We start from the raw sequence: 72089 nt of genomic DNA, 5'->3' as shown, positions 1-72089 counted from the left end.
GTCATTGGGATAAAACCATTCTCCTTTGCAGGACTTAAAAATCCTCACCGACTTGCCCCGAGTGCCTCTGCAACCCCTCCCACACTCCCCCAGCCCAGCCACGCAGTGCTGTCATCTCTGGCCTTTGCATACGTTGATTCTCTAACTCAAATACCCTTCTCTCAAAGCTGTCCCTATGTGCGCCACCAGTTTCTCTTTGTTTGCTTCCCCTTCACCTCTGAGCAGGTATACCTGGGCCTATGAGAGCTTCCTGTGCCCCTTCCTCTCCCAAGTTGGGAATTAGACCTCTATCATGGCCATCTTTGTGTTCCCTGCAAAGTCACTTTCCCACCTTCCCTATCAGTCAAGGAGTAACAAGAGGACTAACCCCCCTCCTTGTATTTCAGGTGCACAGCACAAAGCCTGATATACTGATGGTTTCAGAAGATATATGACAGGTCTACCTGGAACTGAGAGCCTACCTAACAAGTGCTAATGCATCTTAATGTTGCAGCAGTGGCTGAAATACATAAAATATGCACTGTAGCCACACAGAGGGCATGGGGCAGGTATGTGCACCAGGGCACCAATTCCAAAGGGGGCCCAAGCATCTCCTTCAAGGAGAATTTAGAAGGAGGCAATGTAACTGTTCTTATTCTCAAAAGCCTCACTCTTCATTAGGCTGAATGGTAGAATGCTTTAAAAAGCACAATTGGGGATTTTATTTTTTTATTTTTTTTATATTTTTCTGGCTAGAACCTTTATTATTTCAGAAATAGGCATCCTATGTAACTTGAAGTGGGTAAGAATAGTTATTTATGGATTACTGTAGTAAATATTTGTCAGAACACCAACTATTAATAATCATACACATTTCATTCATAAGAACTTACAAAAATAACTCTTCTGTATCAAAAAACTTAGAAATGGCACAAGAGAGTTAAATAATGGTCTATGGAGGAGAGAAGGAAAATTCTGCTAGGGGAAACTCTAGTGAAGCATTTTCTCCATTACATTTTTGATTGATACAGTTCATGAAAGAAGCCTTGCTTTGCCTTCCTTTTTTTAGTGATTCCTCTGAGACGGAATGCAAGAAACTAAATCTGAGGGGGAAAACTGCTTTCATAATCTCAAGTGTAAACCACGAATAGGCTTTTCTGATAAAAGCTTTAAAGCCTGAAGAGATGAGAAAGGCAAGCATGTATTCCTTTAAACATTTCAATAAATTTGCAAAAATATTCAGCAACTATGCACATACTGTTCGTATACTTAAAAATGCAACAATTTTCATGCTTCGAATATTTTTTCCTGAGTGTTTTAAGGATGTTTTGTTCTAGACAATTCAAAAGTAAGGCTCACACACACATAATATACAACAGGAATTCTCCGCATGATTAGCATTGTGGACTCTCCTAACAGTGTCAAACAATGAGAAGCCAAACATGATCACATCCATATCGTAAGGAGAGCCTGGAGAATCACCTATGTCTTTGTTTTCTGCTCAGTGCTTCTGATAAATTCAGCAGATGTACAGCCATGACTTGTTTCCAAACATCCAGACCCCCTCACTGGCTCACCATAATTACACGAGTGCTAAGTTCTAAGTATTCAAAGAAAGACTGCAGGTGTCGCTTTACTTCTCTCTGGTCCCTTTACCAAACCCCTACATCACTTATGACGTTACTTGTTAATATTCTGCAATCCAAAATGAAAAATGCAGGTACACAGGGCTTCCCTGGTGGTGCAGTGGTTGAGGGTCCGCCTGCCCATGCGGGGGACGCGGGTTCGTACCCCAGTCCGGGAGGATCCCGCGTGCCGCAGAGTGGCTGGGCCCGTGGGCCATGGCCGCGGAGCCTGCGCGTCCGGAGCCTGTGCTCCGCAACGGGAGGGGCCGCGACGGTGAGAGGCCCGCGCACTGCAAAAAAAAAAAAAAAAAAAAAAAAAATGCAGGTACACAAGTTTGCTAAATTTCACTTAACCAAATAAATTTAAAAATAGATAAAATACTTAAATTCCTGCAACACAAAACTTGGTTTTCATATTCATTTGAACATTTTAGAATTACTCAAACACGAGAATTGGAAATATGTGTGCTATTTGGAAGAGAACTACTGAATTTATTCTCCAGAAGAAAAAGCAGACCTGAAGCATCACATTACTGGAACACCTGAAACATGTTGACAAATTCTTATCTTCTAAACTTCAACGAAAGCTGCTTGCACAAACTATTTAAAGAATATCTGCCCCTATTAAACAAGCCAGATATCTGATGTATTAAGGAAGTCAGAAGCTGAGTCACTTCATTTCTTTCTGTTGCCTCCAGTTGCCAGAATACTGGCAACTCGCATAAATATGTTTAACATATCCATGTAGATTCCCAGCATCGAATTGATGGGATCATATTTTTGAACTCCATACACTGGTACTAATTCTGCACGCTTGATTACTTTCTGTGTATCATACAGAAGAAACATGCTGAAAAGAACTAATACAGGGCTTCCCTGGTGGTGCAGTGGTTGAGAGTCCGCCTGCCGATGCAGGGGACACGGGTTCATGCCCCAGTCCGGGAAGATCCCACATGCCACGGAGCGGCTAGGCCCGTGAGCCATGGCCGCTGAGCCTGCGCGTCCAGAGCCTGTGCTCCGCAACGGGAGAGGCCACAACAGTTACAGGCCCGCGTACGGCAAAAAAAAAAAAAAAAAAAAAAAAGAACTAATCCACCATAAATTGCCACTGAGTACAGAGTGGCACCAGCCACAGTGGTAGGTGGAAGAAACATAGATCCTAGTGAGGACACAAAGACGACACCCAGGCCCACGCCCAGGGGTGCTCCCATGTTCAAAAACTTCTCACTGGGTGCACATATGGCCACAGTGGAGAGGCCTCCCACAATACCAGCTGTGTACCATGCAGCTGTGATGAGAAGAGGCCCCCCCTAATATTGTCAGAGGAGCCACTACTGCACCCATCACACCAGAATGTAGTAACCAAGCAAGATGCTTTGGGCCTGGGCTCTGGTCATATGATATCGACCGGACCAGCATTCCAGCTCCAATCATGGCTGCAAAGGTTGCACCAATTGTCACTGAAGAGCCTCTCATCATGAAGTTCATGAGGGCAGGAGTTCTGCTCACTGCCAGGGCAGACAAAGCTGTTATGCTGATACTTCCTGCTAAGTACATATAGGTGGTATGAATTCTATCCTTCACATACTGAGGCCAAATTACAGCTTTTTCAATACAGCTTTTTCCAATCTCATTAGACATTCCCAAGCCATAGTAGCACAAAGCTCTAAGACCAACAGCAGCCCCTCCAGCAATCTTCCCATCTGATCAATTTTAAATATTTTTTCCAATGATGTTCCGAAGCTGCCTCCTTGAGTTCTTGGCTAGTTTTCCCATGCCAAATTCCAAGTCTTGTCCTGGTGGCATATTCCCTGCTGGGTGTTAAGACCCACTGATTTTTCCTGATGGAATTCTTCACAACAGGGGAGGCCTTGGTGAAAGCTGGGTGGAAAACCCTGGAAGGTAGTGTCCGGAGACACACAAGTCTTGCGGCCAGCATGGTGGTGCACCAGGTTTACCAAGCAGATCTGAAACGCTCAGTCCCTGGTCAACACAAGCGCGCAGTTCCCCTTCTGGCCTGCGAAACGCAACGACTACCGCCTCCCGCGCCCTCCGCCCACCTCTTACTCAATTGTGGACTTTAAATTCCCCTTTTCATCTTTATTTCCTCAGGGAGAAAAAAACAATCCTGGTGGTTGACATCAGGAAGGCGAGGCCACGGAGTTAGGTAGGAGGATCTACATATTTCTCTGTGATCAACAGCTCTGCTTCCTCACCTCCTTAGCTGCTGGAGACAGGCTGCTGCTTCCAGATGTGGGATGGGGTGGTGCACGCAAGCAAATGCCTGGTGCGCCTCAAGGGGCTCCACAAACATCTGCCCAACACGCTTCTCCTAAGGACGATCTCTTAACGTTTGTGAGCAAAAGTTCTGGAAATCAGGATCAGTAAACTGCAGAGTACCTTGTGAGCGGCAGTGACAGACCCAGGCAGGAACTGCACACGCGGTAGGCAGCCCTCCTCACGCCTGTGCTGAACAGTATCTCATCTCATCGCCACAACCCCACTGCCCGGGCGGTGTTGCCCTCATGTCAAAGGTGAGGATACTGACGCTCTGGAAATGCACTTACCCACCCAAGATCACACACTCAGTCCATCCTGGAGTCACAATTCAAACTCAAGTCTATGGCCAAAGTCCATCCTTGTTCTGCTAGACCAGAGGTTACAACTGAAGGCCTGTGTTTGTACGTGGACCCTAGACATGTACGTAAAAACACAACTTTCTTGCTTCTCCTCAAAAAATTCTGAAGATCTGGCAACAATCAGCCAGAACAAAATAATGGCTCCTCTTTGGACAAGGAACTTGCCAGTTCACTCCACCTACTTAAAAAAAAATATATATTTATTTATCTATTCACTTATTTAGGCTGCACTGGGTCTTAGTTGAGGCATGTGGGCTTCTTAGTTGCGGCATGCATGCCGGATCTAGTTCCCCACCAGGGATCGAACCTGGGCCCCCTGCATTGGGAGTGTGGAGTCTTACCCACTGGACCACCAGGGAAGTCACTCACGCCACCTACTTTTTAAAGGTTTCCTATTCCTGGATATCTTTGGGCTTACAACCTTTGCACCATAGTTTACGTGCTATCCTTTATTTTAGAACAGAATTCTTTCAAAGTATATGTAAGCAAAATACTAACCCACATTGGTCCCCATCTTTCATGGGAGAGGCAAAGAGCTGGGCTGCACGATCTGCCTGCGTCGGCACAGGTGAGCGAACGCTGTCATCCGGACCTGTTGAGACTGTACTCCTGCTCCCTCGCCCCGAAGCCTGGTTTCTCCTGCTGCCAGCTGTTTTCTCAGCCCAGCAGTTACTGATGTGCTGGGATAGGAGGGCATTCACATACCACCGGGGAAATGAGGAAAAGTATAGCATGAAAATACCAACTGAAAAGGTACTCACTAGAGGTCAAAATAGTCCACTAGTAGTAGCAATAAAAAAGGAAGTTGATGAAATCTTTGGGGGGAGGGACAGGGAACATACATTGAGAAGAGCTCTTTGCTTTCTCTCAGTTAATGGAAGCTAATTCAAATAAAACTGGGGCAAACTAGATTGAGGGTGCCTCTATTGCTGGGCAAAGCTTGGGTTGCCCACAGTTTAATTTCGTTTTTTAAAAAAATTAATTTATTTACTTTTGGCTGCATTGGTCTTCGTTGCTGCGCACAGGCTTTCTCTAGTTGTGGCAAGCAGGGGCTACTCTTCGTTGCGGTGTGAGGGCTTCTCATTGCAGTGGCTTATTTTGTTGTGGAGCACGGGCTTTAGGCACGCAGGCTTCAGTAGTTGTGGCATGGCCCACGGTTTAATTTCTCAGAGATTTCCTGAGAGGTTGCACATAAAGGTCTGTTGTTGAACTGAAGAAAGATGCTGGGAATAGGCTCTCTGATCCTGCTCTGTTGTCAGGTTGGTTTCACCACCCAGGGGCCCACCGTGCCTCTCCCCATGGAGACACTGCTGGGTTTCAATGTGCTTTTCATTCTCTTGGCTGCCTGAGCAAACAGCCATCACTGTTTCCATTGTGAGCTCTTCTCCGTCTGGAGCCAAGCCCAAGTTCAGGGAACATGTGCTTGCGACCAACATTTGGCAGCCTGGGTCCCCACTTGGAGCGACTTTCTGCCTTTGCCTTTTTCCCATCAAGACAGTTCCTGAATCTGGAGACTGAAGAGCAGTGCTGAACATGCTTAGTTCTAAAAGCTGGTTCCTCATCCTGCTAGCTCACTGGGATGAGGGACAAAAAATTCACACCAAAATCCAGAGCCCAGGTTACAAAGACAAAAATTATTTCCATCCCTCCCTTGTTACCAACATGACTGAGGGCATACATATCTCACAGCATCAATGGGCTTAGTTTCCTGAAGAAAATTTCTCTTTGTATTATCTACCGAGTTAAGAATTTTTATGAGAAATCCTAATACAAGTGGAAAAAAATTGAGCATCCTAATCCTGAGGCCTCATTTTCTAGGTCAGGTGACAGAATGAAGAGATTAAATGCTTTCCCCACATTCACATAGGAAGTAGTGGCAGAGTTGGTACTAGAACATAATTACTTGAATATCCAAAGTTTATTCTACTATGCCAAGTCACTAATAAGGACAGGGTTTTTTTTTTTTAACATTTTTATACTGAGATATAATTCCATACAATAAAATGCACAGATCTTAAGTGTAGAGCTTAATAAATTTTGACAAATGTTTACACCCACGTGATCAAAACTCCAGTCGAAACATGGAATGTTTCCATCATCCTAGAAAGTTCCCTTGGGCCTTTTTCCACTCAACTCCCTTGTCCCATCTTCCCGCACCCAGCAGCAACCCCTGCTCTGATTTCCATCCCTTTTGATTAAGTTTCGGGGCCCCAGTTTTAAGAAATAAAAATTGAATGCATGTGAATTTGCCTGAAGCCCTGAAATGTCTCTTTGCAGAATTTTCCTCTCCCTTTTGGACCGCAAGTACTACTTAAGATTTGTTTTGGATCCATCTGGACATTCTTCCAGAAAGTCAGCCTTAGCCCCAGCACAGACATATTTAGGGTTAAAGGCATCCACGTTTATAAGAAGTAAAGGCCAACTATGTTCCTCAATATGTGGTATAAAAAGAACTCTACCTTCTGGAAAAGAAAGTTGCTATCTCCAAAATATCTGCCTTCTTGGCTCTTTCTGTATCCCACCACTCCTTCAGGGTAGCTGCCTCTGCTCCTATGGAAAGAACTGCCTGAGCCCTTGAAAGTGAGCACATATGCATTATCTTTCTACTTGGAAGCTGTTTCCTAGTTTTGATAACCTTCTGCTGCAGTGGGATTCCTCTTCGCAGCTCCTCTGACTTCCCCAGACATCATTACAGGAGGGCAGAGGCAGTTAAAAACCTAACATTGTCCTAAGCTATTTAGTCAGCAAGGGATCTGGGTTTTAGAAGCTGGAAAACTTTGGCTAAGGCTTGCTCAGAACATTGTCTTAAGGCCAAAAAGTGTTGGCAAGGCCCAGGTGAAGGCAGCTTTCCACCAGCCACAGACACGACCAAATCATACGGGACCTGCTTCTCTTTTAAGCGGAGCGCTGACGGCCAGCCTGGATCATTTTCTCCACATCAGCTTGTCTCCCCAGACAGTGAGCTAATGCTTGGCACCAAAAAACACCATAAAAAAAGGCATTTAACCCCATGTTTTGAGGCAGAAATGACTAAATGGAATATATACACAAAATTATTTAAATCAAGACAACTTTTAAAAATTCTAAGAGAATAAAAATTACGCACACATAGTCATAACATTGGAACCCACTTGTGAACACAGAATAAAGAGGAAGCAATGCTGAAAATGTAAACTTCTCTGAAAGAGCCAAATTTCAGAAGACATTTTGTTAGTAAAGAGAGAATTCTGCGGAATTAGCTGCCTAAAGCATGTTGAATTCTTCTTCCCTATGCAATGTCACTCCTGAGTATGTTGTGGTGTTTCTACAGTTTAAAACTATTGATATTTTAAACTTTTTCTATTTTTTTTCATTTTCTAAAATTTACTTTAAAAAACAGGTACTATATTAACATGGTTCAAAATTTTAAAAATAAGAAAAGTCTCCCTCCCACTCCCAGGCCCCAGCCATTCCCTTTCCCACCCCACAGGCCCTGTGTTAGTGGTTTCCTGTGCATCTATTCAGAGCTAGTTTAGCAAAACATACATATATACTTTTCATCCTTCTTTTTTGTAGAAATGGAATATTATAATGCTGTCCTACATTTTACTTTTTTTTGCACTTCATTGTATTTAGAAACAGAATTTTGAAGACATATTTCAATAAAGAAAAATTATGTGTTCATTTACCCTTTGACACAGTGAATCCCACCTCTAAGAATCTATCCAAAATATACATTGGCAAAAATACAAAATATTCTATGTAGGCTATTCACAGAGTATTTCAAAAGGAAAGAATATGCAATGTCCACCAACTAATAAAAATGGTTACTGCTGGGGGCAGGAAGAAACAGAGGTGAGGGGACAAGGACGTAAGACCTCTCTGAATGTACCTTAAAAAAAAAAAAAGGTGTTTTAAATATTTTACATAATTTTTTAAAAAGTCCCCCTAAAAACTGAAAGCGAAAGGAGACAAAATTAACTATATAGATTTGAAGCACTAACTACAGAGGAACTATTTCAAGTGACCTTAAAATATTCACAATCTGGGAGTTCCCTGGTGGTCTAGTGGTTAGGATTCGGGACTTTCACTGCTGTAGCCCACGTTCAATCCCCGGTTGGGGAACTGAAATCCTGCAAGCCGCGAGGCACGGCCAAAAACAAAAAAAATCAAAAAACCTCACAATCCCTAGATCTGATTTTTCAGTCTCAGCACAACTGACATTTTGGGCTGGATAATTCTTGGTTGCGGGGGTTGTCCTGTGCATCATAGGGTGTCAGCACCCAAGGCTCAGGTGAGCTTCCCTGATTGGCAACATTTTGCACATACAGTCACACATCGTTGCCCCAAGAATTAAGTACTGTGTTTGTCACATGTGCACCCAAAAAACTAAATATTGACTGCCCTGGGAGAATGTTCTAAAATATAGGAGGAGGGGGCATGACACAGCAGGAGGAGCCACCTGGGGAAGCACCAGGGTGGGTCAGGAGGCACAGGGAGGAAGGAGGAAATGTGGGCAAGAGCCATTATTGTGAAGGGGAAGGGACGGGATGGGCAGGGTAAACAGGCTTGGGATTGGCTGGTTTGACTAATTTCAGTAGACTCTGAGGCACAGCGACTGCCCCTGGTTTTCTGGTGCCTGGCCCTGGGGTGATTAGGGCAGGTAGATAGTGGCCAGAATGTGAGAGCCCCAGAATGGAGGTGGTTGGGGTATGGGCTCTGGATTGGTTGGTTTACGTACAAAAGGTGTGCTCAGAGATGAGTCTTTAACTGTCCCTAGAAACTGGCTATCCCTGGGAGGGGCAGTCTCTCCAGGGCCAGCAAGGCAAAGATGTCAAAGCATCAGAGACACAAGGTTAGCAAAGAGAGGACAACTAGAAGCTTGTGCAGACTGTCTCCTGGACTTCGCCCATGTGCCTTTCCCTTTGCTGACTTTCACTGTAATAAATGGTAACTATAACAGTTTTTCTGAGTTCTGTGAGTCTGTCTAGTGAATAAACCTAAGGGTGGTCTTGGGGACCTTGTGACACAGTTGCTAAAACCATTCTGTAAAAGGGTGATGGGATAGATCAGGCTGATACCACTGAGCCCACTGATTAATCACTGAAAGCGGGACAACCCTATGTTGTGCAGAACCATCTGAAAAGAACTGAACCTGAATGTAATCAAGCCTCTCCATGTAACCACAAATTTATAGGAAATATGAGGGAGAGAAGAACCTGCTATCAACACTGGAGGAAATAAGCAGCCAACTCCTGGATGCGGGACAGTCTACAGGACAAATAACCCATTTGTTAAGCACATAAAAAGGAGAGTGAACTGCTACAGATTTAGTGAGAAAAAGACACGTCAATCCAACGCATTGTGTGGACATTGTTTGGATCTTCATTTGAACAAAACAATAGTCAGAAGACATTTTTGAGACAACAGGGGAAATAAAACACAGCCTGCATAATAGATATTAAGGAATGATTGTTAATTTTGTTGGGTAGAATATGATGGTTAGAATTCACTTTAAAATATTCCAAGAAAAACAAAATTGGAGGGGAGGGGGGAATAGATTAGATAACGACAGCATAAAGCTGATGATTGTTAAGTCTGGGTGATGGGTACATGGAGGCCCACTGTGCTATTCTATTTTTTGTCTATTTAAAAACTTCTATAACAAGTTTTTATAAATTTATTTTACTTTTGGCTGCGTTGGGTCTTTGTTGCTGCACTCAGGCTTTCTCTAGTTGCAGCGAGCAGGGGCTACTCTTCGTTGAAGTGAGTGGGCTTCACATTGTGGGGGCTTCAGTAGTTGTGGCACGTGGGCTCAGTAGTTGTGGCTCGTAGGCTCTGGAGCACAGGCTCAGTAGTTGTGACCCATGGGCCCGTGGCATGGGAGATCTTCCTGGACCAGGGATAGAACCCATGTCCCCTGCATTGGCAGGCGGATTCTTAACCACTGCTCCACCAGGGAAGTCCTGTAACAGGTGTTTAAAAAGGTACTTAAAAATTGGAAGCAGTTATCAGTAAAAACATATGATCTAAATGTATGAAGTCTGAGAACCTGCCAATATTGCAGAGATGTGATTTTAAGGCATAGGTGAGATTCTAAACTTGGGTTTTTGTTTGGTTTGGTTTTGTCTTTGGGGTGTTTTTTTTTGGGCAGCACCACGTGGCATGTGGGATCTAGTTCCCCAACCAGGGATCGAACCCACGCCCCCTGCAGTGGAAGCACGGAGTCCCAACCACTGGACTGCCAGGGAAGTCCCTAAACTTAAACTTAGGTTTTAAGAGATTAAAGCAAAATGTAGGAAGTTGGCTGTCTAAGCTCCCCGTTTAGCTCTTGAGAAAACAGGCAGAGTCCAAGGTGAAGCTGCCTCTGGTCTCTATCTTTCAGGGTTTTCCCAGTCTCTGTTCTGAAGCATAAATTCAGGGGTGTTTTTAATATCTAGTTTTTTGGGTGCACATGTGATGAACACTATAAAATTTAGGAATAAAAAGACATTATCTCCTTACATTCTCATATAAATCTTTATCCTTTAAAATAGAATCTCGGGACTTTCCTGGTAGTCCAGTGGGTAAGGCTCTGTGCTCCCATGCATGGGGGCTGGGTTTGATCCCTGGTCGGGGAACTAGATCCTACATGCATGACGCAACTAAGAGTTCACATGCCGCAACTAATTAGTCCTCATGCCACAACTAAGAGTCTGCATGCTGCAAATAAGAAGTCCGCATGCCGCAACGAAGATCCCACATGCTGCAACTAAGAACTGGTGCAGACAAAATAAAAAATATTAAAAAAAAAATCTCATGAGAGAGAGAGATGCATAATTTTCTGTGGATAAAAGCTTCTGCCAATCGAGGTATCTTAACTGCTCTCATATCATAGGATTTGGGGTCAGGCAAAAGGATCTCTCTGATTAAAGCAGCATATGGTAGGGGTCTGGCCTTCAGGTAGTGATGTTTTTGTCTTTCTTTCCTGCTATCTAAAAGGATCCCTTATAGAAAAAAGTTCAAGGATAACTTGTTATGAAAAACTTATGGGGGAATTCCCCGGTGGTCCAGTGGTTAGGACTTGGTGATTTCACTGCCGTGGCCTGGGTTCAGTCCCTGGTCAGGGAACTAAGATCCCACAAGCCGCACGGCACAGCCAAAAAAAAAAAAGTTACAATGGTAAATTTAAAAAAAAAAGAAAAACTTACGTATTACTTCTGTAATAAAAAAAAAAATTAAGAACATATGTTCACATGCAAACTTGTATATGAATGATTATAGCAGCACTATTCACAATAGCCCAAAAGTGGAAAAACGACCTAAATGTCCATCAGTTGATGATTAGATAAACAAAATGTGGTATATCCATAGAACTGAATATTATTTTTATTCCATAAAAAGGAATAAAGTACTGACTCATGCTACCAATTCACGTTATAACATCATGAATCTTAAAACATCATGTTAAGTGAAAGAAGCCAGTCACAAAAGACCACATATTGTATGATTCCATTATATGAAATGTTCAAAACAGGCAAATCCATAGAGACACAAAGTAGATTACTGTTTGCCCTGGAGCTGAGGGGGTTGAGGGGAAATGAGGAGCGGCTGCTAATGGATACTGTACTGGGTCAAACAGCATCCCCCCGCCTCCCCCAGATGAGAACAAAAATGTTCTAAACTTGATCGTGGTGATGTTTGCACACCTTTCTGGATATACTAAAACCCACCAAACTGTACACTTTAAATGGGCGAATTTTATGCTATGTGAATTATATGTCAATAAAGCTGTTATTTAAAATATTTAAAGGTATAAGGAAATACTGAAGAACCAACAATGACCTTGAGTAATCCCAACATGGAGAACTTCCACTTTTAGTCAATAAATTAGAGTGTGAAGAGGTTGAAAGTTAAACATTAGTTGTTAGTAAAAACAGCATTGACTGCTAGCTCTGCTGCTGAATTACTGTAGGGACTTTTGGCCTTTTAGACAGAACTCTTTCCATTGAAAGTCATAGGAAAACGGTCTCAAACAGGCTTACTCAAAACAACAATAGGAATTTATCTCACATAATTGAAGTCTAGAGTAAGCACTAGTTTCAGGCATCCAGACAAGGTCACGAGAGCTCTGATTCTCTCAGCTGTTTCCTTCATTGCCTTTGTTCTCAAGCTGGCTGTCTCTATGTAGTAGGCAAAGGCAGCCACAGGCAATCCCAAGATTACGTGGCGTTTATAGTTCCCGATACAAGAGGAGAGAGAATCTTACCTGATCACTCTGGCACTAGTTCCAGGACTGTTCAGGGCTGGCTCACATTCCTGGAGCCAAGGAGGAAAGTTCACTTCATCCAAGCATGGGTAAAGCAGGAAAGGGTGGTTCTCCAAAGGAAAAAAGACTGGATATACAAAATACATGTCCACTATGACAGGCGAAACTCTAAAACTTGCAGAGATTCAAACATCATCTCAGCCCAATAAGTACTTGCCGAATCAATGTAGGAACACACAAAATGGAGCTATTGCAGAGTACTTTTAAAGCATCACATTCCAAATTCTTATTCTTAGAGAAGCAATAAAACACAGGACACATACCAAGGTCATTAGCAAGATGCTGTTTTAGCAGTGAGCTTCTTCAGTCAAGTATAGATTGTTCCATGTCCAGAATTCCATCCATCTCACACAGAAGAGATATTTTACTCTGGTAGATGGCAGTCTTTTTTTCCTGATCAGCCACAAGAAAAGCTAAGGCTTATCCAGCATGTAGGAAGAAGGCAGTCCAGAGTGAATGAATGGAAAACACCCTGCTGCCAGTAAACTTTGCTCATTTAAATTGTTGATAATCCGGTGGGTTTCTGATCCAGGATCCAAACGCCTGCTTCCGGAGTGCGCTCCAGGCCTGCTGGTAAGTGGATGCGGCCTCCTTGTACTCATGGTACGTCACTAGTTTCTGCACCCTAATGCACACACACCACCAAGCACACAGGTTCTCACTGGACAGCTCACCACCGTGGCCAGCAAGACACCTCAGCAATAGGCTGGACAGATTTATTACAAGAGACTTAGGAAACAGGAGGATTTTGTTATGCTGTCCTATGCTGACTCTTACCTCCTTTGTAGGGAATTCACTAGAAAACAGCATGGATTAAAACAGGTAAGAATAAACAGAATGCTAGTTTTGTCTGGTCCTGGTGGAATCAGATAAAACAAGAATAACTGTATCTACTACTTGGTTTAAAATTTTCTATGTGTCTATAATTTCCACCATTAGGATCTAGCTGTTAGAAATTTCTCAACTGCATTTTCCCAAAGCACTTTCCATCTTGATCATATTCTCCTATGTACTGCCAGCCAGCACCCCTTCCCAAATCCCTTAGTGTCTCTGACTGCTGAAGAATGGCTGACGTGCTGAATAATATCTATAACACTCACACCCAGATAAAAAGATTTTCTTGTGACAAAGATTCTTTCCTTTGATCAAACTTGAGTCAGGCTCCGCTGAGCCCTCTTCTCGATCCAGCCCCGACCTTGAGCTCCGTCCTTGCCATCTCATAGCTGAAGAGACTGAGCCTCACGTCTCATTGATTCAGGTTTTATCCTGCTTCTACTCTTTCGTTCTTTGCCAAGATCTGAGGAGACCCAAGTTGTTTCTTCACTCACTTCAGCAAAGATTAAAGTTGCTAATGGTAGCAAACACTGATTTTAGTTGTTTGATCAATTTCCCATAGCTTTTTTGTGGTTAATGGATGGGAACCACACACATGACAATGTTAAACTTTACCTGAGCCCTCAGTTCCCCAAACAAGCTATGGTTAAGAAATCTCCCTCCCACACTTCTGTGTTGTGGGAAGTGGCTGACTGCAAAGAACCACCCTTCTTCATGGCTTAGACAGACTCATGAATGCCCCCCCTGGTCTACCTCTAACAAGGCCAGACACAGACCCCATTCTTTGTCTCATAATGATTAGCTGAACTGTTTGTACCCACTGACACAATCTCGACAACATGCCTGCTAATTTGACCAAATACTAGTTATGCTTCTCTCCTTCCCCCAGACCCCCGAACTTTGAGCCACTTTCAGCCTGAGCCAGCATCAGCATGTATAACAAGCCCTTCTTTTAACAGCCCCTCCTGAGAATCAACACTTCCTGTTCAAATGTTCCATCACACGACCTGCTCGTCCTCCTCCCCCATTCCTGGCTCTGTCTGACTTTGCTTCTCTCTCCGTTTAAAAGAAAATTCCTTTGCACCTGCTCTTCGAGAGCCTGACAGATCTTAAGATTGCAGTGCTCTTGCTATTGCGCTAGTCGTCCTCCTCCTGTTGTAACAGGCTCTTCCTCTTATTGCAATAAACCTTTTGAATGAAGTCTCTCCTTACCTAAGTCCAGATTTGTTTTTAAGTCACAGAATGTACGGAAACCCACCCAGTTCCAGTCTGATTCATTCTTCCAGACAAGAAACAAGCAAACTGACCACGGATGATGGGAGGGCATCAATAATGACTGTAGGATGCATGATGGTGAAAACAGGTGGTAGCCTCTTCATATGGAAGCATATAGCTACTCCTTCGCTTCTCCACTGTTGTATGAAAAAGAATTTGGCTGATCTTTGTTGCCAGTTCCTGGCAGGGAGCCTCTAAGCTCTTAGAATTCCCCTAATGATAGGAATGTCTTTGTATTCATGGTGGACCCCTCAGATCACACCTAAATTTTTGCTTAACGAGATGACTCATGGTGGGCCCTAGTTTCAGGATGGGCTGGCCATGCCAGAAAGACCAACCATGAGATCAGAGAGTTGGGGCTTTGAGCCATCTGATAACAGTCTGACCTCCTGGGGTGGGGATATTGGAAGGTGGGGACTGAGTTCAACCACATCACGTGGCCAACAGTTCTATTAATCATGCTTATTGATGAAACCACAATAAACACACTGAGCACTGAAGCTCAGGTCAGCTTCCTGGTTGGTGACAGACAGTGACATGCTGGGAGGGTGATGCATCCTGGGGACACAGAAGTGTCAGGTTGGGGACCCTTGGAGACCTTGCCCTATGTGCCCCTTCCTTCATCTGGTCCTTATTTGTATCCTTCACAATAAAAGATAATTGTAAGTATGGTGCTTTCCTGAATTCTGTGAATTATTAGTGAATTATTGAGCCTGAGGGGGAAGTAGGAACCTGAGCTTGTAGTCAGTTGGTCAGAAGTGTAAGTGGCTTTGGGGCCCCCCCAGTATGTGGCTGGTGTCCTGAAGTGAGGTCAGTTTGTGGGGACTGTGCCCCTACCCTGTGAGATTTGGCCTAACTCTGGGTAGTTAGTATCTGAATTCCACCCACCCACCTGCCCCAGAAGTGGTTTTATAGTTCTCTACATTCCTGTTTGGAAAGTAATTTAAGCCTTCGAGCTTCCGTTCACAAGCAGTGATGTGAACAAAAGAAAAAGAGAAGAGAATGATATTCCCAACAGAATCTATTGCTCCCCAAGCACTCACACTTCCACAATGCTGTCCATCTGGAGGTGGAACAAGAGGAGGGCCTGTAATGACCCAGGCCCCCATTCTATAGGCTCGTGTGACTCTGTATTACCAACTACCCATCTGCCACAGGTCAGATCATACACATATCTGCAAATGGGGCCATGGGGATTGAAGAGCATGTGGTTAGCAATAAGTACCCACTCGCCTACCGAACCACCATTCCTGCCAAAGCTTCCTGCCATCCATAAGCAGAATTAAACCAGAAGTCTTCCTAAATATGAAAAAACATAGGTCAATGGCATCACCTGAGGGAGTCTGGCCACTTGTCCTCTGAAATACTGCTTAGCAGCTTCTGGAATGATCTAAAGAGCTCTACTTTGCTGATTCGGGATCTGTTTGGAAAAAGAAAACCACTAAGATTTATTAAGTGTTTACTATGTACCAGGCCCCTATCAAAGATACTGGGCTTCACATGGTATCTTTTTTTTTTTTTTTTTTTTTTTTTTTTTTTTTTTTTTTTTTTTGTGGTACGTGGGCCTCTCACTGTTGTGGCCTCTCCCATTGCGGAGCACAGGCTCCAGACACGCAGGCTCAGTGGCCATGGCTCACGGGCCCAGCCGCTCCGCGGCATGTGGGATCCTCCCGGACCGGGGCACGAACCCATGTCCCCTGCATCGGCAGGCGGACTCTCAACCACTGCGCCACCAGGGAAGCCCACACATGGTATCTTTTTAGGTCTGAAGGTCCTGAGCCCCCATTTTCACCTTCTTGCACTTGGCAAGAAGAAAACTCCAGACCCAAGAGTCTGATTAGGTTGAGGGACAAAAATGATTCTCATCTTAAGAAATGTTATCAGGGACTTCCCTGGTGGTGCAGTGGTTGAGAGTCCGCCTGCTGATGCAGGGGACATGGGTTCGTGCCCGGTCCGGGAGGATCCCACATGCCGCGGAGCGGCTGGGCCCGTGAGCCATGGCCGCTGAGCCTGCGCGTCCGGAGCCTGTGCTCCGCAATGGGAGAGGCCACAACAGTGAGAGGCCCACGTACCGCCAAAAAAAAGATTACACATTCACATTTCAACGTAGCCCTATCTTTATTCTAACGTACTTAGACACGCTTAGTTTTTTTGGTTTTCTTTTTTTTTTTTTTTTTTTTAATCTGTTACCCTTCTCTTTTATAATCCAATGAGCCATGTAATGATCTCTCCAGGATGCTCTGGTAGCTTATCTGGGAAGGGAAGAGAATATGCCTCTTCAGGGCAAAGAGAATTTAAAAGGATTTGCCACTTTAGGGCAAAAGGTAAAATTAAGCTTCTTGAAAATGAGGGTCCTTTATCTGATTCCTGTTATCTCACTGTTTGCAATAAACACAAAGACTTAAAATAAAATATTACCTTTGAGTGTCGCACTAGTATTTTAAATGTTTCTAACGTCCCAGTCTTGAGTTCATACTCCAGATCATTCTAAAAAAGGTGGTTCCAGGATAGCATTCAGGAATGAGAAGTGAGAAAACCCACTCTCCCCAGCAGCTGTTGGTCTTTAAAATTAAAGTAACTTTGACCCTTCAAACATAAAGTGCAGGGGCTTCCATGGTGGCACTGTGGTTAAGAATCTGCCTTCCAATGCAGGGGACACGGGTTCGAGCCCTGGTCTGAGAAGATCCCACATGCCGCGGAGCAACTAGGCCCGTGAGCCACAACTACTGAGCCTGCGCATCTGGAGTCTGTGCTCCGCAACAAGAGAGGCCACGATAGCGAGAGGCCCGTGCACCGCGATGAAGAGTGGCCCCTGCTTGCCGCAACTAGAGAAAGCCCTCGCACAGAAACGAAGACCCAACACAGCCAAATTAAAAAAAAAAAAAAAAAGTGTCTTAAAAAAAAACACATAATGTGCAGATTCATTTGATAACTGAAGAAGAAATCTATCTTAACAAGAAGCCCTGTACCATGTTAGAGGCACTCTCTCTCATTCAATTTTCACAACATTCCCGTGTGACAGATACTGTGAGTTACCCTTGCTTTGTTGTTAGGGAAGTTGAGGCCCAGAGAGGTAAAGTAATTTGCCCAATTCACACACTTGCGGGGAAAGGGAGCCAGGAATTAAACACCAGTCTCTTGAACTGCAAAGCTTCTGCTCTTTCCACCATGAACTTCCTCCTGTATGGAGTCTGCCTTCTAAATGCAGAGACATCCACAACATGTCAGATACCTCAGATCACCTACTCCAATATCCTTGTTTTACAGATATGGACACACTGAGGCCCAGAGAGCTACTGGACTTGTCCAAAGTCACCTGACAACTGGAGACAGAGCCAGGGTGAGAACACGGGGCACTCCCAATCACACATAAAACACTGACATATTGGGACAAACTGGAAAACAGCACTTTAGGAATCTGGAGAAAAGATAGTAATTTTGAGCCAGAAAGAAGTCGTAAGGAAAGCTTTTAAGGTAAAAGATGGTGTAGGTTCACAGTGAAGAGCATTTAGACTTGAGCAAAGCAGCAAACTGAAGCCACAGGCAGGTGGGTGGGGCCAGTGGGTTGCTGCTAGCCTGTCACTTACAGCAAAGGCAGAGCTCAGCAGGAAGTGTGGTCCCTGTCCCTTGTGACCTGCTCTGCTCACACATCGTGGCCTGTGGTTAACTGCTGGTCCCCGGAGAGATGCAGACAATGGCCTGAAGCAGGGAGGCCCTTGAGAAAAAACTGGTTAAAAAATCTCTACCCCTAACAATTTTGTAAATGCTACTCAATTCAACAGCTTAGGCCACCAAGAGGCAGGCTGGGTCTGCTGTATAGGCCATTTGAACCCTGCTTAGTGTCTGTGAAGAAAAAAACTTTTTTTTTTTTTAAGTCTAAAAAGATGTAAGTTAGTATTGTTTCCATTGAGGGAGACAAATAAGCATGTCAAAAAGAAAAGGAACAAATCCACCTGTGAACTTTAATTACAATACAACTTTTTTTTTTTTTTTTTTTTTTTTTGCGGTATGCGGGCCTCTCACTGTTGTGGAGCACAGGCTCCAGACGCGCAGGCTCAGCGACCATGGCTCATGGGCCCAGTCGCACCACGGCATGTGGGTTCTTCCCGAACCGGGGCACAAACCCGTGTCCCCTGCATTGGCAGGCGGACTCTCAACCGCTGCGCCACCAGGGAAGTCCCAATACAATTTTTTATAAGGGCGTAATAAAGAAATGGAAAAGCCACTTAGAATGAAAAGAACTACCTATAAATTGTGGGAGTCCTACAACAGTCACTCAGAGGCAGCTCAATCCAGACAGATGGAAATGCCTTTGGTGGGGAGGCTGCTACCCCATAGCCCCACCCACCCTCATGTTATTGCAGACCCTCTGTGGCTCACTGAGAGGGAAAAGCAGAGGGGGCAAGATGAACATTTAACAAAAGAAGAACCAATAAGGCAGATGCATGAAACTCCAAACACACAAGCATGAAACCCAAGTCTCATGTCCAACAGATCACATGCTCCACATTTCAATAAAAGCCAATTTGAAGATACAAAGTCTTGTTTTCATGGCACCCTTCTTGCCAGTCTGATCACTGTGCGGCTTCATAAATGATTCTCGGTTTCCAGCCTTGACCCACTAAACCAGAATCTCTAGTGGTAAAGCCCAAGAAAGTGTTCCTTTCAAAATCTTCCAGGGGAAAGAACAGTCTTCCCAAGAAATGATGCTGAGACAAGGACATCCACGTGCAAAAGAATGAAGTTGGATCCCTACCTCACACCTTATAAAAAATTAAATCAAAATGGATCGAAGTCCTAAACATAAAAGCTAAAACCATGAGAAGAAAACACAAAGTAAATCTTTGTGACAATGGTTTCTTACATATGATACTAAAAGCACAAACCACAAAATACAAAATAGATAAAATGGACTTCCTTATAATTTGAAACTTCTGTGCTTTAAAGGACACTTTCAAAAACTGGAAAGACAATCCACAGAACTGGAGAAATTATCTGAAATATATATCTGATAAAGGACTCATATCCAGAATATATAAAGAAATCTCTCAAATCAACAATGAAAAGACGAATAAACCAATTTAAAAAATGGGCAAAAGATCTGAACAGATATTTCTTTAAAGAAGATATACAAATGGCTAATAAGTACAGGAAAAGATGCTCAACATCATTAGTTATTAGAGAAATGCAAATCAAAACCACAATGAAATAGAACTTAACACCCACTAAAATGATTACAAGACAGACAATAACAAGTGTTGGAAAGGATGCAGGATAATTGGAATACTCATACATTGCTGATGGAAGTTTAAAATGGTGCAGCTGTTATGTAAAATAGCTTGGCAGTTCCTCAGAAGTTAAACATAAGGTTATCCCATGACCCAGCAATCCCACTCCTAGGTATACCCAAGACAGCTGAAAACAAATGTCCACCCAAAAGCTTGTATATGAATGTTCAGAGCAGAATTATTATAAATAATAGCCAAAAAGTGAAATAACCCAAATGCCCATCAAAGGATGAATGGATAAAAAACTGGTATATCCATACAATGGAAAACAGGAATGAAGGAGTGATACATGATACAACATGGATGAACCTTGAAAACCTATGCCAAGTGAAAGAAATCACATATTGTATGATTTCATGTAGTGAAAAGTTTAGAATAGGTAAATCCATAGAGACAGAAAGTAGATCTGTGGATGCAAGGGTGGAGAAGAGGATGGGGAGTGACTGCTAATAGGTGTGGGGTTTCTTATTGTGGTGATGAAAATGTTCTGGAGGACTTCCCTGCTGGTGCAGTGGTTAAGAATCCATCTGCCAATGCAGGAGGCACGGGTTCGATTCCTGATCTCGGAAGATCCTACATGCTGCGGAGCAACTAAGCCTGCAAGCCACAACTACTGAGCCCGCATGCCAAAACTACTGAAGCCCACGTGCCCTAGAGCCCGCACGCTGCAACTACTGAAGCCCACGCCCTCTAGGGCCCACCTGCTGCCACTACTGAGCCTGTCTGCTGCACCTACTGAAGCCCGCATGCCTAGAACCGGTGCTCCGCCACAAGAGAAGCCACCACAGTGAGAAGCCTGCACACAACGAAGAGTAGCCCCCGCTCGCCGCAACTAGAGAAAGCCCGTGCAGGGCAACGAAGACCCAACGCAGCCAAAAAAAAAAAAAAAAGAAAGAAAAAGAAAATGTTCTGGAATTAGAGGGTATGCTATACCTGGCTTGAAGGCGTCCGATTCCTTTCTTTGTTGTTCCCTGTGGAAAGCCATTGGCGGTGACATCCAGTGGCCGCTCAGGAACTGCACTCCAGCTGATGGCTATGAAAAGATAAGATTCTGGGGTTAAAACTGTTCAGTTTTCTGTAAATGTCAGAGGTATTTTAATAAAAATATTCCCCTACCACTGAAGACTCATGAGAGCTGGATATGACGCCAGAGACAGTGGCTGCCGCTCTGATGCCTGGCCTCCAGAATAAAACAGTATAAGTAGTTCATGATTCATCATCATCACCACCACCATCATCATAATAGCTAACAATCATTGAGTATTTATTACATGATGAACACAGTAAATGCACGAAACAGAATTTCTCATTTATTCTTTGTAACAACCCTGACAAATAAATGATAATTCTCATCTGAAGATGAAGGAACTGAGGCTAAGAGAGGACAAGTTGCCCAGGGTCATAAAGAGTGTGAACTTGACCCAGTGTGGGTATCTCCTGAACCCATGCTATTGACCACTTGAATGGTAAACTGCTACCCCAGGCTGGGAGGATGCAGTCCCTTCCAGGCCACTCTAATGTCCAGGGACAAGTTACTCCAGAGCAAGTGGAACCTAGATCCCTTACCTGCCCCACAAGGAACAAGTCGGCCTTGGTTCTCAGCCTTTTTTGCCTGTACTGCACAGCGGCTCTGTTCAAATAGTAAATCTGACTGCTGTATTTTCACTTCTTGAACTCCAAAGCCTTTGGGTAAAGCTGAGACATTCTGACACCTAAACGGGAGGGGAAAGGCATGTAGTTTAGGCTCACTCATCGAGAAGGAGAGTATCTAGGACTGTGGACCACATCACCACCCATGTCTCAGTGGGAGGCAAAGGCCTCAGAAGGTGTGTGGATTTATTTATTTATTTATTTATGGGGAGGATGGTATAGGAGGTTGTGACAGAACAGAATCCAGATCCTGTGAACCCTATGGCTGAAGGAAGATCTCCTCCACCGCTCTGAAGTGACAGCTATAAACTGAGTCACCACCCCTCAGGGACTTCAGTAACACCGAACTCCATTTCTCATATTGGCTGTGAAAGATTTGAAAACCTTAAGAAGAAATACTAACCTGTTGGCATCAGCTTCCTAGGGAGTCCTTAAAACAGGCCAGAAACCAAAATTATACTATAATATAAAAGCTTCATTTTTTTCTCGTGAATATTTCACACAAAGTAGTAGATGCCAACATGTAGTGGGTCTAGAACTGAGCAGACAGCAACTTAAAGTCTTGGAATCAAGAAAACACGGAAAACAGAAAATGTCTTGGGCACAGTGCCTAGGATTGCCTTTTTTTTCTTAACATATTTATTGGCATATAGTTTATACACCATAAAATCACCCATTTAAAGTTATAATTCAATTTTTTAAGTATAGTCACAGAGTTGTGCAACAAGCACTGCAATCTACATTTTCGTCACCCCAATGAGAAATCCTGCACCTAACGGCAGTCATTCACCATCTGCTTCTCCAGCCCCTGGCACCCATGAATCTACTTTCTGTCTCTGTGGATTTGCCTATTTTGGACATTTCACTCCATGAAACCATACAACATGTGGCTTCTTTCACTCAGCATAAGATTTTCAAGGTTCAGCCATGTTGTGACATGTATCAGTCCTTCATTCCTTTTTGTGGCTGAGTAACATTCCACTGCAGGGAGCTACCACCTTTTGTTTATCAGTTCACCAGCTGATGGACATTTGGGTTGTTGCACATTTGGGCTATTATGACTAATGCTGCCATGAACATTCATGTACAACTTTTATGTGGATGTATGTCTTCATTTCTCTTGTGTATGTACCCGGGAGTGGAATTAGTGGGTCATATCCTGGGGCTGCTTCCAAGAGTCAGCTTTAGGAGTGGTCCATTTGACAAGGGCCCACAGACCTCCCCTGGTCATGGCCTTATCTGCCCTCAGTTACTACAGCATTAATCAGGTTTGGCTGCTCTTCTTTAGGGAGACCATGCTTGAGGGGTCATCACTTGTCTTTTTTCTTTTTAAAAAATTAACACTAATGTCTGAAGGTTTTTAAACATTATAACAGCAATATATGCACACTGCAGAAAAATTAGAAAATAGAATAATCACAAAGAAGAAAAAAATCACCCATAATACCACAACTCAGTGGTAATCATATTAATACCTTGGTGTATATCCTCCTATAAATTTTTTCCTATGGGCATATATACTTTAAGACCGAAATGAACTCGTTTTACCTTCTAAATTGCTCTTTAAACATTATGAGCATCTTTCCGTGTTAAATATTCATCAATATTAGTTGTAATAAAAATCACAATCTTCTATTGCTGGCCATTTCAGTGGTTTCCTCTTTTTTTTTCCCCTTAAATTAGTACACACAAAGCTAAATATTTGAGCACTTTCTTAATTATTTCCTTAGAACAAATTCTTAACTCTTTGTACGTATGTATGTATGTCCAGGCTCTTTGGACATATTCTCAGACTGCTTTTTGGAAAGACTGTTCCCTCCCTGCCCTCTCACCTCCCAATCAGAGCTCTCTGCATGGCCTCCTGGCTGTACGGGCACTTCCCAATGACCACAGCTGACAGGTAGATGGGCTCTTCTAGGAAGTGCATCAACAGTGCCCCCTGGCATCCGAGGACGTTCCACCGTGCCAGCTTGTCACTGCAGGACATGGAGCAAGTCCTGTCCCCCCGGCCTGGCTTCACTCGGAGCAGCCCCACCCGGTGATAGGCAGCACCAGGCTTCCCTGAGTCTCCAGCTTCTCCAGGCACACACTTGGCTCCAGTTCTATAAACGTCCACCACTTTGGCGCCACCGGGGGCCATTCCAGTGACAGCGGCTAGCTCCTCTGCAGTGAGATTAGAGCTGCTGACATCTGGTGAATTAGGGCCACTTTCCTGGTTGCCAAAACTCTGATGGTGAGCCATACCATCAGGAGTCCTGGGCTCCAGCCTCATCTTTTTGGTCACAGGACTATCTGAGTCTTCACATTTCCTTTTATCTTCAGGAGCTTCTAGGTTATCACTAGCTTCTACTGATGGGTTATTGGCCCAATCTCTCCTGACCGGACAGCAAGGCTGATCTTCAAACTCAAGCATTGGAATGATGGAGGCATCCCCACCTGTAGGAGAAGAAATCACTTAAACCAGTGGTTCTCAAAGTGAGGCCACCAGACCAGCCACATAAGCATCCCTTGGGAACTTGATAGAAATGCAAATTCTTGGGACCCACAGTAGCCCTGTTGAATCAGAAACTCTAGAGGTGGTACCCAGCAGTCTGTTTTAACAAGGTCTCCAGGTGATACTGATGCAACGTCAAGTTTGAGAACCACTGACTTAAATGAAGCTTAATTCTATTCTCCCAGCTACCTGAGATGAATTAAGAACACTTGGCCAAATTTCCCTAACAAGAATTCCCTGAGGTTCTTGCTGAAGACCATATCCTAGACCCAGTGAGCTAGACTCTCTCAGTGGGAGGAGTCTTGAAAACTGAATTGTTTAACAAAGATCCCAGGTGATTCTTACCACAGGAGTTTTGGAAACACTAGATTAGACCAAGGTTTCTCAGCCTCCACACTGACATTCTGGGCCAGATAATTCTTTGCCATGGGGGCTTGCCCTATATATTACAGGATGTTTAGCAGCCTCCCTGGTCTCTACCTACTAGATACCAATAGCACCCCTGAGTCTGACAATCAAAAATGTCTGCAGGTGCTGCCAAATGTCCTCTGGGCAGCAGAATGATCCTGAGTTGAGAACCCCTGGCTTAGAATGAGCACAGTTTCTCAAGTGCATTTTGTGGAATATTATTCCTTGGAAAACAAAAGTGGATGGTTAATTTCATGGTTAAATAAGTTTGGCAAATAATGCTCACAATTTCCCCATCTTGCATATCCTCACAGTAAAGACTCACAGTAAATTACACAAGTGGTGTTTCCCCAAGCTGGTTTAGAGATTTCTGACCCACTCTGTGTTTACAGGTAATCAAAGAAAACCAGAGGTCAGTAAAAAGCACACCTCCCCTGTGAGAAGGGAGCTTCTTCTTCAAACACTAATGTGTATTGCTTTTCTAAAGTGTGTAAATAATACGTCTGTGGTCTTTATAACCTAAGAGTAGGAAAGGCAAGAGATGCAGAAGTGGGAGTGTTGCCAGAGAGGCTGGCTGGCAGGCTTCCAGAGACCTCACAAGGTGACAGTGACTTTGGAGAATTCCCCAGGGCCCACCTCCCACTCTGAAGGCTCAGAGATTTGATCTTGACAGATGCCTGAACTCAAGAGGCTGACTCATGCTAATACAGCTCACAAGTACCAGTCTGAAGTAGCCAATCCAGGCGCCAACTTATCAATTAGTAATGAGGAATAAATGCCGAGGGAGCCAAATAGTCACATTCTCTAGGTAGTGTTCTTTCTCCCTGCAGACAAACCATGGGTGGACATCACACTGTAAAAGATTACCCATCACCCTGGGAGTTAGATCAGTGGTTCTAAATTTTGATTTCAAAGATCAGTAAAATCTCCAGAAGATTTTAAGATGAATAGAGTGTGGACAACTTTTTATTCCACCAAGTAAGATCTTTAAAAATCCTATTTATCATTATTTTAAAAATACATAAAAATCTCATAACCTTAAAATGGAAAGAAATTGGTGTTTTGAAAAACTCACTGAGTAGTCCTGATTTTTCTCATCTGGCCATGGACCAGTACACTCTCACAAAGCAGTACCAGCCTGCAGACCACTGATTTATGTAGTCTGATTAGGCGGTCAGGCCAGCTGTGATCTCCAGATGTGTCTCTCTCCACAAGAATGCTACACCTCCCACTGGGATCAGCCAGGCCCTGGCTATTCAAAATGTGATACATGGGCCAATACCACTGGCACCACCTGGGAGTTGGTTAGAAATGCAGACCTCCGGCTCTACCCCAGACCTACTGAATTTGAATCTGCATTTTAACAAGATCCCTGGGTGATTTATATGCATATTACAGTTTGAGAAGCACTGAGTTAGGAAACAACCTATCAGGGCACTGCTAAGAATAGAGTATGGATGAGTCCTGCCTCCCTCTGTATGTCATTTTCCTGTTCTTTCATAAGCTATATTATATTTTTGATTTGAGTTATGATCTTCAGTTATTGTCTCTTAAGAGTGATTACTTATCTGCTCTAATTGCATAGTTAATTTTAAAATTTAATACTCAGGGGACAATCTTATATCCTTATTTCAAAGTTTTTAGGGTGAGGAAATTTTACTACCATCCCTGAACTGTTGTCTACAAAGGGTAGAAATTATTCCCAATTTTCAAGACAGGAAAACAAAGGACAGAAAATCGGCCAGGTCTGGTCTTCCCGCCTAATGCAACCAGAGCACCTGAACATCCCCTTACAACTCATCAAAATTTACCTTAACTAACCATGACTGTCTACATTCCCTAAAAAACTAAAGGCTGAGCAGGGACTAGTCTTATTCACGCTACACAACCAGTATGTCACACTTGCCTGACAAGGAGTAGAAAATTTATGTTTAATGAATGAATGAAATGAGTTTCAGGATAAATCACCATAGAACTCAGGGCTTTGGACCTCTAAGCCCTCTTGTTGGTTTTGGACCTTGTAGGGTCTCAGCTTTAAGCTTCCCAATCCTGCTTGGGAACTGAGAACTGAATAATAGTAGGAGTGAAGCTCCCTCCACTTTTCCTTGGTAGAGACGTGATTAGGCACACTGGGCTGTTCACAAAAAGGCACTATCAATGGTTGTAGCTCACTTCATCTAAGGTGTTTCTTTGAGAAACTATGGATAAGACAACAATAAGGAAGCAGACAATGTAACATGAATCCAAAGGCATTAATATACTTACAGGGTGTATGGCTGGAGAAAAACACAAACAAGAGGTCTGGTCTGAGTTTCCACAGTTCTCTCCGAGTTCCTGGGACAAAGATGGAATCCTCCTTCAGGGTGGCTGCCAAGTGGAGCTGATGGAGAAGGTACCTAATGGGGTGCAGGATGTTATCAGAATGAACAACCAGTCTCTGTGGTAAAGGGAAAGACTCTGGCTGCGTGATTACTAAGAAAGAAAGAGATACTGCAGACCAATGGGACTGGTAGTGATCTGGAATTATGAGAATGACCTAGCCCAGTGATTCTCAAAATGCGGTTCCTGAAACAGCAGCATCAGCATCAGCTGGAATTTATTAGAAATGCAACTTATCAGGCTCCACCCGGATCTGCTGAATCAAAATCTCTGGGGATGGGCCCAGCTATCTGGATTTTAACAAACCCTCTAGGTGATTCTGATGCACATCAAGCATGAGAACCACTGTCCAGACGAGCACTATTTTAAGCGCAGTTCAGAGGCCTACATAATCAGTATTACCTAGGAGCTTATTAGAAATGCATATTCTGGGGCCCCCACCCAAGCTAAATCAGACTCTTTGGGGATGTAGCTTTACCTTTGGAAACTCCTTCTGGCTATGACCTCAGCATGGCTATCATTGAGGATGTCTCCTGCGGCAAAGACAGGACATTAGTGAAAACATATGGAACCTGGAGATTCCCTGGTTCCTAAAAGCAGAACATAGCAGCTTCTCCCAGCACCCAGAATGGCCATGTAGCTCCTGGAGGGCTTTGCCTGAAAGTTTTACAATCATTACTGGCAAAGCATTTGCAGCAGGGTTTCCTCAACTAATGGACATTTAGGGTTGGAAAAGGCTTTGTTGCATGGGGCAGGGGGGCGCGGTCCTGGGCTTTGCAGGATGTTGAGCAGCATTCCTGGCCTCTCCTCACTGGAGACCACTAGCATATTCCCCTCTCCCCAGTTCTGACAACCAAAGTGTCTCCACATGCTGCCTAAGTCTCCTGGAGGGCAAAATCTCCCCTAGCTGAGAACTCCTGATTTATAGGGAAATCTTTATCTGGAGGAGAGGAGTCCAGATCTTTTGTACCCTCGTGCCATACTTGTGCTCATAGTGATAAAATTCCATCGAATTCTATCAATAGTGGTCCTGGAACAGCTTCATCATATCCAGGAGGAAAGGCTAGGAGAATGAGGAAAGCAAACTGGAGGAGGAATCTGTTAACGGGCAACCAGAAGGTGAAGATGCCAGACCCCTAAGGGATTTCCATATTCTTTCTGGTACCAGAATCTCCATTTAATTAAAGATTGCTTTGTGGGGCTTCAGATCTAATATGGAATAGCTAAGCCCAGGGAACTTTTGGTTTGAGCATGAAAATACTGGCCAACTTTCAAGCCACTCAGAAAGATGTGCTTGGTGGCCTTTGCTTCCACAGCTTACTTCATTCTTTAAATGAGTTCTGTCCTTTCAACTGGAGCGACAGTCAGTGGGAACTGAAAGGTCAGCCACCTAGCGATATGGCCCCTTTGCTCCGCCGAGGAGAGGAACGGATGACATGCACACAGGTTTCCAAAAGCTCCCTAACAGGCCCTGTTCAGACCCCACCGGGGCTTACCGCTCTTCCTCATTTTGGACTGCCCTATGCATTTGGTTCCTGTTCCCATTGAGACAACTTCCTTTGTCACTGAGGGGAAAAAAAAATCATTAAGTGAGCTCTCAGAATCTGAATGGTCTATAGGTTTAATAAGTCTGCACATTGAGTCCCCCAAAGGCTGACTCAACTGTGGACTGCGGCTCCAGCACGGCCATCTACCGCCACCAGAGGTACCCCGCCCCCTGGCGGGGAGCAGCGGAACATGCCCAACATCGCGGTTTACACCCAACCGCCATCGTCCCTGCCTAGCCCTGTGTAGTTCTACGATCTCCTACAGGGAGAGACAGCGTTCCAGGGAGAAAAGGTCTCACCGTGCACCGGTCTGTCAGGGCGGTCGCAGGCCTGGTCAGCTGTAAGTTGTATCTTCACCACGGCTGCGAGCAACGTCCACTCGCGCTTGGGCTCAGGCTTCCCTTGCTTGGGCAGCGTGCTCCCATAGTGCTCATAACACAGCCGCGCAATCTCATCCGCGGTCCACATGGTGTGAGCTGGTGCTGAGGCCCTGATCAAAACCCACAACCATCAGAAGGGCAGAAAGGAGAACGAATGCAAGATGCTACAACCTTGCACCGGTGCTTCAACAGGCGTTCAGATATAGCCCGTTCATGTTCATACTGAGGTTTCTCAGTTCGGAACCCTATATGTATCGTCTTCTCCTACTACCCCCTCTGCCTTCTTTTCATCTTTAATGAAAGACCAAAGAAGTCCCAAATCTCACAACCCCGTAAGATACCCTATTTCTTCAAGCTGCTTTTTTTCTTCTTCTAATGTTATATATTTGACATGTTTCTAATGAATCTGAACCTAACTACTCAAAATGAAAGCATGAGAGGGAAGTATCCTTGTTACTCCAATTTTCATTTGGAAATAGCATGTAACATAGCTGAGGCTGCAGACCTCAGCTTGCCTTGGACAGACCCTCACCGTACAAAGTTTATCTTTCCGGGGAGAAGGTTTTTCTTTTCCGTCCTCTTTTTTCAGACGTTTTACTTGTCATTCCGTCATAGCAGATAGTTTACCTCCCTCTAGTAAACCTCCACTGATGCCCCCATCAGGAAAGCAACCCTTTAATTTCTTCTACAGCGTTTCATGATGCAGAGGGGAGAAGTGACAAGATTCTAGGGTTTCTCACCAGTCAACTGTTCTGCTTCTCAGAGTGAGTGCTTTGGAGTTAGCACTTCTGGATTCTCATCCTGCTTTTGCTACAAAGTAACTGTGCGATATTGTGTAGATTACTTAACCTTTCTGTATCATCTGATAATAGAGACAGTAGTATGTAATCCACTGGAGTTACTGAGAGGCTTAAATAATTACAAAAAGCAATTGGTACAACGTTGAGCATAATTAATGTCAACTGAGATTAATATAACAAAAAAGAACACTTGAATTTCCTGATTGATTTGCCTTGGGCTCCTTATCAGGTAGTGGAACTGTAATGGACACGTAAAACCATGAATAAGAAACCATGAAGCAGATCAGACCTAAAAGAGGCCTAGAATACTTCCCTGGAAACTCTCTCACTATTGACTCTATGGATGCTCACTCAGTGACCTCATTTGGACTCAAATGTATGAAAAGCTTCCTAGTAGAAAATAAGATCATATGGTGATAGACAAAGCCAGACATGTCACACACACACACACAAAAAGGCTCTACTGAACCCCAATGCATATAGCAGACAACTGACTTTTCTACAATGAGAAAAACTGCGTTGTGTTAAATTAATTAGACAAGGAGGCCGTTAGATTGATGAGGCTCTAATGCTGTGGTGGCCTATTTACGCAAACCAAGATCTAAGCATGTTGGGCTTCCCTGGTGGCACAGTGGTTAAGAATGCGCCTGCCAACGCGGGGCACACGGGTTTGAGCCCTGGTCCGGGAAGATCCCACATGCCGCGGAGCGACTGGGCCCATGCGCCACAACTACTGAGCCTGCGCTCTTGAGCCTGTGAGCCACAACTACTGAACCTGTAGGCCACAACTACTGAAGCCCACGCGCCTAGAGCCGGTGCGCCACAACAGGAGAGACCACCGCAATGTGAAGCCCGTGCACCACAACGATGAGTTGCCCCTGCTCGCCACAACTAGAGAAAGCCCGTGCGCAGAAACAAAGACCCAACACAGCCAAAAATAAATAAATTAAATTAAATTAAATTAAAAAGTTAAGGTAATTCGGTTGCCAGAGGAGAAAAGGCTTTAGAGGGGTTGGAAGTGAAGCCTACTTCCCTTAGGCCCCCTTCTCAATATCCTCCAGGGGCCCAGATGGGGCCCATTAGGAGACTCCAGGCCCCTGCAGCAGGGACAACGTGCGGGCCTGCCCCCTTGGGCTTTGTGGGATGCTGCCGAGAGGCCACGCGCCCCGCTCTCGTCCGCAGCAGGAGCTCTCCGCACGGGGGGGACGGTGGCATTTCCCTGAAAGGAGCCGCATTTTCCCACCGGACGCGCGGTGCGAGAGGCGCGGTCCTGATATCCTCTACCCACACAAAAAGGGCTCCGGAAAGTCGGACAGAGGGGACCTCACCCAGGAGCCCCAAGGTACCCCTTATTTGCGCGCCCTCGGCCGCACGACCCCACCCCCTTCACGGACGCTCCCCTCCCACCTCCACAACGCGCGCTCTCGAAGGGAATGAACAGAACCCTCGCCGCGCAACGGCCTTGACGTCACAAAGAGGCGGTTCTTTCAGGCCCGTCTCCGGAGGCGCGCAGTGCACGCTGGCCCTTGTAGTCGTTCAGGGGGCGGAGCCAGGGGCGGCTGGGCTGATCCCTAGAGTCTAGCGACTTCCGGCGCTGTGCTTAGGTAGCGGTTAAACGGGTTCAGGGAAGCTGGCTTCCCGGTGGGATAGATTCAAATAGTAGAGTGATGTCGTATCTTGGAACACCAGTCTGAATTCTGGTCTAAAACAGCGATGTCCAGTAGAAATATAATTCGAGCCAGATATGTAATTAAAAAATTTCTAGTAGCTACATTTTAAAAAGTCAAAATAAATAAGTGAAATTAATTTTAACCATATATTTTATTTAACCCAGCATATTCAACATATTTCAACGTGTAATCAATATTTTTTATAAATTTGAGATATTTTACATTCTTTTTTTCATACTAAGTTTAAGAAATCTGGTGTGTATATTACACTTACAGTACATCTAAGTTCTGACCAGCCACATTTCAAACGCTCAATAGCCATACGTGGCTAGTGGCTTACCGTATTGGACAGCTCTAAACCTTCAGATTGTCAGGTATAGGTAGTATAGCTGTCTTGGATAGTTCAGGAGCCTGTACCATTCCGCAGCTGTATACCTCAGTTACTAAAGATGAGAGAATTCACTTTTCTTACTACTCCTCAAAAGCTAGAGAAGAAGTGCAACTTACTTGACCCCCATCTTTCTCTCTAGATCAGAGGAAAAGGGCCACAGGCCTCCTCCAAGTGTCAGGACCCTGATCCTCGTTCCTCTCTCCAACATGTTTAGTTTTTTTTTTTTTTCCGGTACGCGGGCCTCTCACTGTTGTGGCCTCTCCCGTTGTGGAGCACAGGCTCCGGACGCGCAGGCTCAGCGGCCATGGCTCACGGGCCCAGCCGCTCTGCAGCATGTGGGACCTTCCCGGACCGGGGCACGAACCCGTGTCCCCTGCATCGGCAGGCGGACTCTCAACCACTGCGCCACCAGGGAAGCCCTTTGTTTTGTTTTTTGTTTTTGGCCGTGCGGCATGTGGGATCTTAGTTCCCTGACCAGGGATCGAACCTGTGCCCCTTGCATTGGAAGTGCGGGGTCTTAACCACTGGACTGCCAGGGAAATCCCTCCAGCATTTTTAATCTGCAACTGACTCCTTGTCTTTAAAGACTCCTGGCGGGGGAATCATCTTCCAGGGTTATCTCAGGGATTAGTACCACCATTTGTCTAGTTGCATAAACTGAAAAGTGAATCACCTTGTCATTTCCCTTCCCTTCACCCCCATAATATAATCCAATATATAATCCATTACCAAGTCCTGTTGAGCTTTCTATCTCTTGAGTCCATCCAATTCTGTCCATTTTCATGGCAACACCCTAGTCCAAACTGCTGTTGTCTCCCTCTTGGACTGCTTGTTAACCTTGGACTTTAACCTCTTTCTGCCCACCTCCAATCCTTTTTCACAGAGCAGCCAGACTGATGTTTTCAAAATGCAGATATGATGTCACTCCCCTGCTTAAATGCTTCAGTGGTCTCCCAGCACTTTTAAAATGCAGACAAAGTCCCATAGTAGGGCTCACAGCCCTGTATGACCAGCACCCTCCTGCCTCATCTGTTGGCATATTTCTTTGGGTTTTTGTATCTAGTGGTATCGGTCTTCTCCTTGTTCTTTCCTCGTCAGGGCCTTTGCACTTGTTGCCACACTATGGAAAGCCCTTCCTTCCCTTCTTTGACTAGTTAGTGCTCTATCTTCTCTCAGATCTCAGACCTGATGTCCTCAGGGAAGCCTTCCTTAACTAGGTCTGTTAGAGTTTCTCAATACCCCATGGATCTCTCCTTCAAAGCATTTTCCAGAGTTGCCATTTTTTGGTTTTTTGGGGATGACTTATTAAATATCTATTTTCTTAAAGGATTTTTTTAAAGATTTAATTTTATTTATTTTTGGCTGCGTTGGGTCTACATTGCTGCGCGTGGGCTTTCTCTAGTTGTGGCGAGCGGGGGCTACTCTTCGTTGTGGTGCACGGGCTTCTCATTGCGGTGGCTTCTCTTGTTGTGGAACACGGGCTCTAGAGTGCAGGCTTAACTGTGGTACATGGGCTTAGTTGCTCTGTGGCATGTCGCATCTTCCCAGACCAGGGATCAAACCCATGCCCCCTTGCATTGGCAGGAGGATTCTTAACCACTGCACCAGGGAAGTCCCCTTCCAGCTTTCATTCTGTTTGTCATTTTTCCTGCTAAACCGCACAGACAAGATGTCTACTGCTGCTTCAGTTCCTCTATCCCCAAGCTCTTTGAGGCCAGACAGCTGGCATCTGCCCCCAGCCTACTACTAAACAGCTCTCGACAGATCACTTGTGACCTCATTAATCCTTGTTGCCTTTTCCAATGGTCCACATTGACCGTACAGTGGTGCCGGAAGTCCAGTCCCTTATCCTGGTGAGTTGACTTTTCATTTTAATTAACACCACCTTGCTGAAGGATGTGCCATATGATGTGTTTCTTCTGAAATACCACCTGGTCATCTAACCAGCACTGCCAAGTGCTCCTGGAGCCTATGTTCAACACCATCAAGGAGTGAGGTTCTCAGCATTTCCCGTAGTTCCCAGTTAGGTAATTCTGTATGCTTAGATCATTTTACCAACCGCAAAGTAAAAACCTACTCTGTGAAAGTAGACTGGCAGCTCCCAAGCTGAGACGCTTGCAGAGGTTTTGCTGAAGTGCAAAAGACAAGTCCTTTGTTGTCTCTTTGGAGAAAAGTTTCCCCCAGCTGCCTCCCTGTGTCATGGGCTCTTTTAACAGCAGGTCCCCAGCCATACCCTTGTCACATTCTTAGCTCAATTGAAGTGTGCTGAAAATAAGAATACACCAGACTCACTATTCAGCATCCTATTCACTTTTCCCACCTAATGTCTAACAAGCATCTTAAATTTCATTATGTTCAAAACCAAACACTCAACTTTCCTTCTCAAACCTGCACTTCCTCAAGTTTTTTCCATCTCAAGTCAATGACAACTCTACTTTCCAGTTGGTCAGGCCCCAAACCTTGAAATTATCTTTGATTCCTCTTCTAACAACCCACATTGACAGCAGATTCTGCTGACCTCAGGAACACAGGCAAAGTCCAATGGCTCAACCATCACCATCACTTTATACCACCCAAGGCTAAGCCATCATCTCTCCTCAGCCCACTGCTGCAGTGCAACTGTCTCCTTTTCACTCTTGCTTTCCACATGCTAACTAGAACAATCTTTTAAAAACACTGCTCAAGGGAACTTCCCTGGTGGTCCAGTGGCTAAGACTCCGTGCTTCCAATGCAGAGGGCATGGGTTCGATCCCTGGTTGGGGAACTAAGATCCCACATGCCATACGTGGTGTGGCCAACAAACAAAACAACACTGCTCAAAACCCTCCAATGGCTTCACACCTCACTCATAATAAAATACATACTCCTTTGCATGGCTTACAGATGCCTGCATGATCTGGTCCCCTACTGATCTTTACTTTCTCCTCTCCGGCCAAACCAGACCCCTTTGCTGTTCCTCAAAAATGCAGCCCTGTAGTCTGAATCACTTTTCCACTCAGATCTCTGTTTCCAGATCTCCACTTAAATGTCACCTAGGTCTTCCCTGACCACATATGCAATGTAGCACTGCCTCCATCACTTCTATCTAAAATAGCACCTCTGGGGACTTCCCTGGAGGTCCAGTGGTTAAGACTTTGCCTTCCAATGCAAGGGGTGGTTGGATCCCTGGTCGGGGAGCTAAGATCCCACATGCCTCGCGGCCAAAAAACCAAAACATAAAGCAGAAGCAGTATTGTTAACAAATTCAATAAAGACTTTAAAATAAAATAGCACCTCTGTCCCCTTTCCCTGCTTCATGTTTCTTCTTAGCATGCATCACTACCACAAATATGGATTTACTTGTTTGTTTGTTTAGTTGCCCCCCAAACTCCTGCCCCTAAAGCAAGAGTGTAAGTTCCACAAAAGCAGGAACTTGGCTTCTGTTCACTGCTGTGTCCCCAATCCCTTGGAACAATGGCTGGCACAGAGCAGACATTAATATAAATTTGTTGAATGAATAAAGTGGTATAATCCTAAACATTCATTATGTCAGCTGAGAAATAAGATGACATTCCAAAAGTAAAAAGAGTGATGAGACAGGAATAGAGACAAATGGTTTATTTGGTAACAAGGAGTGAAAAGGAATTCTTAATTCCTCTTCTCTCTTTTGATGGAGGACATGAAATGTGATAGTCAAACAGACAGCAACACACACAGGAATTCCCTCGCAGTCCTTGATCTTCTGCACAAACGCAGAGATGCCGAAGTCACACGACCTGCTGTTATCGTTTTCTAGACAGAAGTGCCGGCTGCTGTGCTTTCCAGTCCATCAGTGGTGGCTACATTCTCCTTCTTGTCTTCGGGTTTCATGGCGGGAAACAGAAGCACTTCCTACAGGAGAGAGAATGCATTCTGAAGCTAAGACACACTGTTTCCTGGCTATCCACCTACTCCTTTCTCCCCTCATTACTGTTATCACCAAAACCCGGAGATCTGTGTTGTTTTTTTTTTTTTTGGTTCTTTTATTTCAATTCAGTCCCTCTCAGTTACAGAGGATGGAAGAGAAGAAATGCACAGCGCTGCCTAGGGTACAATGTCAAAAGAAGGAATAAACAGAGAGGTTCTCTTCAAATATGATTTCCTCAACTATAAACATGGGATAGCAACAGTTTCTACACATCATAAGCTGACTTACGTTAAATGAGATAATGCATGTAGATGGCTTAGCATGTTCCTTGGATCCTTAAGAAATGTGAACAATTAGTATTTCTTCTGCCTCAGGTTGAAAAACCCCCCAATTCTGTAAGGTCAGATGCTCTGCCCCCCCTCTTGTGACGTCACCTGTAACTTCTCTGCCTGCCCCTCCCCCTAGCCCAAAGCCCTCTCCTTATGCTCCAGGCCCACCACACCCCGCTTCCAAGACAGTGGTGCTCCTTCAGGGTCTCCTCGTACCTTGATGTTATTAGAGTCTGTGAGAAACATGGTGACGCGGTCGATGCCCATGCCCCAGCCACCTGTGGGGGGCAGCCCGTATTCCAGGGCAGTGCAGAAGGTTTCATCGATGAACATGGCCTCATCATCGCCAGCAGCTTTGGCCTGGAAGAGGAGAACCACACAGCGACGTTGTTCTAGGCTGTGCTCTCTCGGCGTCTGAGTGAGCACGTGAAAACGTCCAGAGGCGTTATCATTCCAGGGATGCTCTGGACACCCAGCACTTGCCGGGAATTGGTTTCCCGGTAACTCCAGGATGGAGCCATTTCTTTCAAAGACCTGGAGGTCAGGACTGATGAATTCTACCTCAGAACACGTGCAAATTTCTCTGCGAAATGAAAATACTTCTACTGCCTGGGGCTCTTCGAGTCCAGTGAAACGCATTTTCTTTCAGAGACTCTGATGATTCCCAACAGTCTTTCTCCCACTTCCTGAACCACCCATCAGTGGCAGTGCTAGTACAGGCAGCCTGTGGCTGCTTTGGCTTCTCATCCTCACGCCACCTCAATAAATGTACCATCTAAGAAAAATTATGTTCTTGTCAAGTGTCACACTCCTCCAACAGATATTTATGCCTAAGCTCCATTTATATAGAAATTCTAGGCCCCAAACTAGTCAAGTTCTCCATCTTGAAATGTGACCTCCTCCAGTGAAGCCTGTGGCTTTCATCCTTCATTCTGCTGAAGTCACCAGGAGTTGCAGACAAGACACAGACCAGGGTTAAGGCTGATATCTTCTGGTGAGTGGGCACACATTCCTTCCTTACCTTGGCCTGTTCTTCAAAAAGCTGCCGCTGTCGCATAGGGTCATTCAGCTCAGTGTAGGCATTGCATATTTCCTTTTTCATGACAAATAGCTCAAAGCGTTCAGTCAGACCCTCTTTAGAGCGGTGCCTGGGGACAGGAGACCAAAGGGGCGGATGAATACGCAGGTTCAGCAAGAACATCTGGTACAAACAAGAATTCCTGATATCTAGTTGACTCAAAATTGTTACTGCTTGTGACCCAAAGCCTGCATGCATTCTTGGCACCAAATCATTTGGTACATTAGTGAGGAGGGTGAGAGACAAAAAAGCTTTAATTATCTTCACAACAGGTGTGTGTGACAGACTGATAAACTGAACCACACCCCCTGTATTCATGCCCTTCTGCAGTCCCTGCCACACTGACTCTGGGCTGCCCATATGACTTGCTCTGGTCAATGGGACATCAGCAGAGGCTTGGTATGTGTTTGCACATCAGGATTTATTCTTTTGGAATGCTTCCACTTGGAACCCGGCTACACCGCCAGAGAGGCCCCGAAGGATGAGATCCCATGTGGAGGAGATGCAAGGTGCCCTGGCAGAGTTCCCAGTTGAAAAAAGCCACTTGAGTTACCCTAGCCAACACCACGTAGAGCAGAAAGACTACCCAATGAACCCACAAACTCTTGAGAATAAACTGTTTTATGCCACTAAGTTCTGAGGTTATGCAGCAACAGGTAACTGCAACACCATGCTTTATCTTACCATTTGGCCAGAGGACTCATTATCTGCGGGTGATCACAGATGAATGTAGGATTGATGCACGTCACTTCCAGGAACTCCCCAACAAGCTTAAGGAGAAAGCAGAGTTAGAGAGTCCTTCTAAATGGCATTTTGATCGTCTCCGTCTTGGTGGTAGAGGCCTCGGACCCTAACCCTATACCTGATGCTATAGGGGTTTATCCTAAGCTTCTCAATGGTTAGTAATAAGGTAGCGAACATAACTATTTGGCACAGAGCTTAGTACAGCAGGAATTCAAAAGTTGTTCTCTCATTAGAGCTTTCCTGTGAAGCTGCAGAAGTTCATTCTCTACAGTGGAGTTCACCTTCATAGGGGGTAAGGGCGTTACCACTGGATGAGGGCATGTACTAGAAGTGCACGGCCTTTCACCTTATCAAGGAGCCTGGCTGTGGTCCGAGGTGGAGGGCATTCAACAGCTTTTGTCACACAGATATCATCTAGAATTTTGCGAGTTTCTGTAATACAAACATACAAGTTAGGACAGAAGACATCACACTACCCCATTAAGAGGTATATAAAGAGAATAACATGGGAAATTCTAGCCCTGACCTAATCTAATTCAGAGCTGAACAGGAAGGAGGGCCCTACAGTGAAGGAGTGCATCACTTTACCTTCTGTTTCGAAGAGGTTAGTTTCTGGCAGTTTCATGCCCAGGGCTTTCTCAAGCTCTTCTACCATGCTGATTTTCCGGAAGGGTGGGGTGAAGTCAATCTCACAGGCTTGGCCCTCTGGGCCATCTGGATGATAGGTGACCTTGTAACTGCCTGTAATGTGTTTCACCATCCCTGGGAAAGAAATGTGTCATTTAAAGAGGACCAACAGGGAGTCCAACTGAAAGCGGCACACCAGCCCTTCAGACACGTGTGAAAGACAAAGGGACAGGAGGGGTCACCTGAAATCATCTTCTCTGTGATTTCCATGAGATCATGATAGTCTGCATAGGCCATGTAGAATTCACAGGTGGTGAACTCAGGATTGTGAGTCAAATCAATCCCTTCATTCCGGAACTGGCGTCCGATTTCATAAACCCGGTCGATGCCACCAACCACCAGCATCTAGTAACAACACACGGCCGTGGTCATGGCAGCTAATCTTGTCTTACTGGCTAGGGAAAGTGTCTGTCTACAAAAGCTGTAACTTGGATTTTACAGCTCAAGGCATGCTTTCAGGTCTCTACCCAAATGCTGAGCGCCCTACTCTCTCTAGGCCTTTGTGGATAGTCATCATTCTGGCTGTCCAGGATCACTGAACTCTCTTCCTTTGTCTGGGGTGCCCCCCATCTTGTGAGCGTGAGCCTCCCCAAGAAAGAAGCCTCTTTTGGGGTTAGGATGTAGGCATGTGACCTAAGTTCCCCAACCTGTGAGACTTCAACATGCAAAGAAGATGCAGGTATTGCACAGAATCCCTACTGGTGAAGGGGGCCAGAGATATCTGGCTTATAGAGGTAGTAACTGCAGAAGTCCCAATGGCAATGACCTGTGCCTAGTGCCAAGCTTATGAGTTGTGGTAACTGTCCTGACTGGAAGATACTGGGTTCTTCATGGGAACAGCCCAGCAATATGATTCAGAATCATTTCTAGTTGTGTGGTCTCCAAGCCTGATTCTCTGATCTTCCTGGAAATTGTGAGCTTCCTTATATATTTGAATACATTTTTTTTTTTTTTTTTTTTTTTTTGCGGTATGCGGGTCTCTCACTGTTGTGGCCTCTCCCGTTGCGGAGCACAGGCTCCGGACGCGCAGGCTCAGCGGCCATGACTCATGGGCCCAGCCGCTCCGCGGCATGTGGGATCTTCCCGGACCGGGGCACGAACCCGTGTCCCCTGCGTCGGCAGGCAGACTCTCAACCACTGCGCCACCAGGGAAGCCCATCGAATACATTTTCTTTTTGCTTAAACACCATTAACAGGTTTTGTCGTCGTTTGCAAGTAAGAATCTTAAATGACACAGTCTTCGATATTTACTCTGGTGATTTGAGGATATTTCCAACTTTCAGACAGAGATTCAACTCATTCTTCTACAAAAGACTAAAATCAAATTTAATCCAAGGAGGATTATAAACTTAAAAGTATTATGAGATTATGGGAAACAAAGTATGTTAGGAGGATCTGTACACCTAGGAAAGATACCCCCTTTGCCCTATAATGCTCTACTGATCCTATAGATAAATTCCAGAAATGTAACACTCAGAAGCCTGACAATTTAGAATACTCTCCTGGCTGTTCTACCCTCAATGTTCCTCTTATTTCTGACTGTACCTGTCTAGCCAATATTTTTCAGCCTTCTACTTCTCTAAGGACACAGGGCATCTTCTTATTGGCTACCTTATGGTAGAGTTCTGGAGCAATCCTCATATATAAATTCATGTCCAGCTCGTTGTGGTAGGTGATAAAAGGCTTGGCCACAGCTCCCCCTGGGATGATGTTCATCATGGGAGTTTCAATCTAAAAGAGAGAAAAAGCATTTAGTTCACAGACAGAGATCCTCAAACTACAGTTCTTGGGAATGGCTCATGCTTTGAATGTGATAGGCTAAGCCTACTATATCCCAACTAAAAGTTAAGTTCAATAATAATGTGTAGGTGCTTGACAAAAGAAGTAGAGGTAGCTTGATTTTCTAGAATAGTGTCTCTATTAATACCAAACACCATTAACACAGTACCATAAACTTTCACAAGCTGTTAGTGGGACTCTAAATGGGTACAGCCTTTCTTGAGTTCAGTTTGCAGTATTTATTAAAAATTGTAACTGCTTATACCCTTTGACTTATTCTACTTCTAGAAATCCATCCTACAGAAACACCTGTCCATGTGTACAAAGATGTTCACTAAAACATTACTGAAGAAAATCAGAAACTTAAACTATCAATAGGGGAAATAATTATAAAGCATCAAAAAGGAATACACATACACACATATATATGGACATGCAAAGGGCCCCAGAATATATTTTGTGTGTGTGTGTGGGAGGTCCATTATAATACATATGATGTGACTTCATTTATGTTTAAAGCAAAAAATAAAACCCTTCTAAAACACTTACACATGTACCCCACCTGCAACATGCACAGGAATGGAGGTATTATAAATATGCAGAGTAAATGGCAAGGAAGGATACATATTCAAGTTTTTTTTTTTAATTAATTAATTTATTTATCTGGTTGCGCTGGGTCTTAGCTGCAGCACGCAGGCTCCTTAGTTGAGGCTCAAGAGTTCCTTAGTTGTGGCATGCAAACTCTTCGTTGCGGCACGCATGTGGGACCCAGTTCCCTGACCAGGGATTGAACCTTGGCCCCCTGCATCGGGAGCGCAGTCTTAACCACTGTGCCACCTCAAATTCAAGTTTGGAGAGGGACATTAGCTGGGAAAAAAACGAAAGGGGACTTTCAGTTTTGTTTCTATTTCTTTCTTTATTGTTTGAATTTGTTGTATGGTAACAGGTACTCACCTTTCTCATAAAATTAGAAAATATCAAAAAAAATTTTTTTTTTGCTCTACAGATTTTCCTAAACATTTTTTAGTTTAAATAAGTTGAATAAAAATCAAGAAAAATATTTTTTAATGCTACAAAAAAGCAAAATGAGTTGATAACACATTGAACATGGCATTGTTGGCACATGGATGGCCCTCTACTTTGTCCATTATCTTAGAAGTCCTGTCCTACCTTCCTAAACAGGGCACTAAATAAACAAGGCGGAACAAAGACACTGGCAAGAAAGGGGACTTTTCACTGAGCATGAAGGATACTGACACAGGATGTGCCTGTGGGGAAGGGAAGGGCAGAAGAGTAAGAGGCAAGCCCAGAATGCAGCTCATCATGTCAGGTAAGAACCTTCCATCACCTCTAGGAATCCCAACTCATCCAAGAAATGTCTTATGTATGTGATGATCTTAGAGCGGATGATAAACTTCTGCCTCACAAAGTCATTCAGGATCAAGTCCAAGTATCTCTGACGAAACCGTGTTTCCTAAATGAAAAGTAACAGACAGAAATCACTGATGTGTTTGATTCAATGGTATGATAAACCAGAGCCAGGAGGCCACGAGAAATTACCTTGTCTTTGAGGCCAAAGTGAAGATGAGGTAACATATGCAAGCAAGGAGACAGCAGTGTGATTTCATAGGGAATGATGCTCAGCTCGCCCTTCTTGGTTTTCCCAGGATTGCCCTGAACTCCAATTATGTCTCCCCGGCGCAGTTTGTTGTTAACACGGATAAATTCTTCTTCAGATTTATAATTCCTGAATAAATGGAAAACATAATTCAGTATACAATATCCCAAATTAAAACTGACCACTGGTTTACTGTGGAACCCTCACTAAAGTGTTAATGTGTACCCAAGAAGAATCTTAGATTCAAGGTCAACTGTTAAAAAGTATTATCTTTTATTTTTAACTGCTCCACAACCCAAGATCAGTCTTTATTCTCCAGGTGACCAGATGGCCCTTTTATTTTCCCAACCATATACCACTCCCTTTAACTTTAATTTCCTATGGGAAAAGAAGACTATATGGGCCTTTGTCCCCAGTCATGTTGCTCTGGGCCAACCTAGAAAGGCCTGTAACTGGATATTTCTATATACCTGGAATTGGCCATGACTTGCAACTTGACCCCCTCTCCTCGAAGGTCATAGAAGATGAGCTTTCCCCCAGAAGCTCTTTTGGCATGGATCCTACCTAGAGAACAGCAAAAATAATGACAGAAGCAGAAGCTATTTCATGATATCAGTGCCAAAAAAGCTCCCTCTGTAGTTTGTACATCCAGGCAGAATATAAACTAGAACAATTTGATTTTAGCCTGAGGCCTAAGCCCTGCCATTTTCTTCATGACAAAGTTGGCTCCCCATTTAAACCAGTTAAAAGATGTGCAGGAAGATCTGGCTTTTAAAGGTGTTCAATGGATTCCTGGAATGTTGGTGGCAGCATAGTTGTGGGATCTTCCTAAATCCTCATATAAAAATAGAAAGCACAAGGACTTCCCTGGTGGTCCAGTGGTTAAGACTCTGTGCTCCCAATGAAGGGGGCCTGGGTTTGATCCCTGGTCAGGGAACTAGATCCCTCATGCCACAACTAAGACCTGGTGCAACCAAATAAATAAATAGTAAAAAAAAAAAAAAAAAGAAAGCACAACTAGACAGGCAAGGCCAAAAAGCCATGGACAAAATTTACAACACAATTATGTGGGAAGATATTCCCAAGAATCCCCAAATACAAGCAATGGGGAAAACCACTAAGGGCCCCAAGACCTCTATATGGGAAGAAGCAATGGAGTCTCTGGCAGGTCTGAGAACTGGAAGTCTTCCAAAAAGCTATAGGTATTCACTGGAAAATGTGGCAGGGCTAAGTGGAGGACAGCAGTGGACACTGGGAGGATAGCAGCTTACTGCCATACAAGTGAATATAGTGGGCTGCATAAGAAGGTCTAGGGGATGAAGCCCTTTAGTGTAGCCCCCAAGAACTCTCTAAATTTAACAGCAAGGGATCTCTCCAAGGACAAGGCCCCACAAAATTGAACAAGACCAAGAAAACAGAGACAAAGGAAAGAGAAGGTCCAACAAAACCGAGAAAGAAGAGCCTGAAAATCCCAGAAAGCAAGGTGCTGTATTTCTGAATACTCCACAAAAACAACAGAAGAGGGAGCTCAGTGAAGTTGGAAAGGCTATCTGAACCAAGCTTCCTTTTAACATTGAAGAAAATTAATCTCACATGAAAATAAACAACATAAAAGTAGTGAGGTCAAATACCAAAGTTATTAAATTAAAAAAAAAGAGAATAAGGGGCTTCCCTGGTGGCGCAGTGGTTGAGAGCCCGCCTGCCGATGCAGGGGACACGGGTTTGTGCCCCGGTCCGGGAAGATCCCACATGCTGCAGAGCGGCTGGGCCCATGAGGCCATGGCCGTTGAGCCTGCGCTCTGCAACGGGAGAGGCCACAACAGTGAGAGGCCCGTGTACTGCAGGAAAAAAAAAAAAGAGTCCCAAACATAAAGCTAAGCAAGAAACAGAATACAAAAAAATTATATTCAAGAAAAATTTCCCAAAAAAAAAAAAGACTTGAGAATACATATTTAAAGGGCACAGGGCTTCCCTGGTGGCTCAGTGGTTAAGAATCCGCCTGCCGGGCTTCCCTGGTGGCGCAGTGGTTGAGAGTCCGCCTGCCGATGCAGGGGACACGGGTTCGTGCCCCGGTCTGGGAGGATCCCACATGCCGCAGAGCGGCTGGGCCCGTGAGCCATGGCCGCTGAGCCTGCACGTCCGGAGCCTGTGCTCTGCAATGGGAGAGGCCACAACAGTGAGAGGCCCGCGTACCACAAAAAAAAACAAACCAAAAAAACCAACCAAAAAACCCCAAAACAAACAAACAAACAAAAAAGAATCTGCCTGCCAATGCAGGGGACATGGGTTTGAGCCCTGGTCCAGGAAGATCCCACATGCCGTGGAGCAACTAAGCCTGTGCGCCACAACTACTGAGCCTGTGCTCTAGAGCCCGCAAACCACAACTACTGAGTCCTCGTGCCACAACTACTGAAGCTCATGTGCCTAGAGCCTGTGCTGTGCAACAAGAGAAGCCACCGCAATGAGAAGACCGTGCACCGCAATGAAGAGTAGCCCCTGCTCGCTGCAACTAGAGAAAGCCTGCGCGCAGCAACGAAGACCCCACAAATAAATAAATAAAATGAATAAATTTATTAAAAAAAAAATAAAGGGCATGCTGTGTACCTGAGAATACTGACCCAGAATAACTAACATCAAGACATATTTTAGTGAAAACACTGGATTTTAAAGAAAAAGAAATTTGGGGGGCATTTAAGTATTGGCAGGGGTTCTCTCTGGGTGGTGGGGTTATGGGTAATCAAACTTTTCTTTCTTTGCCTTTCTGAATGTTTCAACGTTCTAAATTTTCTACAACAAATAGTTTTATATATTTTTTTGGGGGGAAGGTATAAACGAAAGACAGGATTCAATTATCTTTTAAATTAAGGAGAAGATCCCACACAAGACAGTAAACTCCAAAATAACAGTGCTCTAGAAAAACAGCCTAGTGTAAAGTAGTCTAGGAACACAGATTGCAATTTTTTGGAGCTCAGGGCCATGGCTCCCACTGATGAAGGGAAGTCCTCATAAAGGACTGTGAATGAGTAGCAGCATCAGGCCAGGAGTCCCCAACAAAGAATGCCCCTTCCTCTGTAGCATCACCACTGGAATGTGACCTCATGCCTCAGGGCTGCTCTCCTTTCTGTGAATAGACATACTGGTGCCATCTCTAGTAATGTAGCCTCAGACTTAAGCTTTTTGAGAGCGAGACCACCCCAGACCTTCCTGTGTGCAACTGGAGAGCCCTGCCTGCTGTGGGAGCTGAGCAAACTGCCAGGGAATCTTCCTACCTGCCACCTTTAAGGTGATGTCAGTCAGGTGCTCCCCAGGCTGCAGGTGACTGTATTCTTGGATAAAGTGAGTGAGCGAGATGTCGACGTGGAACTTGTGTGGGTATGGGTCTTCCCCATTGACCTTCAGCTGGTGGACTGCTTGGCTGCGGATTTTGAAGTATTGCTGTTAAAAACAAAAAACGAAAGAGCTTTTGAGAAGTTGAACATCGTCAGTCCAGAGGCTTGTCTAACGGAGTTCTGTATTCTGCCTCAGAGGGGCCCCAATACAGTGAGGTTTCTTTAACCAACCCCCCTGCATCCTTGAAATCACAGGCTTGGAATACGGAGTGAGATTTGCACTTAAATATGCAGGGTGGCCAGATCCACAGCTGGGAATAAAGGCCAGAATTCCAAAATACAAGATTCAACAAAAAGAAAAATCACATCTCTGCCTAAAATAATGTTTAATTGGTACAGATGGCCCTGGTTACCACTTTTGTAGACACATCTGCATGGTGAGTCACTCATCTTCCTACTTTCCTGCCCCTGGCCACACACCAGACTTTTTCCCCAAGGCAGGCCCATGGGCCTGGAGGGTATGTAAAAGGAATAGTCTATACCAGGGGTCAGCAAACTTATTCTGATGCAACTACTCAACTCTATTGTAGTGTGAAAGCAGCCTTAGACATATGTAAACAAATGGGCATGGCTGTGTTTCGACACAATTTTATTTATAAAACCAGGGAGGAGGGATTTGGGGTAGTGGTGGCTTTGGCCTGTGGGCCATAGCTTGCCAATCTCTGGGCTAAAGTAAACCCCAGCCCACCTTTAGGGAGACATTTTCTCTGGGGCTTCTAGAAGGCCCAGCTAGCTCCAAGGAAGATCAGTCACTTCGAAGTACTGGATTCTCCCAAATATCTGTAAGTAGTCGACAAGAAAAATGCGCAGCGCTTGTGCCTTTAACCAGATGGAGTGGTGGGCCCACCCTCATCCATCCCTGTGCCTGTTTCAGTTCCTATTTATCTCCTTAATCACTGGTCCCAAGGAATTTGCCATAATCCGCATTAGAAGCCTCCCTATGCCCAGCCAGGGCAGTTGTCCCGAGGACTCACGTTTGGGTCCAAGCTCTCCTCCTCTGCACCCACACCATTATCAGCAGCGTGGCTGGTGGCAGCAGCAGCGGCCTGGCTTAGTTGTTTCTCACTGAGCTCCTTCTGCTTGGCCTCCTTCTCTGCTATTTTCTTCTCAGCTTTCAGGCGTCTCTTTAGCTCACTGTCAGGAAGATGACAATGTTCAACGTGACAGGTGCCTGAAGAGTCCTCTATGTTCCGCCCCATAGCTACTTATCAAAAATATGAATAACCTGGGGAAACACTCATGCCCAGTTCTACATGCCCACTGTTAGTCTCTCAGTCACTGAACTCTATATGTGAAACAGACAAGGGAAAAAAAGAAACTTAGAATAAAGATGTGAAAGATCTTTCTCAGTCTCTTTTTTCCAGTCTGAGGTCCTTGGCATTAGACCCCAACTAAAATCAAGATAGACAAGGACAAAGAAAACCCTACATATTAATTTATATTTAGAATAGGAAAACAGGTTTTCCAGAAAAATCAGCAAGATAGGCTTTTCTCAAGCTAATTAGGCTTGGGAGCTCCTTGAGGCCAGGGACTGAATCTTAGTTGTTTGGATTCCTCTGCAGAATATGAAGTTCCTAGAGCATCAGATCTGATGTGTGATATGGCGACATCTCTAGCTTTGTCTGTCATCTCTCTCCCCTCCCGAAAGGACTGGGTTAGTCTGGGGTGCGGTGAGGAAGAGGGGGCTCTTCAGAGTTCAGGGAGACACTCCACTGACAATCTCTCCCCCAGCATTGATCAATGCATTGACAATGGCCCTCAGCATTGGCCTCACTCTCCACAGTGGAGCCTGACTTTGACAACAAATTGGGTAGAATAGTGTACAAAGCAGCATAGCACAGGGGATAATATACCATCTTTGGAGCCAGACTGCCTGGGGCTAAATCCTGACATGCCTACCTACCAATTATGTGACTTTGGGAAAGTAACTTAATTTCTCCTGTAAAATAATAACAGACATCCTCCTCCCCCAATGTTGTGAGGATTGAGATAATGTACATAAAGAGATGACCCCACCCCTAGCATTTTAGTAACCATGCAAACGTGAACCATTCTAGGTATCCCTATCTTAACCCTTCACACTCTGCCTCAAGGACAGAAATTTTACAGATGTGGATAAATTTCTTGTCAAATCTCTCACTATTCAAACTCTTGATACTCGTCACCTGAGACTCAAAAACTAAAGCGATTGGTACAACTTGGTTTAAATAACTTGAAAACTTGCTATCTGAACCCAGAAACCAAACAGATTTGGGTAGAGAGGGATACCCTCATTATTCAAATAGACTTGATCATTCTTTTAAACCACCAATGTTAACTGAATATCCTGTCATAATGAACCATGGCAAATGATCCTTAGGCTTGCATACTGTTTGGCTTCAGGGTGCATTTATTATCTATGAGTTTAGAATAACTCAATTAAAAAAACTTAATTGGAGATTTGAAATGATTATCTTTTAAGTAAGAAAACTGACTCTGAGGGCCTCAAAGTAAGTGTCTCTGGATATAATCCGTTTTGTAGCAGTTGTGAAGTCACCCTTCTAGAACAGTGTGCTAGACATATTGTGCTGTCATTCAGTCAGTGGGCATCAAAGCCTCTCTGGTTCTTCCTGGCATTAACATAATGAACTTGTTTTCCATTCAACTGGCTGTTGCTCTTTAAGTCAAATCAATAATAAGGATAATCCAAAAAGGTCCTAGGAGTAAGAACTGAGACTAGAAACCAAGTTAATCTCAGGAGCAAAGAAATTCCAGAAAGACAGGGAAGGGAAAATAACCTGCATTAGAAATTCTTTATTCATAAAGGGTTTTGTTCTCAGCACTGTTCTAGAATAAGACCTAAAAGTCATCTCAAGAATCTATGGGGCTTCCCTGGTGGCGCAGTGGTTAAGAGTCTGCCTGCTAATGCAGGGGACACAGGTTCGAGCCCTGCTCTGGGAGGATCCCACATGCCGCGGAGTGACTAGGCCCGTGAGCCACAACTACTGAGCCTGCGCGTCTGGAGCCTGTGCTCCGCAATAGGAGAGGCCACGATAGTGAGAGGCCCGCGCACCGCGATGAAGAGTGGCTCCGGCTTGCCACAACTAGAGAAAGCCCTCGCACAGAAACGAAGACCCAACACAGCAAAAACAAATAAATAAATAAATAAAACTCCTACCCCCCCCCCAAAAAAGAATCTATGGAGTGAGAATTTGAATTTATTAAAGAGAAACTGAGAAAGGACTATTGCTTTTGGTAGGTAGCAGGGTTGTTTCCTTAGCAAGTCCAAAGACTTAGCCAGAGGCTTAACAGATAAGAAACTAAGTAAGGGAAGGATTTTTGCTCCCAGAGCAATAAAGAAGGTAATGGGCACCAACCTTCTTTTATCAGAAAGTGGCTTGTCCTTGTGAATCGTTGTGAAAGGAGCAAGTTGACACAGGCGCAGCTCCCTCTGCCCCCACTGTGCCCAGGAGGTTTGGCGCAGGGACCCCCTAACAAGCCTTACAGCAGCTTGCGTCAACATGGCAGATTACCCTGGAACTAATGATTACCACCACCTAACAGGAAACACAGAGATGTGGTGTCAGATGGGACAAACAGTACACATACTCCCAGCCAGCACTCCTACTCTTATGGGTTGGGTGTGGGGAGAAGGCGAGGTTACACAACCTTTTAGTGTCCCATTTTACATAAGACCCTCTCAGCTGACATCAACCCTGTAACACTCACTGCGCTGCAAATTAACTGACAATGTTCTCAGTCCTGGCTATGGTAAGATGGTGCTTATTTGGGGTCAACAGCAAGTCAGTCAATGGTTTATGGGTAGAAATGATCACAACAGTCTAGATAATGGGAGTGTTTCTTAAGTCCCTGACATGTAGTTTCTCTCTTGGTGATGAAATACCTGTCCACAAAGATGGCAATGGGAAGCATACAAAACGTCGCCATCAGCTGCAAACTCTAGAGGAAGCTAAAAGCAAGCCACACAAAATCACCTGAATCAAAGACAAGCCTTGTTTGGAGCTCCAGGAACAAGGAGGAAAGAAGAAATTCAGAAAGAGTCTTAGACTACATTAAGTTTATACATTAACACTGGAAGGCAACAGAATGACAGAGATATCATGTTCTTTATTGCCTTAAAATACATGTGGCCTTGAATGAATCACCTGGCAGGCAGTCTATCTGTTTTTAAACCTGGAGAAAATAACTGGCATACAATGGTGCTCACTAAAGATTCACACCAAGGAAGTTCCAAGAACAATTAAGAAACAGAACTAAAAAAATGCACTAAAGCAGGCATTATATGCAATACACTAACTTCTCTCCGATGCCTCTGGAACGGTGCTATATTTATGTACTATCCTTAGGAGTACTGAGGAACTAGTCACTCAGATCATTACCTATGTTCTATGAAGAACTCCGGTTGAGAAGGAGTGTAGTATTAAGAGAATACAAGACACAGTGAAAGGGCAGCTAATCTAAACTTACTTATATTTACCTTCATACTCCAAGGATTTGGGGTGATTAACAAAGATATAGCCAGCAGTGCTAAGTGCAGTTTGGTGTACCCGGCTAAATAAGACAGTCCCTACTGCCAGACATACTCACAATGCTCTAACCCATATGGATAGGTGTACGACACAGTTTTAGAACTGATCCCTTTAATACAAAGGGTTCAGAATGGCCTTTGATACATAAAGTTCGAACGTTGAAGGTGCTTCTAAAAAGCTAGGGTATTTAACGTTTCTCCATCTTCTTTACAGGAGTGTGGCACAGTAACGCATTTCTCGGAGAAAAGGGAAGGAGTAAATTTCGCTTTTCTCTGTCCCCGCCCAGTTCTCCGCATTCTTACTCCACGACTACGAGAAGGAGGAAGGACCCAACCAGCGGAGGGCCCCCGGGCATCCTGGGGGATGTAGTTTCGGGGCGCAGCGATTACGTCCCAGCATGTTCATACCCACGAGAACCGGCAGGAAGGCCCCAGGCACAGCCGCCTCGGCCGGAGCCTCGAGGCGCCTCCTAGTTCAGACTCTCCGACAGCAAAGGTTTTAATGACCTGCTGCGACACTTACTTTTTGCTCAGTTTCGGCTCGCAGTCGTCCACTTTAACTTCAAACCCCTGCACCTCAGCCATCTTCCCAGAGGGCCGGACCTAAAGAGGACGAGGGTCGCACGGCAATTTCCAGGTCACGCTCAGAAGCCCCGCCTCTTCCGGGGAAAGGGGCGGGCACTGCTCTGCGCAACTGCTGCGCAGGCGTAGTACGGGGTTGTGGGGCGGCGGCAGCGGCGTCTGGAGCGCTACCTCAGGCTCTGGGGCCCTGTGCGCCGCGCGCTGGCAAGACGGCACCTTCTTCTGGTGCTCGGCGTGAGCTATGGCTGAGGCGATGGATTTGGGCAAAGACCCCAATGGGCCAACCCATTCCTCGACTCTGTTCGTGAGGGAGGATGGCAGCTCCATGTCCTTCTACGTGCGTCCCAGCCCGGCGAAGCGCCGGCTCTCGTCGCTCATCCTGCACGGCGGCGGCACCTTGTGTCGCGTGCAGGAGCCCGGGGCCGTGCTGCTGGCTCAGCCCGGGGAGGCGGCGGCCGAGGCCTCGGGCGACTTCATCTCCACGCAGTACATCCTGGACTGCGTGGAGCGCAACGAGAGGCTCGAGCTGGAGGCCTACCGGTTGGGCCCGGCTCCAGGGACCGACCAGGCCCCAGAGACGAAGCCCGGGGCTCAGGCTGGGGGCGCCGCCGCCGCGGAGCCCGAGCTGCAGCCGCACGCGAGGCGGATCGTCTTCACGGACGCGGACGACGTGGCCATCTTGACCTACGTGAAGGAACATGCCCGCTCGCCCACCTCCGTCACCGGCAACGCCTTGTGGAAAGCGATGGAGAAGAGCTCGCTCACCCAGCACTCGTGGCAGTCCATGAAGGACCGCTACCTCAAGCGCCTGCGGGGCCAGGAGCATAAGTACCTGTTGGGGGAGTCCCCAGTGAGCCCCTCCTCCCAGAAACTCAAGCGGAAAGCTGGGCAAGACCCCGAGGATGCTGATAGCGGGGGTGAGGCTTGCTGCGAACGCGCGAGCCCTCTGCTGTCCCCTGTGTGAGGCGGGGGCGGGGGCGTCGGCCTCTTTCCCCTTCTGTTGGGCGTCCATGTTGGCATCTTGGGGAACATCGTCCAGCCCCCTCCTCCCCCCGCCTTTGACATCCCGGTAAAATTGCGCCATTTTCTAAGGTCTCTCTTAATTCACTTTTCCAATAACTGGGGTATTGGCATGGTCCGATATTCAAAAGGTGCAGAAGGAGTATGTGGAAAATTCTCCCCCCTTTCCTTTCCCACCAGCTACCTAGTTTTTTCCCCCCAGAGACAACGGGGAACCAGCTTCTTGGGTATCTTTTAAGAGATTTCCCAGACTCGTTTTAAAAAATAGTTCTTCTGTGTTCAGGTACATTCAGTATAAGACGTTTTAAAGCCATGCTTGCCAGACCAGCTTATTTTAATTTCTTGGCTTAAATGACTGCATATTCACATAAGAAGGTTCTCAGTGGGAAGTCGCTTCCACGTTTCGCTCGGGTGAAGTGTATTTCTAACGCAGTTGAACAGAATATTGGGATTCAGAGCCGGTTAGGACACAGTGCATAGCTGTTGAGATGCTTCACTTCTGATAAAACGGGTATTGACAGCGTAAACTGACAGACCCTTTTGTTTAAAGAATCATGCTGCTTCCCCAGCTTCTCTTTCCTTATGTGGCTATTCCGCATAACATTTGAAATCTGGGGAGGCAAAATCTGTTAATCCTATTCAATATGCTTAGTAGGAATTTTGTTTTTGGTAAAAGTGACATTTGAGATTCATTCATTCAGCAGATACTTGAGTGCCAGACATTTATCCTGCTGGGATATAACAGTAAATAAAACTCCCTTCAGTCATGGAGTTTAAAATGCTAGCTGGGCAGCGGGAAGTGCTACAGAAAAAAATAAATCAGCGTAAGGGCCGGAGAGGAGGTTGTTTTCTACAGGGTGAGAAGGGAAGGTCACTATTGTAAGCTGATGCTTGAGCAGAGACCAGAGGAAATGAAAGAACTCAGCAGTTGGTTATCTGAGAAAGAGTGTTTCAGGCTTAGGGAGTGTTAAGTACAAAGGCCCTGAGGTGGAGTATAGCTGGTGTGTTCTTGGAGCAACAGAGACCTGTGTGGCTGGGATGGAGGAAGCAAAAGGGAGAATTCTTGGAGAGACTGAGCTGTGTGTATGGGTGAAGGAGATCTTGTAGGGCCCTGATTTTAAATCAGTGGTGTGGAGATGGCTGGTAGACCAATTGGAACTTGGGACAAAATTAAGCTGGATTCACCCTACTCAGTGTTTTGATATTCAGGCATTTAAATGTAAAAATTAAAATCATAAAATGACCAGGAGAAAATGTGGATGAGTATCCTTTTTTGTTTTTTGTGGGGTTTTTTTTTTGGCCGCGGCTTGCAGGGTTCCCCGACCAGGGGTCAAACCCAGGACCATGGCAATGAAAGCACAGAGTCTTAACCACTGGACTGCCAGGGAATTCCCGAGTATCCTTTTTATTTTAAAATTTTATTTGTTTATTTTTAATTATTTTATTTTATTATTTGCTTTTGGCTGCGTTGGGTCTTTGTTGCTGCACGCGGGCTTTCTCTAGTTGCGGAGAGCGGGGGCTACTCTTCACTGCCGTGCGCGGGCTTCTCATTGCTGCGGCATGTGGGATGTTCCCCGACCAGGGCTTGAACCCGTGTCCGCTGCATTGGCAGGCGGATTCTTAGCCACTGCGCCAGTAGGGAAGTCCCTGAGTATCCCTTTTAATAGTTACATGTTGATAGTTCTGAAACCAGGAAGACTAAGAAAAAACTTCATATATTTGATTACTTAAAATTTAAAGCTTCTCATGATAAATAAAGTCAGAGGGCAGACTGGAAAAATATTTCCAATACGTTGCAACAGAGTGAGTTTCCTTAATGTCCAAAGAGCTTGCAGGAGTTAGTAAGTAAAAGAAAAACTAGTAGAAAAATGAGCAAAGGAAATGGAACAGGAAGTTTCCAGAAAAGGAAATAGATAAATGGCAAATAAACAAATGCAGAAATATTGTTACTGAATACAAATAAATTAGACCCTGAGGGGACTTCCTTGGCTGTCCAGTGGTTAAGACTCCGTGCTTCCACTGCAGGGGGCACGGTTCGATTCCTGGTCAGGGAACTAAGATTCCCCACCCCGCCATGCCATAAGGCGCAGCCTCACAAACAAACAAAAAATTACACCCTGAGCAGAGGACCAGTACAAGCCATGCCTGGACTTCTGCCCATGGAAACTGAAATAAGTGTGTGTTTTTTAGAAAAGTAGATCAGAGCAAGGCAATGTCGTATTTTATCTGTTAGGTTGGCAATAACTAACAAAATGGGTAATACCCAGAGTTAACGAGGTATATGAAAACAAGTACACTCCTACATTATTAATAGAAGGACATCGGTACAATTTCTTTGGAAGGAATTTTGACACCATCTGACAACATTTAAAATACATGTTCCCTTAAACATGGTAATATTGCCTCTAGGAATTTATCCTACAGATATACTCCAAGTGTAAAAGAGTACATAGTGAAAAGCGAGTCTCACTGCTCCATACCCCTTCCCCCGCTTCCTCTCCCAGAGGCAACCACTGTTGTCCCGTTTGTGTCCTTTTTGCTCATAGTAACACTAGACAGAAGTTTGTTCTGCAGTTTGCTTTCTTTTTTTAACTTAATCTTGAAGCTTTTGTGTGTCTGCGCATTGTTTGCTTCATTCCTTTCTTGTTCATTGCATTGTGTTTCATTATGTGAGCCATAATTTGTTTACACTTTTTATTATGGAAAATTTCAAACATTTACAGAAGTAGAAAGAGAATAGTATAATGCACGTACCCATCACCCAGCTTCACCTGATTATAGTTTGTGGCCAGTTTTTTCATCTACACCTTTCATCCTGACTTCTGGGATTATTTTGAAGCCAGTGCCAGGCATTATCCCATTTTATCTGTTTCCGTATGTATCTCTAAAATATAAGGCTTCTTTTTAAAATTTTATGTAAAATAAAATTGACTTATTTTGGTGTACAGTTATGTATTAAATTTTTTTTATTGTGGTAGAACATACATTAGATAAAATATACCATTTTAGCTGTTTTTAAGTGTTCAGTTCAGTAGCACTAAGTATGTTCACATTGTGATGCAGTCATCACCACCATCCATCTCTAGAACACTTTCGTCTTCCAAAACTGAAATTTGTACCCATTAAACACCAACCCATGTTGCAACATGTGTGAGAATTTTGTTCCTAGTGTTTCCACGTCTTGGATATTGTGAATAATGCTGCTGTGGTGTGGGTTACTAATACCTGTTTGAGACCCTGCTTTTTTTTTTTTTTTTTTTTGGTGTATTCTCAAAAGTGGAATTGCTGGATCATATGGTAATTATATGTTTAATATTTTAAGAAACTGCCATACAGTTTTCCAGTTAGGTGTTTTAACACATGTACAGATGGTGATGTAACCACCAAAATCAGAATACAGAACAATTCCATCACAAAAAAACTCTCTCGTGTTGCCCCTTAGTAGTCAGTCTTTGTTAAGTGGAAAATAGCAGAGTTAAGTCCTCAGAGAACAAAGAGTAAAAGGGAAATAGAAGGATGTTTAGCTTTAGGAGGCTGTCCTTTCTGTAGATGGTATGTGGTGGATTGTGGTAGACCCCCCCAGATCTGTCTTCCCCTGGGAGAACTGCCTTACCCAAGGTTCTGTCATTCTAGGCTAGCATCCAATGACTAATCTATGCGGGGTTATAATAACATCTTGGCTCCCTTGCCCCAACTTGGTCAACTCTGTAGGGCCTTCCTAGCTCCAGACTTCTACATGGTTTCAGTTGCTGCCTTGTTGGAACTCTGACAGCTCAGCTTCTTTCTGCCCAGTGAACACTCCCTAATCAACACCTTACATGTTAATCTCCATCTCGGAACCTACTTCCCAGAGAACCCAATTTATGGCACAGTTTTGTTAATTCGCAAGATCTATAAATACAAACCGAAAAATGAATTAAGCTTGAAGAGTATTTTTACTTTACGTATCAGAACCTAGGAAAATTATCACCATTTTTATGGTACAACTTTTCAGAACCAAGAGTAGATATTATTGAACATGCATGTCATGTTTTTCTTACCCTTCTGATCAAAAACAGATATTTTCTAATAGGAAAAAAGTGCAGACTCACTTCTGGCCCAGAGCTCACAGAGCATTTACTATATTTTTGGTTTCTGTAAAAAAGGCTAATTCTAATCTGGTGCTGTTCTGTTTAATAGAACCACAGAATAAGAGAACTCCAGACTTGCCTGAAGAAGAATTTGAAAAGGAAGAGATCAAGGAGAATGAAGAAGCAGTCAAAAAGATGCTTGTAGAAGCCACCCGGGAGTTTGAGGAGATTGTGGTATGTTAACTAGATTTAACTCATGTTTTTTTCCTACGTCTGTTCTCCTCCTTTGAAATTGGTCTTCCCATCTGTTCTTTTTATACACCTGAGGCCCAGAAAGGTAAGAGAGAAGTTCAAGATGGAGGAGGAAAATGGAAGGTGAGACTGATCAACGTTGTGGGCATGTACTTTTAGTTTTTGGTAGGATGATTTAAGGAGGAGGGGAGGGAGGAAGATGGGGGAGAATTATTTTTAAGCAGTATAAAGCATCTTACTTTGAGTACTTTCATCTGTAAGTTTTTCTAAGTTAAGATTGCGGATTTTTAAAAATGTTTTTATTCTTCTCAGGTAAAAGTAATTTTTTAAAGAGGTTAATTTTTTATCAAGCAATTTTAGCTCTTTGTATACTTAGAGCTTTTTGAGAATTTTTTAGCTCTTCCATATTCAGTTAAGTTCTAAAACTTTGTTGGAATCCCATATTTAATCATAGTTATAGAGAAAGGCAACCATAAAATCATGAGTAATAAAAAAATCCAAATTATATGTGCATATCTTCTCTAAGAAAAAGGACCTTATTAATGAACTTTTCTTACTAACACTAAGAAAAATGGTTATGCGTCAGTCTAAAACAGGAAAATAATTTGAAGTTCATTTAATTTAAAGTTGGTTCATTTTCTGTAAACTTTCAGATACTCTCAACATCTCTCAAACATGGCCTACATAGGTCTCCTCTCACATAACACGCTTTGTAATGTGCCTAAATGTAGTGTAGTGTGGAGAGCCTAATATATTCATACAGCAATGTTTTTTGAGTACTTACCATGTGAAGGCATTGGTAGGCACTGGGGATGTAGTGGTGAGCAAAACATAACATTTCCTGCCCTATGGAGCTTACAATCTGAGAGTGAAGTCAAATTTTTAACAAATAATCTAGTGCATACATGTGTATACATATATGTGTATGCACATAACATTTATTTTTTACATTAAGTGTAGCTTCTAATGTTCTGTTGGAATACCATATACATACACGTACGTACATATGTACACATGCATACACACACACACACACACACACATATATATACCCCCCATCCACACTCACACTTCTCCTTACCCTATCATATACATACATATATATATACACATACATACACGTATGCACACATTCAACATGAGTAAATGTAAGAAGGAACATAGCACATAAGAGGAACTGAAGGAAGTCCAGTGTGATTGGGGTGAAAAGGGCAAGGAAGTGGTAGCTGGGAGAGACCAGATATTTTAAGAGTAAGTATTCATGACTTGGTAATTAGGAACTGGTCATATTCATCACTTTCTCTAGGTGGATGAGAGCCCTGATTTTGAAATACATATAACAATGTGTGATGATGATCCACCCACACCTGAGGAAGATTCAGAAACACAGCCTGATGAGGAAGAAGAAGAAGAAAAAGTTTCCGCACCAGAGGTGGGAGCTGCCATTAAGATCATCCGGCAGTTAATGGAAAAGTTTAACTTGGATCTGTCAACAGTTACACAGGCCTTCCTAAAAAATAGTGGTGAGCTGGAGGCTACTTCCTCCTTTTTAGAGTCTGGTCAGAGGGCTGATGGGTATCCCATTTGGTCCCGACAGGATGACTTAGATTTGCAAAAAGATGATGAGGGTACCCGAGATGCACTGGTCAAAAAATTTGGTGCTCAGAATGTAGCTCGGAGGATTGAATTCCGAAAGAAATAATTGGCAAGATAATGAAAAAAAAAGGTTTGGCAGATAAGGCATTAAAAAATTTTTTTTGTGACTATTGAGCTTCAGAGATTTTTACATTGGAACTGACACTCATCTTTTGACCAATGCTATTGTTGCTCTGTGAGTCCTAGATTTTGTAGCCAAGCAAAGTTGGAGGATGAAAATAAAAGAAATTGGATATATTTAGAGCCGTTCCTGGCAGTAACAATGTGTTTGTAAAAGGAAAATCAAAAACAGAGAGGTTGGTTTACATAGTAATAACAGCTTTCTGGAATGGAATCCCTGCTGTATTGGTGAGAGGAGCTAGTGACAAAGTCAAAGGCGGAAAATTAGATGGGTCTTTTCAGAAAGCATAAATAAAGAGCCTCCTATCCTTTGGCAGAAGCTTCTCTAGATTATGATAGATTCCACATCAAGAATGGTAGATTCCAAATCAAGAATCTGGGAATGTGGAAAGATTTAATTACAAGGCCTTTGAACATGGACTGTCCCAAACCCTTGCATCCCCCAGTGAACTCTGATTTCTGGGCTGCTTTGAAAACCCCATATTCCTTTTGCCAACTTATATTTGGGGAGCCTGTTTGTTGGCTGTTCTTTTCTTCAAGTCTGTGTCAGTTAAGTCTCTAGCATGTGTTTCTTTACCTAGCATCCAGTTTTGTTTAAAACACAAACAAAAATTTAGAGAGTCTTGGGAAAAGTCTTACTTGGTTACTAGTAATGTGTTTTTATTTATTGAGGATAGTTTTGTGCTAAGAATAGTGTTAGATTTAAAAATTAGAGGATTAATTCCTCTTCGTTGTGTTGATTTCATTATTGAAAATAAATAGAACTTTGTATTTGAGTCTCCACAAAGTGTTTTCTTTGATTGTATTCACAAAACCTTTTAGGTATAAAAACCATAAAGGAACTAACATTTTTGGCTCTTAGTAATTAGAACCAATAAAGAGTTCCATTTAAGACTAATGGGTTATTAGAAAGAAACTGTTTCTTCTGGGTCGAGCAAAGAGAAGATCTGTGTCAGGGACTGTGAAAGATGGCATAACAAGGTGAACCGCTGAGAGTCAAAAGGGAAGTGAAGCCAATAAGGAGCCATCCGGTGTGTAACAGAAGGTGTCAGTGCCTGTCCCAAATGCCTGAGCACTCACCATTCCAGTACTTGCCACCAACAGGAGTCCTACTGCAAGTACCTTCCTGAGGCTTTCTCTCTGCTTGAAGTGCTGTGGAGTTAACGCCCCTGAGAGCAGCTTTCAGCTAATGGTGAATAGGAATCAGAGGATGCATACCTAGCTTCCTTGCTCACCAGAGAAATGACAACTGAATATTTGAGTTACCCCTTGAGTGAAGCAATGGTTTCCATACCATCCGAGGCCACCAGTAGAAGAAAGCATAGTTGCCCACAGTGGTATGAATGCACCTGCATAGACCTCCTCTTATTTTACATACCCACTTCCCTACTAGTGCATCCTGGAATCATCAGTTAAATTCACATTTTTCCCTTAGAGTCTGCTTCTGGGAGAACCCAGCCTAAAGCAAAGCATTTAACCTTTTCCTCCTCCTTAGAATGTTGGAAGGATACAACACACACCCAGCAGTAAACGTAGCTCACTACAGTAGTGATTCTTTTTTTTTGGCTGTGTTGCACGGCATGCGGGATCATAGTTCCTTGATCAGGGATCGAACCCGCTCCCCCTGCAGTGGAAGCATGGAGTCTTAACCTTTGGACCACCAGGGAAGTCCCTACAGTAGTGATTCTTAAATGGGGCTTGGGAGGGGTTGGGTGGTGGATATTTGTTTAAAATGGGTTCTCTTCCATTGTGAGGTGACTCTAGGGTGGTTGAAAATCATTGCTTTAGATATGAAATGGAAATGTCATCTAGCATGTCTGTATCTCAATAAAGTTACCACAGCCTATTGGCTTTACAGAGGTAGAAATTCCAGTTTTGTCAGTCATGTGCAAAAGGGTCTGATTTATTATACCCAGACTCCCAGAAGACATGTTTAAATCAAAACACACACAACTTCTAGTGCTCATTATAAACCAGTAATTTTCATATATCTGGTTTTGTAATTTCTCTGGTCATTTCATCTCTTGGGCTGGGATATATGTGGGGAAACAAATTATCAGGAGTATTTTGGGGAGCACAAAACTAAGCAAGGAAAATGAGTTGGATCTTAATGGTTAATGGCATTGAGCTATGGCTGTATCTACTCCAGAGACCAGCAGTTCAAGTCTTGAATTGAGATACTTCTGCTTTGTGCTGCCAGATTCTTGTTCTTTGGGTTTTCTTTCCTTGACTTCATGAGTTTGGCTTTTCTTTTCTGCTTATGATGTGGGATACGTTATTTCTTACTCATTTTAGCTCTTGAGTTCTAGGCCTTCCTCACTATTCCCCCTTGGCTCCCCCTTACTCCAGCTTTTGAAATTTTTCTAGACCTTAAATAACCTCCATAACTTCATTAGTGGCAGAAACATTTTGTCTTCTCTTTCTCTGCAACAGTGAGGCTATTCATTATTTTCCTCTGTTCCCTATTCCACTTAAGTGGGTGCAGTTGAGTTTTAAAAGTTGAAGCTGCTGTTTGAATTGTTCTGATTCTCTTGCTTTTGAACTAATGCTTTTGGCTGAATCACATGCCTACCTGGCTATAGCAATAAGGTGTATTTCATTGAACGTAACAGAAAACCTAACTCTAAAGGACTTTAATAAATAAGGGGATTTATATTTTGTATACATAACAAGAAGCCCTGAGGTTGGGTGGCTTTAAGGTTCTAGTTTTCTGCTCTGCCATCCTTAACGTGTCCTGTCAGCTGCTCCCCTTGTGGTTGAAAGGTGGCAGCTACAGCTCCAACAGCTGAAGAGGGAGGGTTTCCTCCTAAGTGTCTCCTTTATTGGTGGGCAGCCTTTCTCAGAAGCCCCTCATAGACATCTCACTGGCCAGAATTGTGACACGTGCCCCTTCCTAACTCCACCTCTCTGCAGGGTAAATGAAATTGACTTAGAGTAATTAAGATCTATACTCCTTGGGCTGCGGATTGTGTATCCTCCCCTGGGAATGTGGCCTGAAAGGGGAGGGTGTATACCCAAATAAAAGCCAGGGAGTTTAGGGTCTGCTAAGAACTTCCATTGTACGGACGAGTCACCTTCTTCAGGAGCAAGAATATTCTACCCAGGAGCAGGCAGCATAGCTAGTGACTAAATCCCCAATGCCCCCTCCAGAGGATATACAGTGATTTCTGCTCCAGAGGTGAAGTCTGCACTTCGGCCATCACCCAAACAGTGGACACAACCTGGACCAGGACTGCCCTACGAGATGCATGACCTCATCCACGGCCCCTCCCGTCCAAAGGTTTTCAGCCCCGAGGGGTCCAAGAACTAAGGGACCAGGTTGTTGGGACCCAAGGGGCCTCTAGGAAGAGGGCAGGTGCCTTTTATCGGAGGCAGAGCTGGAATGGGGCAATCAGATGCTCCAGCCCTGGGCACCGAGCAAGGTCCACTGGACTTGCCACCCTGTGCCAAAACCCTGCAGGATCCATGTTCTCAGCCCTGCTTTCAGGCTGTAGAGGCCTCGACCATGACAACCTTTCAGGCCTCCACTGGCTATGAGCCCAGTGCACATTCCTGGTCACCTCAATCTGTTATAAGAATAGGATGTCTGGTCACCCAATCCATGAAAGGGACATTTGACTCACAGGAGATTCTGAACTGGTCATTGTGGTTCTCTTGGTCAGATACTGTTCCTTACCTTTTTCTCTAGAGACTTAATCCCACTGCTTGCTTCAGAAGTGAAAATTTACCTATTTGTCTAGAGAAGGTCATCCCATCTGTCTCCCTCCAGAGGCTATAGTTAGACATGTAGATATAGAGATAGGCATAGAGAAGAGTATGGAGGGGAGCTGTAGAGACAATGTAGATGAACAATAGATAATATATTTACATAGATCCATACATATAAACATGGAGATACAGATATGCATATAAATGAAGTAGACTGTAGACACAAATGTATAGTTTTCCCTTCACAAATAATCAGACTTGTTTTCATAAGTTGGAGAACTCTGTCCACATATGTGTTTGAAGTACAGGAAAGATACTAGGACCTCTCATCTCTGACCACATGAGAATCATGTTGGGGAGCAATTTAAAAATCAAACTAAGCATGGTATCAACACTGTTAAACATATCAGATTTTTTTTTGTAGATTTGTGCCACTAATACCTGCACATATGCATGTGAGTTTTATTTCCCTAAGTGGTTAATGAAGATACAGCTCATATTAGGAAAAATAACTTGTGCTGAGTGTTATTTGGCCGTAAATACTGATGTTGGAATATTCTGGCACTTGTGCTTCAGTGTATAAACATCTAGAGAACTCTTGCATGTAACGCACCCAGATACCAGAAGGATGTCCACCTCATGACTATATTTGTGCAAAACTGGTATCTTTGTAGAACTAGATGTATGCGTACTGATCTTCTTTCAACACCTTCATATGGAAAGTAAACAAAGCAAATATGACAAAACAGAAAGCAAATTGATAAAATGAACAAAGAAGTGATATTTTTTAAAGACATTTTTATTGCCAAGGTAAACCCACATATACCAAAATCTGTTTTCAGAATTTACCTTTTCAAAAGAAGGGGGAAGACTGAGAATGAGAATGATTATCCCAGGTTTTAGATGAACGTATAATGTATATATAATAAGAGGAGAAATATTATGGACATATATATATATATACATATATGCAAATATATACAAAAAACTAAAAAAGTGGAAATATTAGCATCATTAGACTATATTCAGTGATGATATGGTATTGCTATTATAATTTCCTTGTAATTTTTTGTATGTTTTAAATAGTCAAAGTAAAAATACACTTCTAAGTGAAGATTACTCAGTATTATGGATTTGTCCTAATCCATTTAATCATTCCCGTAATGATGGATGCTGAGGTAGTATCTAGTTCCCAGTTTAAACCCTCGGAGCTTTGGGGAAAAGCTCATTTTTATGAGCTCACATCATCAGGAAGTACAGCATCCCTTCATTTTCTACACAATGAACTAATTTCAAGTTTGCCCTCTCATGATGCCAGGAGGGAAAGAAGTTCTAATATGTCCCTCAGAGATCTATTCTCACCTGAGTTAGGTTACAGTTTGTGGGTTTTCCAGACTGTGGAGGACGTGGTGATTAAAGAGAGAAGGTCATATTCGTGAGTAAAATACTTTTTTTCTGGAAGAATTCAGCAGACATGTCCACCACCTAGTGCCCATGGTGCTGCCATAGGCAGTGTGGAGCTTGGAAACAATCCTTCACTTAGTGGACTATAGAAGATAACCACAGCCCACAAGAAAAACAACCTCCATGTGGGTTTCCAACTAGTTTTTCCTTCCCCCTGCTTTAGTTTTGCCTCTGACAGGATGACCTCCTTATTCATTGTTCTTTAAATTGCTGTGATCTGCATCAAAAGAAAGGAGGACTGGGTCAGGTTCAGAATGCTTTCTTCCTCCTGAAGCTCAAGCCCTGGTGAGCTTTGCAAAGTGTTCAGAAGAGCCTGAAAATCCTGGAGGGTCCTCTTCCTGTGGATCAGGATTCAAAAAAGTTTATACTTTTTACTGACAATCTGTGGATGGCAGGAGTTGAACTAAAGGCTTCTTGAGGTTTCTATATATTGCTGGTGCGGTTGGCTGAGGGCATGAGATGGTTCTCCAGCTGACTCTGTGTGCTGTGGCCACCAGTCTGTCTCAGTGGGTCCCTTTTTGAGGATCCCACTCTGCAATCAGAGCTTGGCAGCACTCATCCCACCACTGCAGAAAGTAAGATATGTCCACCTGGCTCAGATCCTGTAGTGGTTGTTTTTTGTGCGCAGCTTGAGGCTGAGAATAGTCTTCCAACGGCAGTACTGCCATGTCAGTCTGTTCTTGGTGATCCTGGCATTCTTCTTGGTATTGGGGCCAGAAAGGATACTGAGTATCTGGGTCTCCTCCTGTAGTCAGCAGTACTGGCACATAATTCCCAAGTGTTAGAGTAGAGGGAGAGTTCTCTCCTCTCTGCACAGCCTGCATGGGCTGCATCATGACACTTTGTCCTTGGATCACACAAGGGACAGAGGATACGTGGGATGGGAGAAGAACAGGTAGAAATGGTTGGCTCCTGCTGAAAGAACTGGAGGAAGCAAAATGATGAGATCTGCTTGGGAGAGTACATAGGTCAGTTTCGTGCTGCTGAGCTGTCAGACCAGGTCTCCCACTTGGGCCATCTACCAAGGAATTCACAGGCTCACTTCTGCTCTGCCCAGGGTACAGAGATCTTGGGTCCTGAAACCACATCTCCGTGAGAAAAACTGAGACATGGACATCATAAGACAAGCGATTCTGGCTCTGTTCTCAAACTGTGTAAAGCAAAGGGCCTATTATATAGGCCCAAATCTCAAGAGGGGTGTGTGTGTGTGTGTGTGTGTGTGTGTGTGTGTGTGTGTATGAAATTAATTGCCCTTGTTCATGTGTTCAGTATGTGTATATATGTACATATGTGTGTGGACACGTATATATATGCATATGCACAAGTATGTGTGTGTATATGTGTGTGTGTATGTATGTATATGTATACATATACATACATACAAACACATAGATTTAGGTCATAGCACATTCAGCAATCAACTATAGATGAATTGAAACTCTGGCTAAAAAGGCATATGCTATAGGATCCACCCTTCAATTTCAACGATGGATCAGGGAACAAGGTCTCTTGACGAGGTTGACATTTTCCTCCTATTAATCAGTGTTTGCACAGGAATACATACCTTGTAAACGTGTATAAATCTGAAAAAGGATTAATAAACACAGATAAGTGTTTATGAGGGTCATTGTGCTGATAGACCTATGAACATGCTTCCTAGTCATGAGTGTTGAATGTATACGGAACCACTATCCCCATAGCTTAGGTAGAAGAAGGTACTAATGAGGGTGCTTTTGTTCCTCTATTTGACTATGCTTGTAGATTTTTTGGGGGGGTGTTAAAAGTGGGGGAAGGAGAGATGGGCAGGATATCTAGTTGGTAGAGGCCAGGAATGCTGAAAAACACTGTACCTGGCACGGACTGCCCCTCCCAAGAAAGAATTGTCTGGCCCAAAATGACAGCAGTGCCAAGCTTTAGAAAACCTAACAAGAGTGTTCTCAAAATAGGCATTAACTTTCACATTTTCCCACAGTTTTGCTGCTGGTGATTCTGAATAGATGCCCCACTGACAATTTGATTAGAAAATTCTTCCTTTTGCAGGAATGTGACTTGCAATGCCAGGTGTTTACTATCCCAGGCCTTTGTCCTTGATTGCCGTGGTAATCTAGGTTAGTCAAGGTTTTCCAGCAACCACTCGGGGTAACATTGTTTAATGGGTTAGGGATATTTGCTGCCATAGACATAAAACTTACTTGAATTCTCGATTCTGGAATGCCTGTTTGGCTACTGTTTTCCTGTTTGCAATATCAAAGAACTGGTTCCTCTTGAAGGCTTGAACTAGAATGTTTGATTGAGATCTTGAAACGGATGTGTGGTCTTGTGTAGCTCCTTTTGGTAAGTATTCTAAAAGAGAGCACAGGGACAGAAGGGTTTTTAGGACATTTTTGCATTCAAGCTGGAAACTCAAACTTGGGAAGATAGTGCTGACCTCTTACTCCCTCTGAATCCCCCTGAGATGACAGAAGAGGAGGATGTTGCCCTGCTTAGAGCAGCAGGACCAAAAAGTCCAAAGCCTTTCTTGCTCAGAATCTGTCTATCCCAGCCACTGTGGGACCATGCTTATATTGATGACCTTAGGTTACCCAGAACAAGCTGTAACTGGCTCCAAAACTAAGGATTCTTTGTGGAGAATTTGGGCACAACATGCAGAATTGATTCCCCTCTCAATGGGACCCACTGATGAACTGCATTTGGACTGCTGGGTTCTTACCTTGAGTATAAGGCTGAGGCTGGTTCTGTCCATGGGTTTGGTCTTCTCCTAAGGAGGAGCTGAACCCCAATCTTCTCTGTCTTGCTCTGTGGTTTTTAAACCAAATCTGAGTGGGAAAAGATGACGTGAAAGTCATGTAACTCAGTCTCAGTCCAAATATCAATGCAGTTAAACAAAACTAATTCATCAACTGCTCTTGGGATAATATCCCTAAGAGAAAGACGATGTATTATCCTGGGATTGATGCTATTATTAGCATACAATTCAGGACGGTATACAATCTGCTCTCAACTCAAATTAGCATTTCTTGTATGGTCATCCTCAGGGTATCCAAAATAAATTTCCCTGATTTAAGAAAAACAGTATAGTTCTCTCAAAGGAAATCAATCTCTCTCTCTCTTTCTCTCTCTCTCCCTTGTGTTGTATCAACTTTTCATTAGAATACCATTTCATAATACACAATACATATGGGATTGATCTTAGGAAAGAATTTCATTATGTAGGGCAGTAGAATTAGCCATAGTCAAGAGCAGGGCTAACTCACCTACACTTCCTTTTGCTTATTTCATCCCATAGTCAGCAATAGATAATGAATCTCCTAGGGACCCCATATATCTTGCTTTAAAACTATTATCACTAACATAACCAATTGTATTCTGCTTGTTTCCTCATTACTGGAGTTGGCATTGCAAGGTACTTTCTAAGTATTTCTGAGTGTTTTATTTTGATAATTTGATAATTCATGGTAAGATTAGGGTGTCAATTATAACCAATATCTGATGTAGCACTCATATCCCAGGCATTGTGCTAAAAGGTTATATCTATTCTTTAAATTAATTAATAAAAATATTTTCCAATAAGAAGTCTTAGGCCCAAGTGGAAACTGAAAACTAATGAGTAAGTTACTGAACACAGTTGCAGAACCAACCTCATCCTACATTGTTTCCTGGACTTGCCATCCTCCACCTCAGTTCAAATGGGCCTAGTACCTCTCATGCAGCTAATCATTAGATAGTCCCCCAAAGTGCACTTTATTCTGGGATTTGGGAAAACTGTTTCCTACACCTAAAACAAATGCATTAAGAAAAGAGGAACTTTTCTTCTCCCCAGCGTCCCCTCAGACTGATGCCCTTATAGCCCTTATATATAGTGACTTATTGGAGACTATTTTTGATAACAAAAATCTGAACTCATTTTTCTCCTCTGAAAGCACCTTTTTTATTGACCTTTATTGATTTCAATACTGTTTCAGTTGGTATAATTGTATTATTTACAGCTATCTCTGCTGACTGAAGAAATCCAGTTTATTTTTATTTTTACATCAGTAGTTCTATTCAAAATGATACAATATGGGATTTTATTTCATACACTCCTGTGTATGAATCACATTTCAGATATTAGTGAAAAAAAAACCCACTAGCTTGAGAATTGGGAATTCACATGAGTGCTTACCCCACAGGTTCCTCATAATTATATATTAATCATTATTCTGCAGTATATATTCCAGTACTTGATACCATATCATTATAGTGATCCAATTTCCTATATTCTCTAAATCTCAAAAGTTGATTTAATTATCTCCTATTGGAGAGCCTCAACCAGTATATTCTTTTCTCCAAGAGTGATTACCCCCAACCAATTGGTAAAAGAAGTAACAGTTTTCTACCGTTGGTAAAAGAGGTAATTCTTGTTTTTATTTTGTTTTAAATATTATTTAACAGGAAAAACCTTCGGGAAGCCAGTGCTAAGCTTGGCCTTTCTCTTTACCTTGAACCTGACAGATAATGAAATAGAAACCTGATACTAACCTGAATTTTAGATTCTGGAATGCCAGTTTCCTTGGCCAGTTGTTTCCTGTTTGCTTTTTCAGGGTAAGGGTCATGTTCAAACCATGCTTGGAGGGTATTCTTTTGACTCTGGTTGTAAATAATCTTGCCTTGGCAGGTTTCTTTTTGTAATAGTATGTCTGATGAAGAGAAAATGGGGAGAAGTATGAAGGATATGTTTATGGATTAAAAACTGGGTGAGCATATATCTTATTTCAGGTTGAAAGTCTGTAGATCCAATGATTATTCTGTATTTTTACTTTAGGGATATACCTAAAGTCATTCTAAATTGGAGACATGGGAATTCCTTGGTGGTCCGGTGGTTAGGACTCCATGCTCTCACTGCCAAGGGCCTGGGTTCAATCCTTGATTGGGGAACTAAGATCCCACAAGCAGCCTGGCGTGGCCAAAAGAAAAAATTGGAAACATATAGGTCAAATATATATATAATAGAAAAAATGACAATCTGTCATCTCTGAGTTACCAAAGGAAGAAGTTACTAGAAATCCACAAAATTACATGCAAAGAAAATAGGAGTTAGGAAAATAAATGGAAATAAATGAAATAAGTAAAATATGAAAAACATTAAAAGGATAAATAAAATACAATACACAAAACTGTTACTTTATGATAAGATACATTTAAATAAATATAAAATGTTAAATTATTAGATATAAACTAAACGTAAAATATTATGTATTCCGTATATATTTTTCTCCATTTAAAGTGTTAACTTTAAGACTTCTGAAAACCCACATATGGGACTCACGGCTGTCTCTTAAATTTGAAATTGCTTTCTCTAACTTCAAAGCATCCATCAATCCCCTGATACAACTTATCACTGCAAAATAGCTCCTGCTTCAACAATCTATTCCTCTAATGATAATTGGGATTTTACTTTTTATAAACTCTGGAAAATAAACAAACGTGGCATTATCAAAGAAGAGAGTAAAACACAGATGGGAATTTACCACTTGCAGTGCTGTTCAAATCCATCTTGGGAAGAGGTATCCAGATTCTGCAGAGATTAGTGGACAACTAAGCAAGACACAGGATTTATAAAACACCTAGAGCGACCCACCCATTTCTTAAATACCCTCCTATTTAATCCCTTCATTAAATATTTAACACTTTTTAGAAGAGACTTGAAGTAATCAGGTTAAGAGGAAATACAGATTCTACCAGATTCTAATTTTGCATCTATTATAATATCTCCCCAAATATGACTTAGAATCTGTGCTTTCTACTTTACATAGTACATATGTATATATCAATATATATTATAATATATGCTTTGTTCTCTATAATTTTTAGTACTCCTGTTTCTTAATTATTTTGGCTTGATGATATTATTTTAATATTAGATCGATATTCCTATTCACTTTGTAGGCTCCCTGTTTTCCTTAGCCCTTACTGAAACAAATATCTTTCCATTATTGTTAGTAGGGTTTATGTGTTACCTTGGCTATTCTATATTCCACAGTTATTAAAAAAAACACTGATCTAGGTGTTGCTGTGAAGGTAGTCTATAAATTGATTGAATTATATAATCAGTTGGATTTAAGTAAAGGAGATTATCCTCGATAATCTGGGTGGGGCTGATGCAATCAGCGAAAAGTCTTAAGAGCAAATCTGGGTGCATTCCTGAAGGAAAAGAAATCACGCCTATGGACAGCATCTTCATCTCCTGCCAGAGACTTTCAGCCTGCCCTTCCAAAGGGCCTGCCCTAGAAATCTCATTCTTGCCTAGCCAGTCCCCACAATTGTATAAGCCATTTCCATTTAATAAATGTCTTTATTTGTGTATGTGTATGTATGTATGGACACACACAAGTATGTATATAATTTCACAAGTTCCCTATGTGACTTGAGTTCAGAACGCTACTGATTCTGTTTCTCTGATTGAACACTAAATGATACAGATGTTGGTACTGAAACCGAGCAGGACCCTGTGGGGCTCCTGGGCAAGGAAGTCTTTCAAACAGTTGCTAATCAGGGAAGGAAGGGGATGCAGAGACAGGGAGGAGCGGCCAAGAAACACTAGTGCAGCCGTGGGGCAGGGTCCTGGTTCTGCTTTAAGGGACGCACATAATATCTTTGAGCTCTTTATAGAACTCAACCCCCCCAAGAATCGAAGATGTTAGCATTCTTCATTCCAGATTAAAGAAACCAGGGAAGCTCTTCAAGAGACCACCTGAGGCCGGATTAAAGGAGTGCAGGCCCTGCACACACCGTAATCCTTATTAACAACCCCGCCCTTGAACCATTGCTATAAAACTCCTCACCAAATCCTCCCAGGTTGGGGCACTCAGTTTTTCAGTGCTGAGCCTGCTGTGGTCCCCTTTGCCTGGCAAAGAAATAAAGCTATTCTTTTCTACTTCACCCAAAACTCTGTCTCTGAGATCCAATTTGGCACTGGTGCACAGAGGCCGAGCTTTTGGCATTGGTACTGGAGGTAGTTCTATAAGAACAGACTCTTATAGGTGTGTGTTTGTATATATCATATATATACAGATATACATACATTTATATATAAATATAAATATAAAAAATATATATCTATATATTTGGGTCACTGACAAGGCAAAGAACTAAAACCATCCAAAGTAGTTGCTGAGGACAAAGGAAATATGAACTGATAGTGGAAGTGTTGCAGGAAGTGGGGGGACCCCTTCCAGGGCCTGAGAGTGGGCTCTTGTCTAACACTTGGACATGGATTGTCCAAGGAGACACATGCTGACAAAGCAAAAGACTTTATTGGGAAGGGGCATCTGGGTGGAGAGCAGTAGGGTAAGGGAACCCAGGGGAACTGCCCTGCCATGTGGCTCACTGTCTCAGGTTTTACGGTAATGGGGTTAGTTTCCAGGTTGTCTCTGGCCAGTCATCTTGATTGACCCATACTTCGTCTGACTCAGGGTCCTTCCTGGTGGCGCACCCATCTCTCAGTCGAGATGGATTTCAGCGTGAGGGCTTCTGGGAGGTTGGCAGGACACATCGTCTCCTCCCTCCTTCTTTTGGCCCCTCCTGAATTCTGGTTAGTTGCACTTCTTTCTTTATCAGGACCTCCTATTGTGAGACAACTCAGGCAAGCGGTTATCATCATACCTGGCCAAGGCGGGCAGTTTTGGTCAACGGTTCCCTAACAGAAGAAAAGTTACAAATACCAGCTATTACCATGTGACCATTTGCATAAATGAGGATATACTAATTATGAGGATTGCATTATGAATATGTATAAATATTAACAAAATATTGTGCTTTCTTCCTGCTGTTATTCCCTGATGATCCAATATAAGATGTATTAATAATAGTTAACATTAAATCACCGTATTTAAGGGGCATCAAAAGAGAAGTATTCACATCAGCCAAGGATGTTGCATCCTCTTTGGGGAAAGGACTAGCATGTTTCTCTTGTAGGCATGATAGTTGCACCATATTAGGCAGAAATACCACTTTGTTATTATCTTTATTTGGAAATTATTTATGGTTTCAGGAGATGTGTATGGTTTCCAGGTTGACAAGGTATCGACAGACCTGGTCAGTTTTGTGTCAGTATGGCTAGGCTACAGACCCTAGTAACTCAAACACTCACCTACTCGGAGTTTCTGTGAAGGTATTTTGTAGATGTGATTAAAGTTCATAATCACTTGACTAAGGGAGATTATCCTATATAATCTGGGTGGGCCTAAGTCAATCATCTGAGAGGCCAGAAGGACTGAGTGAAGGCTTCACTGAGAGGAAGAAATTCTGCCTATTGATAGATGCATCAGCTCTTGCCCAAGAGTTCTAATCTGCCTTATGGATTTTAGACTTGCCAAGGCTTCTCTGTAGTCACATAAGCCAGTTCCTTGCAATAAATCTCCACGTACACACTGATTCTGCTTCTCTGGTTGAATACAATCATCTGATACAATTATTAAATTATTTACTTTGAAGTGATGACTTTAACAAGAAAAAAATATGTATGTGGATTTGTCATGGGGCTAGACCATGGGTGATGGAAAAATTTATTGAATCCTGAAAAGATGGCAACTGTAAATTTTGCTGCTGTAAATTTTTTTTGGTAAACATCAGCTGTGAAAAACTGGAAGGCAGGAAATGCGACAAATACTCTATTCCTTGACTTAAAGACAACAGAATATCTCTGTCAAGACTCATGTGCTCTTGGCTACTATTACCTTGGGAACAGCTAGAGAGAAATGAGCTCAGAAAGAAATGTGTTCCTCAACAGGAAAAATGGAAGGGGATAGAGAGATTGTATGAACTGCAAGATAACGTGTACAGGCAGACTTTGTATCATTTATATGAGGAAATACGAACTTAGAGACATATTTTCTAACAAAAAGTTTACACAGTTAAAAAAAAGCAAAAATAAAACCTGGGTTGTGGCTTAAAACCTTTGGTTTAAAGCAGTGATTGCATTATAACTTCTACCAATCATTCTTCTGTTATTTAAGACAGCATTACTATAAACTGCCACCAGAAAAAAAATGGTATGTGCTTTTGCCACAGACACTGATAAGCTCAAGATATTTAAGATGAGAAACAGAAAAATTAGGCACAATGAATTGGGGGATGGGCTAATTGCACCTGGAAATAGATATAATTAGATAGGTTAATTCGTCTTTAACTGTGTGTGTTTTCCTTTGTTGACACATATGTGTGCGATTACCAGAAAATTCACATGCTTTAACTAAAAGAAACTTAGCTTGGATAAAAACAATATTTTGTGAACTGCACCTCCTCATATTATATCCAGATGGTAAAACCCTCAAAGAGCTATAGCCTCTAATGCCCCTACAAATGAGGCCAAGCAACATAAAAGACATCCAAGTATCTGGTGTAGGGACTTCATCTAGGATCAGACATTGACCTAACTAGGGGGAAAAGCATTCTCAGCTAAAGGGAGCTCTTCCTCAAAACGTCCCCCCATCTGAATCTTGCTGTTGCTACGTTTCAATGGGTGCAGTGTCCCTCCTCTTCTTCCATATCATGAC

The 72089-nt window shown here is 43.5% G+C and overlaps 3 protein-coding genes and 1 pseudogene across 8 annotated transcripts; 1 reads left to right on the top strand and 3 right to left on the bottom strand.

Moving 5' to 3' along the window:
* Window positions 1-2279: 2279 nt before the first annotated feature.
* On the bottom strand, window positions 2280-3543 carry LOC307066964 (growth hormone-inducible transmembrane protein-like; annotated as a pseudogene). Its single transcript has 2 exons — window positions 2693-3543; window positions 2280-2465 (listed from the first exon to the last, which is right to left on the bottom strand). The product of its transcript is annotated as a growth hormone-inducible transmembrane protein-like (transcript).
* Window positions 3544-13022: 9479 nt separating this feature from the next.
* On the bottom strand, window positions 13023-28873 carry ADAT1 (adenosine deaminase tRNA specific 1; the record flags this gene model as incomplete). Of its 5 annotated transcripts, XM_079723782.1 has the most annotated exons (9): window positions 13023-13155; window positions 15973-16059; window positions 20861-20960; window positions 21494-21639; window positions 23410-24013; window positions 26745-26875; window positions 27337-27391; window positions 28355-28423; window positions 28705-28873. In XM_079723782.1, the coding sequence occupies 9 exons, from the start codon at window positions 28871-28873 to the stop codon at window positions 13023-13025; spliced, it is 1494 nt and encodes a 497-aa protein (XP_079579908.1). The 5 variants fall into 5 exon arrangements, with proteins under 5 accessions (XP_079579908.1, XP_079579909.1, XP_079579910.1 ...); XM_079723783.1 differs by lacking the exons at window positions 20861-20960; window positions 21494-21639; XM_079723784.1 differs by lacking the exons at window positions 27337-27391; window positions 28705-28873 and having other exon boundaries at window positions 28355-28386.
* A 6355-nt stretch (window positions 28874-35228) lies between these two features.
* KARS1 (lysyl-tRNA synthetase 1) lies at window positions 35229-50269 on the bottom strand (the record flags this gene model as incomplete). The annotated part of the gene is made up of 14 exons (XM_079723566.1): window positions 35229-35516; window positions 36078-36221; window positions 36883-37009; window positions 37624-37709; window positions 38030-38115; window positions 38272-38445; window positions 38553-38715; window positions 39982-40101; window positions 41498-41623; window positions 41710-41896; window positions 42238-42331; window positions 45037-45202; window positions 46131-46290; window positions 50208-50269. 14 exons carry the CDS (start codon window positions 50267-50269, stop codon window positions 35418-35420), a joined length of 1794 nt encoding a protein of 597 aa, XP_079579692.1. The 3' UTR covers window positions 35229-35417.
* A 238-nt stretch (window positions 50270-50507) lies between these two features.
* On the top strand, window positions 50508-58160 carry TERF2IP (TERF2 interacting protein; the record flags this gene model as incomplete). The annotated part of the gene is made up of 3 exons (XM_079723330.1): window positions 50508-51183; window positions 55466-55590; window positions 56915-58160. The coding sequence occupies 3 exons, from the start codon at window positions 50508-50510 to the stop codon at window positions 57308-57310; spliced, it is 1197 nt and encodes a 398-aa protein (XP_079579456.1). The 3' UTR covers window positions 57311-58160.
* Window positions 58161-72089: the final 13929 nt, after the last annotated feature.

This window comes from Hyperoodon ampullatus, assembly GCF_949752795.1.
Source record: "Hyperoodon ampullatus genome assembly, chromosome: 18".
In the NCBI taxonomy this organism is placed as follows: Eukaryota; Metazoa; Chordata; class Mammalia; order Artiodactyla; family Ziphiidae; genus Hyperoodon; species Hyperoodon ampullatus.
Note: the sequence above shows the minus strand (reverse complement) of the source record. Positions and strands in the feature narration are given on the sequence as shown.